Source organism: Diuraphis noxia, unplaced genomic scaffold, assembly GCF_037042655.1.
Source record: "Diuraphis noxia isolate RWA-SAM2 unplaced genomic scaffold, SU_Dnox_SAM2 contig0005, whole genome shotgun sequence".
Lineage (NCBI taxonomy): Eukaryota > Metazoa > Arthropoda > Insecta > Hemiptera > Aphididae > Diuraphis > Diuraphis noxia.
This window is the reverse complement of record NW_028301715.1, coordinates 49,224,832-49,287,915: the sequence shown is the minus strand read 5'-3', so window position 1 is coordinate 49,287,915 and position 63,084 is coordinate 49,224,832. Positions and strand designations below refer to the sequence as shown.

The 63,084-nt window shown below is 30.1% G+C and overlaps 9 protein-coding genes and 1 long non-coding RNA gene across 14 annotated transcripts; 5 read left to right on the top strand and 5 right to left on the bottom strand.

The window, feature by feature from the left end:
- Nucleotides 1-3,672: 3,672 nt before the first annotated feature.
- On the bottom strand, nt 3,673-13,192 carry G9a (histone-lysine N-methyltransferase G9a). Its single transcript, XM_089229026.1, has 16 exons — nt 12,371-13,192; nt 10,221-11,172; nt 10,067-10,153; nt 9,386-9,675; nt 8,990-9,282; nt 8,187-8,254; nt 7,863-8,092; nt 7,621-7,784; nt 7,398-7,556; nt 7,055-7,333; nt 6,837-6,978; nt 6,655-6,766; nt 6,373-6,547; nt 6,208-6,286; nt 5,943-6,121; nt 3,673-5,863 (listed from the first exon to the last, which is right to left on the bottom strand). The coding sequence occupies exons 2-16, from the start codon at nt 11,137-11,139 to the stop codon at nt 4,906-4,908; spliced, it is 4,134 nt and encodes a 1,377-aa protein (XP_089085152.1). The 5' UTR covers nt 11,140-11,172; nt 12,371-13,192; the 3' UTR covers nt 3,673-4,905.
- Nucleotides 13,193-20,162: 6,970 nt separating this feature from the next.
- Nucleotides 20,163-22,923, top strand: LOC107173378 (ribosome biogenesis protein BRX1 homolog). Its single transcript, XM_015523893.2, has 6 exons — nt 20,163-20,369; nt 21,722-21,877; nt 21,964-22,084; nt 22,151-22,411; nt 22,485-22,579; nt 22,652-22,923. Exons 1-6 carry the CDS (start codon nt 20,256-20,258, stop codon nt 22,835-22,837), a joined length of 933 nt encoding a protein of 310 aa, XP_015379379.1. The 5' UTR covers nt 20,163-20,255; the 3' UTR covers nt 22,838-22,923.
- On the bottom strand, nt 22,831-27,754 carry LOC107173371 (uncharacterized). The gene is made up of 10 exons (XM_015523884.2): nt 27,149-27,754; nt 25,916-26,388; nt 25,636-25,845; nt 25,266-25,418; nt 24,672-24,887; nt 24,375-24,608; nt 24,186-24,311; nt 23,897-24,126; nt 23,412-23,831; nt 22,831-23,266 (listed from the first exon to the last, which is right to left on the bottom strand). The coding sequence occupies exons 1-10, from the start codon at nt 27,159-27,161 to the stop codon at nt 23,083-23,085; spliced, it is 2,259 nt and encodes a 752-aa protein (XP_015379370.2). The 5' UTR covers nt 27,162-27,754; the 3' UTR covers nt 22,831-23,082.
- Nucleotides 27,755-28,007: 253 nt separating this feature from the next.
- Vps11 (vacuolar protein sorting 11) lies at nt 28,008-34,538 on the top strand. Its single transcript, XM_015523883.2, has 17 exons — nt 28,008-28,326; nt 28,478-28,546; nt 29,247-29,420; nt 29,483-29,842; nt 29,926-30,012; nt 30,086-30,243; nt 30,319-30,688; nt 30,756-30,902; nt 30,982-31,170; nt 31,247-31,354; nt 31,424-31,522; nt 31,602-31,828; nt 31,918-32,090; nt 33,027-33,228; nt 33,298-33,393; nt 33,527-33,614; nt 34,115-34,538. The coding sequence occupies exons 1-17, from the start codon at nt 28,312-28,314 to the stop codon at nt 34,469-34,471; spliced, it is 2,919 nt and encodes a 972-aa protein (XP_015379369.2). The 5' UTR covers nt 28,008-28,311; the 3' UTR covers nt 34,472-34,538.
- An 85-nt stretch (nt 34,539-34,623) lies between these two features.
- Arpc2 (Actin-related protein 2/3 complex, subunit 2) lies at nt 34,624-47,808 on the bottom strand. Of its 3 annotated transcripts, none has more exons than XM_015523906.2 (7): nt 47,668-47,808; nt 37,296-37,376; nt 37,133-37,226; nt 36,777-37,063; nt 36,495-36,715; nt 35,757-35,961; nt 34,624-34,838 (listed from the first exon to the last, which is right to left on the bottom strand). In XM_015523906.2, the coding sequence occupies exons 2-7, from the start codon at nt 37,367-37,369 to the stop codon at nt 34,811-34,813; spliced, it is 909 nt and encodes a 302-aa protein (XP_015379392.1). In that variant the 5' UTR covers nt 37,370-37,376; nt 47,668-47,808; the 3' UTR covers nt 34,624-34,810. The 3 variants fall into 3 exon arrangements, with proteins under 3 accessions (XP_015379392.1, XP_015379391.1, XP_015379390.1); XM_015523905.2 differs by lacking the exon at nt 47,668-47,808 and adding an exon at nt 37,463-37,545; XM_015523904.2 differs by lacking the exon at nt 47,668-47,808 and having other exon boundaries at nt 37,296-37,528.
- Nucleotides 38,030-41,918, top strand: LOC107173384 (DDB1- and CUL4-associated factor 13). Of its 2 annotated transcripts, XM_015523902.2 has the most exons (9): nt 38,030-38,321; nt 39,243-39,625; nt 39,691-39,862; nt 39,952-40,099; nt 40,178-40,331; nt 40,396-40,542; nt 40,748-40,911; nt 41,000-41,129; nt 41,220-41,918. In XM_015523902.2, the coding sequence occupies exons 1-8, from the start codon at nt 38,252-38,254 to the stop codon at nt 41,085-41,087; spliced, it is 1,326 nt and encodes a 441-aa protein (XP_015379388.2). In that variant the 5' UTR covers nt 38,030-38,251; the 3' UTR covers nt 41,088-41,129; nt 41,220-41,918. The 2 variants fall into 2 exon arrangements, with proteins under 2 accessions (XP_015379388.2, XP_015379387.2); XM_015523901.2 differs by having other exon boundaries at nt 41,000-41,918.
- Nucleotides 46,443-47,836, bottom strand: LOC149055467 (uncharacterized). The gene is made up of 2 exons (XM_089228720.1): nt 47,668-47,836; nt 46,443-46,909 (listed from the first exon to the last, which is right to left on the bottom strand). Exons 1-2 carry the CDS (start codon nt 47,791-47,793, stop codon nt 46,715-46,717), a joined length of 321 nt encoding a protein of 106 aa, XP_089084846.1. The 5' UTR covers nt 47,794-47,836; the 3' UTR covers nt 46,443-46,714.
- Nucleotides 47,837-48,344: 508 nt separating this feature from the next.
- Nucleotides 48,345-54,418, top strand: Gdh (glutamate dehydrogenase, mitochondrial). The gene is made up of 8 exons (XM_089228719.1): nt 48,345-49,121; nt 50,684-50,884; nt 51,310-51,396; nt 51,653-51,840; nt 51,908-52,024; nt 52,088-52,249; nt 52,324-52,528; nt 52,595-54,418. The coding sequence occupies exons 1-8, from the start codon at nt 48,740-48,742 to the stop codon at nt 52,864-52,866; spliced, it is 1,614 nt and encodes a 537-aa protein (XP_089084845.1). The 5' UTR covers nt 48,345-48,739; the 3' UTR covers nt 52,867-54,418.
- Nucleotides 51,309-51,732, bottom strand: LOC149055466 (uncharacterized). Its single transcript, XR_016191943.1, has 2 exons — nt 51,629-51,732; nt 51,309-51,550 (listed from the first exon to the last, which is right to left on the bottom strand). It is a non-coding gene; the product is annotated as an uncharacterized LOC149055466 (long non-coding RNA).
- A 2,540-nt stretch (nt 54,419-56,958) lies between the features above and the next one.
- On the top strand, nt 56,959-59,879 carry LOC107173373 (tRNA (cytosine(72)-C(5))-methyltransferase NSUN6). 2 transcript variants are annotated; one of them, XM_015523886.2, is made up of 8 exons: nt 56,959-57,312; nt 57,724-57,834; nt 58,042-58,249; nt 58,555-58,714; nt 58,778-58,979; nt 59,118-59,411; nt 59,488-59,649; nt 59,711-59,879. In XM_015523886.2, exons 1-8 carry the CDS (start codon nt 57,214-57,216, stop codon nt 59,828-59,830), a joined length of 1,356 nt encoding a protein of 451 aa, XP_015379372.1. In that variant the 5' UTR covers nt 56,959-57,213; the 3' UTR covers nt 59,831-59,879. The 2 variants fall into 2 exon arrangements, with proteins under 2 accessions (XP_015379372.1, XP_015379374.1); XM_015523888.2 differs by having other exon boundaries at nt 56,960-57,316.
- Nucleotides 59,880-63,084: the final 3,205 nt, after the last annotated feature.

The window sequence follows — 63,084 nt, the reverse complement described above, 5'->3', positions numbered from 1 at the left end:
ATCATTAAATATATAAAATACGTTTAAAACACCTATAAATTTGTACCATAGTTCGCTTCAAAAGACACTATAAACACTATATAAACCATATAATTCAAAAGACACTATAGACACTATTTAAACTATAAAATTCAAAAGACACTATAGACACTATATAAACTATATAATTCAAAAGACACTATATAAACTTATTTTATATATATCAACCGCGACATGACCAATTGAAGAGCGCAAATTGGAAACTGACGGTCGTTGAGGTAATAAGTATGCATATAATTAAATTGCTATCATACTATTAGTAATAGTAAGTTAATAATGTCTATTACCATGTAATATTGTTATTAATTTATTATAGGTACATAATATTATATTATTATATTGTTTTATAATTCGTATACCCGGGCTGCAGTACCTACTTAAGTCTTTAGCGCCAATGGGCAACATTTTGGTGCCCCCAACTTTGCTTATTATTAATTGTAGAACTACTTGGTGTATAAGTAATACTATAATTATATAGGGATTTGTAGTATTCAAATTAGTAAAATTTAGATAAATTAAATTTTTTTTAAAACACAAGCAAATGCAGTGATAGCGGTAAATAAAATTAATATACCTATATACTATATAGGTAGTATACAGGGTGATTCTTTTAACTGGGTACACTAATTATCTCGAAAAGTATTTACTTTTTTAAAAATATTTTTTTACATGGTTTCAAGTTGTTAAAAAACCAACGTTTTTATTAAAAAATTATATTTTTAAATATTTTTTACCCTTATAATTTTTTAAGTTTTTTACTTTTTTGAATGACATCATAGAGTTTTAATTTCATATTCCAAGGCAGAATATTTTTCTAAGTATTTTGATTCATAAAAATCGAATTTAGGGCTTGTAGTTTTTGAGTTATAAGTATTTAAAGTTTAGATTGGCAGAGTGGAGTGGTATGGAGTTACCCCGCAAAATGTTTGTCCACTACTCCGCTTGTCTAAACTTTAAATACTTATAACTCAAAAACTACAAGCCCTAAATTCGATTTTTATGAATCAAAATACTTAGAAAAATATTCTGCTTTGGAATATGAAATTAAAACTCTATGTTGTCATACAAAAAAGTAAAAACTTAAAAAATGATAGGATAAAAAATATTTAAAAAATATAATTTTTTAATAAAACGTTGGTTTTTTAACAACTTGAAACCATGTAAAAAAATATTTTGAAAAAAGTAAATACTTTTCGAGATAATTAGTGTACCCTCTTAAAAGAATCACCCTGTATATATTATAAATTATAATAGGTAACATCCTAGCTAATATATAAATACATAAAATATATAACATACTACGTATATTACATATTGTAATCTTTATTTCAGCGGTTTGAATAATAGTAATATAATATAATATTTGAATTATTAATATAACTTATAATTTTTCAAAAAACTTTTTTAAAGTCTCCATAAAAATATTGTCGTCACCTAACCTACTCCAAGGGAGGGGGGGGGCTAATGTCTCTCAGAATCACCTTTCCCCCCCCCCCCCTCAAATACGGACCTGCGATAAACCGCGTTCAAGTCGTATTAAGTGCTTACCTGCTCGAAAAAAAAATGTAACATAGGTATCCTCTGCGGACATGTCTTTTCGTTGGTTGTTGTTATTGAATAATATATAGGTACTTAAATATTTTCAGTTTTCACGGACAGAATAGTATGAAGATATTAATAGATTAGACAAGTCGACAAACCAGTGTTGAATTTTTTTTTCAGCAATTTAAAAGCCGATAGTGTGTAAAATTCGAAACTCCAATGAATAAAACTTTGCAGTTTTAGTTTTCGCGTTATGCCGTTTTTGTTCGGTTGGATACCTACGCGACTGTAGAAAATATATAATTTTCTGTCTTCTCGTTGACCGTGGTTGAATAATTGGATGATAATCATAATACGGAGATTTAACCATATAGTAAATCTTTTTTTTTTGTGGTTATTTATTTATAGTTAAGCCATGAATCTTTAGGAACAAACAGTATGCTCTCCTCGTGGGAAAAATAATCTATTCTGCAGGTTAGGTTAGTCAGTGAATGTTCATAGGTACTGCCGCCGCGAGAGAATAGACCATCGAGACGAAGACATAAAATATTTTTATTTCATAAAACACTAGAACAAGGTGAAACACAAATAATATACCTACTCATACTTATATTGTGCGAACAAAACGGCTATAAATGATATTGGATAAAAATTTTAACAGTATAACAACGCTGCAGTGATATAACACAAAAATTTGGACCCTGTGGAAAAAGAAAAAAGTCAGCCTCAAAGGTAAGTTTTTGTTTTGAGTTAAAAATTCGTAAAAATGTATCTATGTATATGGCTTATTTAAGATTTACAATATTTATTCCTTTTATGTTTTCCTATATTTAACTTAATAAACTAAAAAAAAAAAATGTATAGGTATATAATAATAATAAAAACTTTATTAATAGGTAGTGTCACTAATGGGTGGCTTCTTCCCTCAAAAGATTTATATAATTATATGTAAATTACTCTGTGCACTTATTGTTCTAGCTAAGAACAGATTGTAAATGTGTCTTAAAAAGACAAAATTAGGTACACCAAAATTTCAAATTAACTTTCTATGAGTGTTCAAACTTTAAAGTTAGTCATTGCCACATTGGAATATTAAAATGTTCACGATAGCTTCAATATTTTTATTTTTATTTACAGGTAGCAGGTCAATTGATTTTATATTTTTTTAAACCAAAAAAATATATTACCTTTATTAAATAAATTTACTGGTATCGATTACTTACTATGAAGTTAAATGTGTTAGTTGCTTGTACAATAACTTATTTTGTACAGGTTTATGTTACCTATACTATAACGAGTTACATTTAACCAAAAATCAGATGTGTAATTTTATTATTCTACTTATATTTCCAGTTTTAACATATTATAGATAGGTACTTAACTGTTTAAGTGAAATTGTGAAAAAATTAATATAACAGTACCCGAGACAGTACCTATATGCATTGTCTTCATATGAAATTATCACTATTATTTTATTTATTTTCATATAGTCTGTAACAGACTATGATGCAATATGTATAATTTTGTTTCACTCATTGTCGCCCTGAAGCACTACTTAGGTAGGTATTAACTATTCGCCCTACGATTTAAGATTTACTCAGGGACGGACTGGGTGTCAAGAGGCTTGGGGAGTTCATCGCTAATCAGCAATTAGGACCTAGGTATTTTATCTAACCTAATATATATATACAATATTTTATATGTCTTAGTCAATAATATCAAAATTCAACAGACGTTTTACCATTATATTTAAAATTATAAATAATTTTTCTTAATATGACACAATCTAGGGCCCGGGAGGTGATTGCTACCTAGCCAGTCCGCCACTAGATAATATACTACATCATGAATAAAAAAATTTTAAAAATAGATCTATTAAGTCATACTTTTATATAATATATCAGATATCCTAAACTGTGATTTGCCCAACAATGTCCACAATTAAATGTATTACTAATGCATTGCTCTGACATTACATATGTCATAATATGTTAATTGATAATAAATAATAATGCATAGTTATTGCCATTTTATAATTTAAAAATATATATTATAATTGTCAAATACACCACACATTTGTGTTGATTTAAATTAATACAAATAGTCTGTTTATTTTCAAAAATGAAGTATAAAAACATTAATATATGATATTGTAACTAGAAAAAGTTCACTCTTTGGCTAATGAATAGATATTTATATGAATACATTAAAAAAAAGAGATAACCAGTCATGGAATTTATTATTATTTTCTTTTTGTACATAATGAAATCAACAAAAAAGTAGCTATTAATTATAACTACAACAACAAACTTAAAAGTAATCAAAATCAACAATCAACTATTATCAGCTACCGCATACATAACAAACGCAATGAAAATTTTTTCGAATATCATTGGTTATTTGAGAAAATACGAAAACAATATACTTACATAAATTACCTAATGAACACGTCAAAAATTAAAATTAAAACATCATACAATATATCAAATATTTTAAAAACAAAACATACATTTCAAGAAAATGAAACAATTTTTTAAAGCTTAAAATTATATTTATGTACAAATGAGTAATAAAATAATTATAAAACTAGTATGGAACAATACTAAAAAAACTTAAAAAAACAAATATACATCAAATTTCAGAATCAATTATATTAAATTAATTAAATTAGGAAGACCAAATGACTAGAGTTGCATTCCATCCATAAATACAAATCAAACTTATGCAACTACGTAAATATATATATTTTTAATCATGTACATCATGAATTAATTTTACAATAAACTATACAATTTTGGTTCTTCATCTATACATATTTAAACATTTTAGTGGTACTATAATATCGATTTATAATAAATTCCAAGGCTTAAAAAAAAACTTAATTGATAATATAAATTATTAGTTATTCAATAATTACAATCAGTAATTTATAAAATCAAGTTAGATACTCAGTCATTTATTAAATGAATAAAATAATTTAATTTTAAACTTAAAAGATCTTATGGTTATATTGCTGCATCAATTACAATTATCACTGTCAATAGGTACTTTCCAATATCAATTAACTTTGAAGTTATAAATTGAATAGAAATTATCAGTCTAGAAGTCCCAAAAGGTTAATAAATTTTAAGTAATATTTAATTTATTTATGATTTATCATAGTAATATTCATTTCAACAATCTCATTAAGACTAACTACCTTTCTTGATCAGAATGGGGAAAGCTTTCATAATTAGTTTCTACTGTAACATTGTCAGATGCAGAAGTTTTTTGACACTTGGCATGCTTAAGTTGTCCATTAACCATGTTTGGTTTGGTTTTAGACTATTCACCAATTCGTTCAGTTTTAATAAATCGTATTAATTGATCGCTGTTCTTTGAATTTTTGGTCGTCTTAAGATTACTAATTGAAGTATCAGATAAGATACTAAACCTAGTATTGTTTATTAAACTATTACATTTGAAAACATTATTTGGGGATGTACCATCAGATGACAAAGTTTTAATGATTTTTTTATTAGGATTCAATGCTTTGCGTCTTAATACGTAATTTTTAATACCTTTAGTATTGGTTGATTTTATTGATCCTTGGGACACTTTACTACCATTGCAAAAATCTCGTTTTTCATTAATTCCTACTGATGGTTTTTTTCCAGCCAATGTTTTTTTACCAATTGATAGACTTGAGTTTCCATTTGACAATTTGTCACTCAAATTTCTTTTTAACACAGCTTGTTTTAATTTGTCTTGTATTAATTTTGAACCACCAATTTTTGATGACCGTTTATCAATGACCTTTAACAACTGGTCTGATTCACTTGTGGAAGGTTCTTTGTTTTTCAATATACTATTCAAACTAATAGTTTTAGTTTTTCCTAGTAATTCATTTTTAGGAATGGACATCATATTTGCTTCTCTAGAATCATTTTTTTGAAGACTGCATACAGTCACTGATGAACATTCACTACTGGATGGACTTGAACAATTAGTTTTTAGTTTTAAGGAATTTTTAGCTACAGATAATCTCGTTCTTTGTTGCGATGGGTTACGAACTGTCTTACTGGTCTCGTGCACTTCTTGAATTAATAATTTATCATCAGGAAATTTATTTTGTTCTGTTTTTCTATGTTCAGAATTTCCATCCAGCTCTGTATCTTCATTATCGGAATCATCAATACGAAGACTTTTAATGGTCTCATCAGAGAAACTACAGTTAGGTTTATCACATTTACATGTGAACAAGCCACCCTTCACTTTCCAAAAAGTTTTGCCATAGTCATAACTAAAATTGAAAAATTAAAAACATTTACATTAATGGTCTACACTAATATATCATAATATGCATTGTTTTAAGGCAGTACCTTAATTGTTCATTTTCTTTTATATCTTGGACAGCAAAAAATGCTATTCTAGGAAACCTTTTATCGTGGTGGTTGATAAATGATCGAACAGACATTAGATTTGGATCACACGAATGGTTAATAAAACGCGAGACGTTGCTATAGTTATAAGCATCAATACAATATAATTCAGTAGCTCCCTGAAATAAGTTTTTTTTTTTTTAAACCCAAAAACCAAGATAGATAAGTTTTTAACTGTTAGGTTAAGTTCATAATTTTAACTTACGGGGTTCTCCAAATTAAATAAATAAGAATCTTCTTTTAAATCATTTGCTTTTTGATCTGTAATTATTTCACCAACATACCTTAAAAACATGATGTGTGATATTATAAAAACTGAAATAATCTGGAAATTACTAATTTTGTGTAGTCAAATAATTAGTATACATACTCGCACACAAATGTCCCTCGAGATATTGGTTGCAGGGTTCTTACGCCCCAACCCATATGTTTATGCTTGAAAAGTTCTAATCTTATTTTTATACCTTTTTGTATAACTCTATTGGCACACCGTTGCTTATGGCATCTACAGCGCCAATTACACTCATATAATATAACACTTGGATCTAATAAAACAAATATTCTTAGTTAATATTATTTTGACCAAAAAAAAAAAATCAATCGGTTGACATTTATTCCTAGGTAGATTGAATAAATAATATTGAATACTTACTGAAATAATCAAAATCTGAGTTCAAGCATCCATTTTCATCGTACAAACAATCGCCGTTTGCTTGTACACATTTACAATCACTTGTGTTGCAAGCACCATCACAACTACAGCTCTAAAATAAAATTAATTTTAATTAAATGTAATTTCAAATATTTTTAATAATAACACAAACAGTAACTCACAGCTATATGAGACATGGCAGAATCAACATAATTTCCTACATCGTAACAGTTTTCTTTGATGTACGTAAATTCAACGGGTACTTCATCATCGATTTCATTCACACATCTGATTGGAATATCTTCACAGCCATGAGTTATATCTCTGTATAAGTACATAATATACAGTTAATAATAACGGGAGTATTAACAAATAATAAAATAAGTAATGATTTATTTACTCAGATATAAGAACTGGAGTGGTCTTAACAAAAACAGGTGTTTGAGGCTTTTGAAGTTCTGGTTCAGTAAATTCTAATTTAACAGTGGTTAAGGGTGGTATGACAGTAACTGGTTTACGTTGTTCTGGCGAAACATTTTTTAATATATTATAGCATTTGGAATTTGGAAGACAGAGATCTATAGGTCTTTTTTTCGCTTTATTTTTATGCCAGGCCATAGCTCCTTTATCTAGTAGAAACGTTACTATATCTATAGCATTTTTACGAGCAGCAATATGTCTAAAAATTATGGACAAAAACAATGTAGTAAATTCAGACGAGAAAAAAAAATTAATAGACTTACAATGCTGTTTCACCAGCTCCATTGAACATGTTTACTTCAGGATCATATTCCACCAAACTTTTAACAACTTCAAGACATCCCGAAATTGCTGCCCAATGTAATGCAACATTATTTTCATCATCTGATATCCTCGTATTTGGTTTAAATGTAATAAAAAACCTAATTATGGATTAAAATTAATATAAAATATAATAATTAAACCAAAATATTTTATTTGTCATACTTCACGACATCGCTATGACTATTTTCACAAGCCCACACGAGAGGAGTCCATCCACCATTGTCCTTCCAATTTACCATAGAAGGTTGTTTATTAAGTATAATTTTACAACATTCTAATTTTCCGTTTTTAGCAGCCAAATGAAGTGCGGTCATACCCTGTATATCCTAAAATAATATTTGATAACAACTTATGACTAACTGCATGACATAATATTAATATTTAATTATATATTTCTGTATTACTTTGATTTCAGGGCTACCATTAAAGTCTATAAGTAATTGAACAACATCACTATGACCACTTTTAGCAGCCATCCTCACGGGAGATTTCATTTTGTTATCAACCAGGTTAGGATCAACACCGGCTGTTAGTAATATATATACAATCATAAGGTTTCCTTTTCTACATGCACCATGCAGTGCTGTTCGGTTATGGTTACTAGGAAATGTGTACATAAGATTGCATTTCGATCCTATAATATTTAAAAAAAATTTAATGATAAAACTTTACAAATATAATAATTATTAATAATAATTGTTTGGGTTAATGTGTAACAAAAAGTTTACCTAAAATTGATAGACATTTTTTTATATTATTTGATTCACAAGCTTCATAAAGTCCTTGAACTGAATATCTGTTTCATTAAATTACAAAAATCGGTTAAAATATAAATTTAAAATAAAAATGAAAAACCAGTGAGCATAAAGTTAAATAAATTTTAAACTTGCATCATATATATAAATAAAATTACATTTAACTAGTTGAATATCTATGAGTATACTTAACTATTGTTATATTATAATAATTTGTATCCATGTATTAATATACAATCTTAGTCATAGATATATTTCTAAAATTATTAATGGGTACACTTATTTTCAAGCAGGTAATTGATTATGGTAAATAATTATTCCCTTACAGTCCTTATTATAACCATCAGATGTGAGTATTTAATATTTTAGAAAACAATCTTTTGTCGATAGTGATTGTCAAACAAAAATTAATAAAACCCAATGAAAAAATGGGAAAGAATACATTGATGAAACTTAACATTTTTTGAAATTTAAGTTCAAAAAAATTAGATAAAATCAATATACCTACAAACAACACTACAAGGTAGATAAAAGGCCATGGATTTTCTTAAAATAGTTTTTGATATAGTCAATTGATATCTACTAATTAAAAAATACCATCGAAAAATTGAAAATTACGGATAATTGTAGAATATTAAATTTAGTTTTCATTACTGAAAATTTTAATAATTCTAATCCTATAGTATATGCCATATAATATCCACTTCTCCCTAATACACCACTGCATCATCTAATTAATAACATCTATTGTAGTAAAAATATTTTTAATAGCTTACTTTGTACGTTTGGTATCAGAAACTTCGTCCTTAAGTTGTTGCAAATATTTAGAAAATTCATGTATATCAATTTCTGGTGGACAATTAAGTGTACTTAATTTTATATTGCCCACTTCCACAGTAACATGTTGTGTAAACTCTTCATGATGCTGGATTTGTTTCTTGGATTTAACTACAAGTCTTTTCAGTTCAAAATCGTAAACATTTGGGTCGCCACAGTGTAGACAGCCCCTATCATTTTGATGGCAACCAATGTGGAAAAAATGTTTATTTTTGCACATCATAAATATGCCCTAGTAATATAAGTAAAAACATGATTAATAAAAAATAAAACTTAATTTCTGTTATTATACATAAATAATGTTATTTTAGGAGATTATTAAAATTATATTTTACCTCTGAGCAAAACCGACCACAACGTGGACAACTGTGGTGTAAGAAAAATCGCCTCATATGATGTTGGCAGTATGTCACATAAGGTAGAACAACATTTGCTCTTAACATGGGCATGTTGCCATATTCATCTAAATGAGAAGCTAAATTTTGACATGCGTAAACTTTTCCATCTAAGCAGTCATGAGCTTTACAAGTAATTTTTCCTTCATCAACCATAACCACTTGAATATGTTCTTGACACAAACATAAATTAACTTCTTGTATATCAAGACTATTGTCATTTATTTTATCTGTAAAAATAAAGTAAAATATAGGATATAAAATATAAACCACATTAGTACCTAACATCTTACTAAAAATATAACATTTATAAATATTTTTATTTATTCCTATATGGTAGTCAAGAATAACAAGTCACAAGTAGAACTTATCTTAGACTAAATGATGATAGTTAATAATATAATAATATAATTTAATTAATTAAATAAATTAATAATAATAATTTTTAACTAACATAAATCTAGATTACCTACATAGAACTACATTCTATAAAATCAAAGCAAAATGGTATCAAATCAATTACCAGTTCAAAAACATGGTTAGGTAAGCAATATATTTGTATCTATAGTAAGTTATAGGTAGGTACTCTATTTATTATTTGTTCAAATTAATTTATTTTACCTTCTGTATCAATGGTTGAGATACTGGTATCCATATCATCCTGGTCATTTCTTTCACTAGACATCAATGTGCCTATATCGCTACAAACTGAAAATAATCATTTAAATATAGAGGGTACATCACATAAAATTTTAAATGAACTCAAATAGTATACCTGAGATGGAATGTCTTTCTGAATTAGTTTCCGACGAATCTATATCAAAATTTACTAGATCAGAGTTTAATTGATTACTAATAGCTTTCTTAATTTTTTGCCGTTCTTTTTGTACAGTTTTTTTTTTAAAAATATTATATCTTCCACCTCTAAAGAACTTCTTTTTCTTCTTTTTGTGGTCTGTAATAATTTCTTCATTTACTTCCTCTTTGATCGGTACATCTTTAATATCCTCATTTTCATTCTCAATAGGTGATTGAATACTAATGGGAATAACATTAGCTTTATTTACAACTTCTTCTTGTTTTATTTTTATTTTCTTGGGAGATTTTTTTTTTGAATTTACATCAATGCTAAATGTTCTCTCTTTTCGAGCAATAGCAGATTTCAACACTGATTGATTACTGTTGTTAGATCTTCTAGAAGACCTTTTGAGAGGTATAACTTCAGTGCTAACAACATTGATTTGTTTTTTTCTTTTCGGGCTATTAGAACTGTAATCAGTAAGATTGCTAGAACTCACATAAGAATCAGGTTTATTCTCATTAGGCCTCAATGTCAAGATGATTCTAGGTTTTTCCTGCTCGATTCCATCAGAATTATTTGTAGTTGACGTACTATCGACTTCTGACTGGTTTTCATACATTTTCTTTCTAGATCTGATACTAGCTACTAATTCTTCATCTACTTGTCCATTCAGCTTAAGCATAAGCTCTGCAATCTCATCGTCGGGGCTTTTTGCTACGGAAAATTCTTCTTTTATAGAAGTTTCAACCACACTTGTTGTCACCATATTTTCTCCATTTTCTAAGTCATCATCATCATCTGTATCTCCTTCATTGCTAAATCGATTTTTCATTCTAGATAATATCTCCTGAATATCAGGCCTACTAGGCTTTTTATCTTTTAAGTGGTTCATGTTTTCAGCTCAGTAATATAACTATAAGAATATCTGGAAAAAAAAAATACAAGAAGTTCTTAAGTAAACTATAATATGAAACTAAGTTCAATGACTAGCATAAATAAGTAAAAGATATGTTTAATATTATCTACTCTGAAAAACATTTTAAACATTTTACAATGAACAATTTATATAAAATAGATGAGATAACAGAAAGACATTTCGTAAAGACAATATTATGTTATCATTAGAATAGATTGGTAGGTACTGATTTGATTTGTTTGATTGGAAACATTTATACACAGCCAACATTTTTGTAAAAATGATATTATACTAACATGTACCTAACGGATTAATACTTAAAACATTTTCTACTTTACTTGGTATTTCTAGAAATTAACATCAAATTTATAAAATTATTCTCTAAACACATAATTTATACTACCTGGGTAGTATGAACAGCTATGAACTTAAACTTCACAATCATCTCATTAGACATAAAATATGATGGTAAAGATACATTAGTGTTTTGTTTTAATTTTTCTAAACGTAGGCCTACCTTAGAGTATCAATAAAGTAAGGACGTTATTTTTAACTTTATGGCTCAATTTATATAAAATAAAACCAACTATTCAAACATTTAAATTTTATTACAAATAAATTGATTACTTATATTATTCTGAAAATGATAAAAATTACTAGGTAATTCAGTAATTACTTTAAGTATCAGTGACCTATTACACTTATCTGTCCCGTACCTAACCTTGTACATTTTAATTGTTTCAATTGAAATCGAAATTGCGACTGAGCACCAAGACTAGGATAGGTATTAAGTTGAGACAAAAAGTGAAATCAGTTGACTATCAACAGTTCTTATTCTTGTTATAGCTTGTATTAATTTAAAAACAGATAAATAAAGATATAACTATTTCTTTTAAGAAACCAACGTAAAATAAATGTATGTTGGCACCGACCATGAACAAAAGGACGTTTAATCTGTGCGTTATGAGTAACGACAAGAAAGCATAAGAGTGCTAGACAAGTGGCGGTCATGTCAACAGTGTGTCGAAGACTGTTGCGTATGCATGTCCGAACAAATTTTAAACATTTGAGCAACTGCGATGTGGTCATCGGCTTAAAAAATCCCAAGTCCGTTGGACACCAGCTGCGTGTACTTCTTACACGACGGAGGGCGCACACAGAACAACAACAAGAAGAACAAGAAGTACAAAAAGAACTAAGCACTTACGGTTCTTCAGTCTTCTTAAGTGTCCATGGTTGCTGGACTTTCTGAGTGGATTGGCAGCAATGAGCCCGACGACTCAGCTCGGACGTGCCTCGGACATGGAAAACGGAAAAGGCAAATGGCAAAAGCGCCAAAAGCTCGACGGCGACAAGCAGAATCGGTCCGAAGATCGACGGTGTCGAGTGTGGGACGGCGGGGCGGAGGCAGCGCTTTCGGCGGCGCTAAGACGTAACGACGCGAACGGCGGCGGCGGCGACTACGACGACGGCGAAGATGTTCCTCGGTGAACGAAAACACGCATGATCACCGATCGGTACAATATGTAGTATCGGGCCGCACTGTTGCCAACCTCGGCGGGTCTCGGTACTGCGTTTTCCGTATAATGTGTATAATAATATACCACTACTGCGTCTATATACTTACCACCGTAAATTATTTTTGCGGAGCTTTCGCTCGGCGGAACTGAACGGCCCGCGTGGCGGTATAACAAGTGGGCGCGCACCCGCGGCCGTCGTCGGCGGATCACGGAGCACGGCCGCCGCGCGATGGCCCAAATCCCTCCCCACCCCTTCGGCGGAGGTCCTGCCGTAGCCAGCGATGTCTTCAGCGGATGCTGCAGCTGCTGAACACGGCCGTAATGGCACCGCCGTGCCGATATTTTATTTTTAAACGTTATTGTCTTCGTCTATAGGTCTGACGGCCATGCCCGACGACTGATGGGCGTACGAAGTGCCTAGTATCGTGATCTATTGGGTAGGTTCCGTACCGAACGGACTACTGTGCGGGCCGTCGAAGAACACCCGGAGACTCCGAACGCCGTCGGTACCTCGACTACCGTTTTGGAACCACTGCGATGTCGGTGTAAATTGTTATGTGATAGCGTCATCCGACACACGCCGCTCGCAACAACTATTAATATTATAATATTAATAAAATATTATTATATATTGTAATTATTAATTAACGTCATCGTGAGTCGCAACTCGGAGCGACAGTGCTATAATAATATAATAATAATATCGTAACGATTGACCAGCAGCAGCAGCTGTCACTCGGTCGTCGTGTGCGGACGGCGTACACTTCGGATTGGTTAAAACCTCATGCCTCATATTACGATTCCCTTCGCTCGCCGCCTTTCCGTAGCTCGCTCGAGTGCGCATATCGCGACGGCGGCGGCGTGCGCTGCTCACAGCCCGCCCGGTAAATGGCATAATCATTATGTAGACACTATATAGATATTATTTTATACCACGGCCGCGGCTGTCGTCGTCGACCATGGCATCATCATTGCACGTCCGCAAAAGTTGCGTTATTATTAAGTAAACAGCGCAATAGTAGAGAATGGTTGCAGCACAATATCGACGTGTCTATCGCATTTTCCGGAGACAGTCAAAACTATTTTTTAATTGCGACGTAAAAAAGCAATGCGGGAGACTTTACATTAATTCGTCGTCGGACATAGTTTTGGCCAGAAGTATAATATAGAGTACGCCGTATCCCGTATCTGATACACGGTTAGGTTCGGTTTACCAAAATGTTGTGGTCCGCATATTATTATTGTTATTATTATTATTATATATACGATATCGGCATATTATGGCCACGACATGCACTATAAAAAAAAAATAGAAATGTTAGATTTCGGCCGTATCGTGATTCGCGGCGTCGTTTTATCTCGTTAGGTACAATTAACAATAACGGATAACTGCAGGCATCCGTTCACGATTAATGATCTTTTGGACGGATATCGCGGTTTGTGATTATTATTAATCACGAATGTACGGTCGGTTTTACTATATTTTTTGTGGACACTTCCGACTATTATAGTAATAGTAGTCACCCGTAAACCACTTGTCGTAATTATAGTGACGTACATGCAGATTGCAGGTACTACAGCACATCACACATCATCATAATATTATATTATAATATAGTCAAGCTCTAGTAATTCTCTATATATAGCTCTATGAGAATCAAACGATTTTTATTTTTTGGTAACTGTATAATAACGACAATAACTAATAAGACATGCGTTGAGGGCACCAATCATCAGTTATTTATTTATCCTTGTGGGGTTGCATATAAATATGGTGTAGCTCAGGCAAGTCAAACTCGAAGTATCAAGTGGGCCAAACATATATTGAAAAGCTTACTATATGCAGTCTGCCCATAAAAAATATTTAAAAAAATGTTTATAGTTTATCAGAATATAAGACACTATAATATTGTAGGTATACAAATAAACCATACTCTAAGAATCTAAGATATAGTTGTAAAACGGCATCATTATTTTATTTTATGTTTTTGTTCATTAATATACGTATCCAAGGGCCACAAAAAATTGAGCTGAGGGCCGTATGTCCACAAACTGCATGTAGCTGGTAAACCCGCATATAGGTCATTATCAATTATTAAACTTTTAAAAATCTACAATACTGCAGTCTTATTTTTTTAATGCTCTATCATATACCTAGTTGATCAACACCAGCATCAAAAGAACAAAATATCTATAGGTCTACAAATTTTACTCTCAAAATGTTCAAAAACAAGTTGCAGGTATTGGTAACAATTATAAAACGTATATTTAAATTTTTTTTATATTATATATAAAGAAATGGGCAATTACTAATAAATTTGAATTTGTATCCTATGATTTCTTCTTAATGTAGGTATTTTGAGCCTCGAGATACTAAGTAGTGCAAAACTAGTATAATATTATGTCATATTATGCAACACTGGCACTGTGACAGGTGGGAGTTGTCTGGTGTTAATGTATACCCACGTGACTATGTTAAGTATGTGGTCATTAAAAAAAAAATCTTATTTGGTACTTGGCAGGGATGTGCCAATATGTGCAAGAAGTGGCTCTACCAAAAATTACATTATTACTAGGGTGCAATGGCTATTGGCTATTGAAGCGCATCTCCCTCAGGGTCATTTTATGAGGGATGGGGGGCAAAGGGGCATTTGCCTTTGTGCGCCTCGGGATTGAGAAACCGCCCCCCGGGCGGCTTAGTTTTATTAGTGCCCCTGGGCGCCAAAAAGCTTATCAACACGGCCCTGATCTCTTTTAATTCATTCTAGTAAAACTATATATAGTATAATATATAGAGAGGTGAAGTCAAAAACTGACATTTTTTTCGAACATTTAAACACATTTATACTATAGCTACACATATATTTTACATATTATAGACAGAGATTAAGAGATATGAATGGAAGTATAATGTACCAAAAGTTTTCACTACGGTCTACGACCGGCCGCGGTCTTTATAAGAAACAATTATTCATTTTTTAAAGTCATACTGCACATTATACGTACTTTCTTGTGCAGTGTACCTACGTGAATCCGTCGAAAAACTAAACAGCTTGTATTTCGCCGGACCGGACATACACCGCACTGCAGCGGAAAAGCATAGTTGCAGAATAGAATTCGTTCGCACGCGCTGTGGCTGCACTCGCTGGATTCACGCGTAGTACATAAATTATTGCTATTTGCTTCTTTAAAATGTGCTATTGCACACAAATTTCGATCGAGAACAAATTACGTGCCACCCGGCCTGTTTAGTAAATTATAAAATAAATGATAATACCAATATATTTAGGCCTTTTTTTTAAAGTCGAGGGATGTCCAGACATGAAAGACACTCCCCCCCAAAAAAAAAACCGACATTACGTGGTGCCTTTATATCGACCCATTAACGTACGCAATGCGATCAATATGATATTGTATGGTATTACGCGTAGGATATATAGACATATGCTATTATTGTAATGAGTACCTATATGCGTATAGTGGCGATTGGTGGCAATTCCGTATAACCGTATGCACTTATGCACCATGGAAAAGGCGTAGGTGATATTCCGTGATATTCTAAAATATGCCTTCAAATTTGGAGGGTGATTAGGTCAGAATATATAATTATTAATTTGATACAATCATATAATCAAATAAAAAGTTATTTGAAATTGTTAGTTTCTTTTACAACTTTTGCATTTGAAGTGCGCATAATGTAAATAATATGTTCACAATTTTATATTTATAAAACAATTCAACACTACATCAGCTACAGACGCTACAGTTAATGAGTGGATGATGTATTTTAAATTGTAAAGTTGATTAACTGTTCAATGTACACTTTTAGATATTCAATCCGCCACCGATCGTATTATAACGGGTGCTATAATATACAATCCACAACTGTCTATATTATAATATTAAAATATTAATAACTATACAGACGATGCACGTTGGGACGGTTGAAGAAAACCTATCGTGACGTCGTACTCCGGGAAATTTATCGATTTGTGTACGTGGCGATGGTATCCGTGAGTCGTGACCCGTGCGCCGGGAGCCGGGACCACCACCTGCAAGTGAGAATGCTATAAGAATATAAGATTCGACGTTTTTAAATATTAATATTTTAACTCGCTTAAAAATCGAAATATTGTAAATATAACTGTTATGCAAATATACATGGCTGATTTTATTCTTATGCAGTTGATGTCGAAAAGTTCAATTTATTGAAAAATGAAAATATACATTCACACACGTAGGTACTCTGGAAGTATTTATCAGCAAAGTTATCGTGTATTCGTGTTAATATATTTAGATTTTTAAAACAAATAAAGAATTCCTTTTTCTTGTCCTGGATTGCATATAGGCTACTACCGTTTCCCAGCTAGGTTTCCCTTATATATATATATATATAATGGAGTGATGGATGAATAAGTACTCATTACTTCAAACACTTATCTTATAGTGTACCATTATTAAATTCCTTTGACTATTGATACGTTTTACATTGACCAACAATTTTAGAAAGTATATCAGTGACAAATAATGTACTGTATACATGTAAAAAGTGGATCGTTCCTGTTGTATACTATTTGTGGGAACAAAGACAACTTTACCCATCTTATTATAATATTCGGGTTGTGTTGCTTGTATATGACTATAAATACTATAATGCCTATAAATAGTAAACTATAATACTCATAGACGCAATTTAAATTAAAAATCTAAGGGTGTTTAAATTATGTATTTTTATCATTTTAGTTTTTTTTTTGTAAGCAAAAAGTTTTTGATACATAAACACAAATATTATTTGACGGGGTTAATTTTAAAATTGGGGGTGCTAGTAACCATTAAGCCTTCCCCTTTTAGTGCCTATGATAATACTATGTGTGATAGTATAATAATATACTATACCAAATTACCAAGTGTACAAAATAATAGATTTTCTGACATTATAGGGGCACTACGTTAAAATATTTATGGCAGTATACGTTCAATTTGGTGTTCTAATTAAAATGCCAGTGTGGTGGTCAAATTATGTTATATTGATGCCTGGATGGTGGGACAGAGGAGTGAGACTAATTTTTTAACACGCGTTTTAATCATTAAACACATAATTTAAGGATAACATATTAACGTATATAATATTCTTATGCTCATTACATAGACGAAAAGCTCAATTAATGAATTAAAGTTTTTTTTTTTATATAAACAAGAACAAGTTGAATGAATGAAATGTGATTAGATTTGAGCATGATATATATATTTATTATATAATATATTTTGTAATGGTTTAGAGTTTACTCTGACCATTGCAAAAGAGTAAAGACAGATCACAGCGATGTGTCAGCGACCGCAACTCAGTTTCTGTACTCTATATGCGATTCCTCATTTAGACAGAATTATTATAAAAGTTTTTATTTACAGGTTAAAAATATACAACAAAATAGGTTGCCGCTCTACCGCTGTACATTAAAATCAAATATGTCGATTGTACCTCGTCATTAGGTAAGTCCACTTTAATGGAAGTGTTAAAGTTGAATGCAGTCTCAAATAATTTTGAGTAGAAACCGTCAAACATTTTAGTAACTAAACAATTATTTTAATGACGATAAAACTCAATTTTAATACATTTTCGTTTTATTTTTTGCGTTTCATAAACTTTAAAAATTTCTACTTTTCACCCACCAAAGTATTAACTATATACATCCAATTTCCTACTAGACATCTCAATATTGATAGTTGAATCATTTTTTTTAATAGACGGGCTTAATAATAATAATAATAATAATAAACAGAATGGGTACCTATTGAAAAATCAATATCTATTGATTATTATCCATTCATCGCTCTATTCATAATCTAAAATGTTTAACATAATACATTTGTCCGTATACATTTTGAACTGAAAATTCGGTTTTTACATATTAAAATTATTTGGCACACCCCGTAAAAAAATCCTGTGCACACCAATGTGTTTACATAACGTGTGATCTATCTGAGCACGAGCGTTAAAATCTGTTTAATGTATTGTGTATTATTATTATTATTATCAATCGAACGTCTACGATTAAATCAAACAATATAAATGCATGCACTTTTTCGTCCAAACATTATAATGTGTTTCGATTGTTTTTATAATTATAAAATAATTAATAATAAAAAAAAAAAAATGTTTATATAAGCATTATAACTAAAAAAAAAAAAAATTGTGATGAACAATTTTCATCAAAACATAATATTGTGTTTGAACATTTTATAGATAGTTCTTGGCCCGTAGTTACAGAAAAAGACAGAATTCCACAAATGTATGTCAATTTAATATAGTTCATGACACTTAAGTACACAGGTGCTGAAGTTCAGAATTTTTTTTAGACAAGTCCACTGTGCGTGATTCGGCGATTCGCTGTTCCAGACATCATCATCACGAGTTGAAGTGGACGTTCGATATCGAAACAGCTGAGGCATACGAGTGATGGTGACGGGCCTATTATGGATTGTTAGACGTCGAGGATTGACGGTATCGATTTATACCTAATTTAAATGATTTATGAATATCAACGAATACTTTGATTTAAAGTATCTGGTATCGAGCCGAGCGAGTGATTGACAGAGACTTTTGAAGAGTCGAGATGAGAGCTCGCTGACGTCAGAGACTCAAATATTTTTAAGTTTAAATGATAGGTAACGTATTTTCTCAGAGCCTGCGCGTTGCTTATTGCGTCCAAGGTTTATATTGTGTAGGTACCTATAGATTATAAAGACATAATATAGACTAAGGCTATAATCTATTAACCTTGAACAGACGAACAGCATTAGCTTCGACCACGTTTAAAGATCAATACGTTAGATATATCATTATATAATTAAAGATGTTTAAGGCACATCTTCAATCATGGCTTCGACGACGTACTTTTTTCAGGTGGAGTGACCAACAGCGAACAGACCGTCGGTCAGGAAAGAAAATATTATGGTGATGGGAACGGGTGAATATTACCACAGAAAAAAAACATACCAATAGTTTAGAGGTTTTAGTTGATTATGTTTCGAAAATTAAAACATCAACAGAAACACTGTAAGCACGGTGTAGAAACTATTATTGAAGAACGCAAGGAAGTGCGAACGCAAAATATTCGAAACATTTGGACGGACATTATTGTGATTTATAAATTCAAATTTGCACTCAGCTGGTCGGCTGTCGGTACTTTTGTAGTTTTGTTCTGTTGTCTCGTGTAGGACGTAGGTAAGCGATGTCGATGTGGAGTGGCGATGCCAAATATTTATATATAATAATCATAAATAAATTGTATGGTATTGAAATATTGAATAATGCTTCAGCAACAATAATACAATTTTATTGTTCGATCCATAATGACCATATTATTGTCACCATAATGTCTAAAGGCACGTGCAGGTTCGGTTACGTTGGTACCTACTCAGAGCAAGCGAACGATATGTTCGTGATCTCGTGCCATCCGAATGTTGTGGTCCGTTATCATTTATCAGTTATCAGAATTCGAAACTGAAATGTCAATACATTCTGTCGCGAATACACATCGCACGTGTTCGTGTTGTTAAATTTTCTTGAAAATGGCGAAGAAAGGTTTGAAGAGGAAGCAGAAAACAGAAGTGGTAAAGAAAGAAGATGATTCGAAGGTGATTTTGCCTCTCGTCCGACGTTCGGACGAACCGGTCACCAAAAAGGTATGCATTTTTGGTTTTAAAATTAAATTTTATTTCAATACATTCTCTGTTTACGTACACGCTAAGACCACTACGTACATTTGTGCTATATCCGTACAACAATAATGTTCACGGAAATATCGAATTTTCGATAAATAACTTCCATCGCTCATCTTGTCTGTTTTAGAAGACTCCCGTGTGTCATGTCTCTCTTACAATGTACGGCATAACAAATTTGTGTTCAGTAGTTTCAATTGTGTGTAGCAACCATTAATAACAGAGTGAATTTTACCAACCATCAAACTTGAAGTTAAAAATATTATTTGTGTGTTGCACATAAGTTTTTTACATTGTTTTAATTTTAAGCAAGTTATGACACCTGATCACAATAACAAAGGTAATTTTCTGAACTATCAAGTTTAATAGTAAACTTTTATTCACTTTCATTATTTAAGGTTACTACATACAATTGAAACGACTGTAAACAAATTTGCTATGTTGAACATTTCTAAGACCAAAACCAAAGAAGCAGTTGTGGTATCTTCTTAATGGTTTTTATGGTTATTATTAATTTAGACAATTTCAGTACAACATTTCCTTACATCCGTTACAGTATAACCCCACTGCATTTACAAATTCTTAACCTAACTGTTAAAATTATGGGAAATGGGAAGTAATGCACTATGGTGTAATTCTAATAGCTGGAGTTGTACTAACATAGTTCCCCTTTAGTTGTGATATGACATAAAAAAGATAATAACAAAATACAAGTGTCTTGCACTTATAACCATTAAAAACATTGAAACTCTACATTAATTTTTATTATAAAGAATGGTTACCTAGTTAGTTTGCAGTTTTTGTTCAAAAGTTCTCATAACTAATAAACAGGATTCAAAATTTATAGCACTTATAATTTTAAAAAATAGCACTGTACCTATATTTCATTGAAAGCAATCAAATAAACTCTTAAAAATATTAAAACAAGCACCTAAGAGAAAAACACGTACAACTGTACAACTCACACATTGAATATTTTGTATGAAAAATAATCAAAAACTACCTTTTTGAGTTTTGAAAACATTTTAACTTCTTTGTTATACTTTTTATAGAGCTTCTGAAAAATTGTAGAAATTTTCCAAATCTTGTCTAAAAAAAATAAGAGGTGTGTATTATGGGAAATTTCACTTTCTAAAAAATATCTAGTAACTAGGGGCTTTATTATTTGATTGTACTATCGCACAATATTTCTATTTTTTCAATTAATCAGACATTAAATATTTTACCATCAATAGTTGTGCTACAGCAAACGCAAACCAGTATCTAATACATACAATTACGGCTTATATATATATATTTTTTTTTTTTGATTTTAGGCTAAATGGATAAACAGAGAACGAATTTTGGTGTTCGGTACTCGTGGAATTAGTTTTCAACATCGCCATTTGATGAAAGATATAATTAAGTTGTTACCTCATGCAAAATCAGCTAACAAAATGGAACGTAAAGAAAATTTATTTGTGGTCAACGAGGTATATTGATTCAAAAAAATTTTTTTTTCTAGTTTTACCTTATGTTTAATGTTTTTATTTATTTATGACGTTTATTTTATTGATAGATGTGTAAGATGTCTCACTGTAACAAATGCATTTTATTTGATGGCAGACTTCATAGAGATTTGTACATGTGGTTTTCAAATTCACCAGATGGTCCTAGTATTAAGTTCAACGTGGAAAGTAGTAAGTACCTAAAATGAAATAACAAATTGGAACAACATTTATTAAACTAATTATTTGTAATTTTAGTATTTACAAGTGCTGAATTGAAATTAACTGGAAATTGCTTAAAAGGATCGAGGCCACTGTTGTCTTTTGACAATTCATTTGATGAGCATCCACAATATTCTTTGATGCGAGAAATGTTTGTACAGATATTCGGTGTGCCAGACCATCATCCTAAAAGTCAACCATTTGTTGATAATGTTATAAACTTCTCTGTATTGGATAACAGAATATGGTTTAGAAACTATCAAATTTTGGACGAAAATGGTGCAATAGCTGAAATAGGTATGTGAAATTATAGTATTTAAACCACTTTATTTAAAGTTTGTATTCTAAACTTAATTTATTTAACTTGTAGGACCAAGATTTGTTTTGCAACCGATTCGCATTTTTAAAGGAAGTTTTTGCGGTGAAACTCTTTGGGAAAATCCATTTTATGTTACTCCAGCAAAGGTATTATTAACAGAAATTATAAATTTATAAATATCTACAATTTGTGTAAAAATATTTTTTTATTTTTTTTAGACAAGACGTTTATTAAAGGATAATAAGAAAGACAAATATACCAATAATAAAATTCAGCGTAAAGCAAAGAAGACAAAGGAACTACTTGCACCGTTCCGCGTTAAACCAGAAAATGAAATATTCAGAGATGGCAACGTGAAGGAAAAGGCTAAACATTTAATAACCAAAAACAAAAAGGCTTTTTAATGTTAAATTTGTAATAAATATATTAAGAAATTTGTTTTACACGCAAGTCAATAAAATTTGAAAATAAAAACATTTGAATACCATAATGCACGTGACTTAAAAAAATATGTACGTATACATAAAAAATTATGTACAAAATTCTCCAACACACAACAAACAATATAATTAATGTAATAAGCGAGTAATTATACACAATTTAAAATTAAGGTAGATTATACATATATAATTTAAATAATTTTATTTGACTATGAAAAAGATTTTTCAGACGCCAAGTCCATAATTTTGACAAGACATTGACCAAACTCTTCGATTATTATCCGTTGACATTCCTCAGCACCAGCGTTTAATTTTTTAGCTTCCATGCCACGAGCTAATAGACACCGACATGTAGCTTGTACTACGTCATTAGTGAAAAATTTGAATGGTTGACTGAAAAATAAGAAAATGATTTCAAATTGATATGTCAAGCTTACAAAATAATTAAATGTAACAGTTCCAAATTAAAGCACAGATATATATATATATCACACAATTAAATATTAGCAGGTATCAATAGTCTTATAACATTGTTTACCTTGGTATAGCATTTGCAGCTTGCATGCTCCCAAATGATGTCACAAAACTAGCTGATTTTGTTCTAGATTTTAAATTTTCTACACTTAGAGATCCAGGGTGATCCCCAAATGAAGTATGCGAGTCGTCCTCCATATTACGACATCCAATGCATTTACAGTTTTGTGAACACGCTATCCGAGCTTCAAAGCATTCACAATAATTTTTCAAACATCCTGATCTCTTACAATTACATCCTTTAGTATGTTGTCGTTCGGCTTGACCTACAAAGCTTTTGATTTTTGGTCTAAATGCATTTGGATTTCTATCTAATACTGATCGAATTGCCTGTGCTCGATCCTCTTCATGTTCCATGTTATTATAACACGAATTACAGTTACACTGGTAACAGAATTCACCATTGGCAAAGCAATCACAGTAACTATAACAATAAATAATGATCTGTCAGTAATTTTTCTCTAAACATCTTTAAGAAATTAAACTTACAGTTTAAGGCATTGTGATCTAGTGCAGTTACAAGGTTTTTTTGTTTTATTCACATCACTCGTTGATTTGGGTTTTGTTTCAGATAACACAAGTGCAGTAGAGGTTGATGGTCTCCCAATCTTTTGTAAAGTAGGGGTAGTTAAATTTGTTTCTTTTTTATCTTCTTTTTTTACAGAAATGGTATCGTCAATAAATTCTTCTTTAATTGTGATTTTGGAAGGAGTAGAAACCTTATTTACAACATAATATTAGTGGAAAAGTCAGAATGGTAAAATTTGTTTTAACATACTTGTTTAGGACTTGTAGAGTTTATTGATGGAATACTAGAACTACTAGGTTTTTTTGCTTCTACTGATGTATTTGAACTAGGTTTACTCGCAGGTAATATTGGTCTTTGTTGACTAGATGTAACAGTCTATGAAAATTAAATATTTTTATAATTTAATGATAAAAAATAATTGGTGATGGAATATCATACATGTGGTGAAGCAGTAAAAACTTTTATCTGATTTGTAACTGGCTGTTGATTGCTGGATGAAGAAGTCTTAGCAACAGTTGTAGTTTTAACGTTTGATTTTGGTGTCGAAGTCGATAATGTGACTACTTGAGTTTGCTTTGGAAGTGCTGTAGTCGTTGTTGTAGTGACAACAGATACAGTAGTAGAACCTAAACTACTTGTGGCTGTTGTGGGTACTAATCTTATGTATTGAACCTAATACAATTAAAATAATAGTCTTATAATTGATAAAAATAAACTGCTGCTGATTAGCATTACTTGTTTATTAGGTAGAACTTGTTGTATTCCAGAGTTTACTACTGGCATTCTGACTTGTTGTAAACCAGCAACAGTTGAAGCATTGACTGTTGGCAGCCGTATATGTTGAATAGTTGATACTGCTGATGACGACTGGCTAACAATAGATGGTAATCTTATAACCTGATTTGCACCATTACTAGTTGACACTAGTGTACCTTGTTTGAAAACGCTACCCTGAAAGAATAAATAAATGTAAAACTATTAGAGCTGGACAAGCATTGCTTATTTAATTTTAATAGAGTAGAGTACGTCATGAGTACCTAACATGTTTTTGTACAGGGCCCAGTACTCGGAATTGCTGGAGTATTTTAAATTGCATGAGTAATTGGAATGTTAAAATTTGTTTTATTATTGAATTTTAATATTAAAAAATCAATAATAGGACAAAAAATGTTTTTATTTTGTACTATCAATAATTTAAAAATAAAAAAAATTTTATCATTAGAACCATGAAGTCAAGTACTCAAGTTTTTGCAAAATCTAGTACTCACTTAACTAAATAAAAAATATATAGACACATTAAAATAATTTCTATTTATTATTTGTAATTACTTGTCGTATAAAAATCTTTTGCTGTTGCATCATTGGACTTTTAGTTGTTATTAGGGTTGGTGCTGGCAAGATTTTTGTCGGTCCAGATGATTTCAAGGTACTTGTTGTTGTCCCTTTCTTCACGGCCCCCGAAATTTTATTTACTACCATATTCTATGTTTCATAACAAAAATAATATATATTTTAACTAAGACAAAAAAAACATATTATCATGTATGACTTCTTAGTATTTTTAAAAATGTTTGTAGTCTAAGAAAATATGACAAAAAACAACACATTAAAAAATATACCAGAAATTGAAAATAATGAAAGTATCAGCAGCATTATATCATTCAATATGAATTCAAACTAAAAATTAATTATAACATACTTTATTTTGTGTTGTGCTTGGATTTGAAGTTACAGGTTGAAGTCGACAACCAGGAGCAATTAAACCCATTTGGCGAGCTTGCGTTAATGTTATAGTCCTAGTTGAACCTAATTGTGGACGTTGTCCAATTGGAACATTTAATACAATCTGCTGAGTGCTTCTTCCAGTACTTGTACTGGGTAAGGTATTGACCATTACTTTTGTAAGCAACTAAAATAAAAAATAAATTAATGATCAATATGTTTTTATACATTTTTTTTTTTTTCATGATCTATCATACAGGTTTTTTTGATTGTTGATTTCCATGCATAGTTTGTGGAGCACTTCTTTTTATGGCGTTTGAACTACTAACAGATAACATCTCAGACTGAGAATGTGATTGGGATTGTTTTAAAGTAACAATTTCATCTTCTTCTAAATCTATAGTCTCTAACTTAATATGTGGTTCAGTTAATTGAGGTTGAATAGAAGATTCATCAATAAGCTGACTATCTAATACAAGTTCATCTTTAAATCCTGGAACATCACCTGGATAACTACAAACTTCTTCTTCGATCAAATCAAGATGATTTTCTACATCCATTTGTTCAACAATTTCTTCAGTCCTATTAGGATCATCAAATAAATCTAGTTCAGCCTGCAGTCGCTCAATAGCTTCATATTCACCCGACATTAGCTTGTCAGAAGAACTTAACATGGTTAAGTAATCACCATCCAACACACTTGGACCACTCAGGTCTTGATTATCAAAATCTAAAGTTAAAAAAAAACTTGTTTTATAATTTAGTTATGTTTACTGTGATTTGGTCAACAAAACATGTCTATAGTACATTTAATAAATAATATATCAAGTAACACTTTTGATGATCTAGGTACTCAATATATCCTAATTCTCATTGATTGTGTATATTCATAGGTACATGTTATTATTACTTATTGAGGTGAATGACCTCTGGATTCTAAAAAGGGAAATATGAATAATCTTCGAGGTCAAATCAATTCAAAATTGGCATGAAAGATTTAATTTTGAAAAATTATACAATACCAATTAGACATTTGGTAACTAATATACCTATTATCATTGTTTTTGTTGACTATGTACATTTACTTTGATAATTTTAAAAATATCAGTACCCACTACATAATATTGTATTATAGTCTAGATTGTATAAACTACCAAAGAATATTTTAACTTATTGCAAAAATTAGTTGATGATTAAATTATAATTATTATTTTTAGAGTTAGAATTAAGATTGCATAATGTACAAAATAAAGTGAATACAGTTGAAATACTCTGTATTCAAAAGGTGATAAAAAATCTTAGGCCCAGTTAGGTTAACAGTTTACAAGAACCAGCATTTAAATAAAAAATCCACAACGTTCAAGGGACTTGCAGTTGAAAGCTCGAAACGGGAAGAAAACAGCTTAAAATGCTTAAAAGAAAGAATGGCCCAGAGGAGAGTAAAACGCGTAAAATTTTTGCTATCCACCGTCCACACAGTTTGTACTCACCTGCGTTAGACATTGTCGGGCTGAACTCGGAGAAACTGAATGGATCACGAAAGCTCGGTCGATCGCTGGTGCCTTTAAGTCGTGTCCCGTGGGATCTCTTGGTCGTCGGCCGCGTCTCTCTGAAGATTCTGTAATTGTCTGTCGGGAGCGGATCGGGTCTTCGTAGTTGGTCACGCCCAGGTCCAACTAATGCTGTCCGATGGTCAGCAGTGAGTGGACGTTGTTTGCGGACACCCTAAAACCGATCACGAGCCACATAAAGTCCGTGTTCGACGGTCATCGATTGTGAAAAAGTGCGCGTTTTTGGAGCGTTGTAACACCATATTTGATTTTCAAAAAATTTTTACCACCGACCAATCGCGTTCGTCCGATACGTAGGCACATTCGATAACAACAACAATACGCGAAAATGGGCGCCCGATCCACAGTCCACGAAATCTCGTACCATCGACACTAAACTAGTAACTCGCGATGGAATCTAATTCACCGGTAAGATGTTCCGAAGCATTAGCCAGACGCATCTAAAGATCTCGCAGAGCTACGGGTTACGATAACCATCGGACAGCCCGTCGTAACTTGTAGGACAAACGCGTTCAAAGTGGGCTTTATTTCAAAAATTCAAAAGTCAACTTGGCTTGCGGTTACTGGTCACTGGTTAAGTGATTAAGTATTTACCAGTACTTGTATTTACCCAGGTTGTGGTTTTACGAGACCAGCAACCGTGCTGATTACGGCTGCAGTAAGTTGCAGCATTGCAGCCTGCAGCCTGCAGCAGCAGCAGCTGCTGCTGTCACCGCCCAACTACGACCATGATAAGACGTTATCATATTATAATTATTAATTGATAACCGAATTCGTATCGACGTACAGACGTCCGTAAGGCGTAAATTAGTTTTTACTTTTTAAGTTGTAGACTTGTAGTGCTCAAATTTATTATTTAATATTTACAGTATTTATGCTGTTATTATATACACCGCCCATGGCCCACCACCAGCCATAATATAAATTTATAACTCATAATAATTAAGATGGGCGATAAAAATGATATTTATTCCGTTTAATCATTTTATTCTTAATTTCTAACTTCTATTTTTTTTCTCCTTTCTGAATTGTAGTTGCTCAAGTTAGAAAACTTTTGTAATACTCAAGTAATAAAAGCTATCATGTCTTTTTTAGAAGTGAGTTTAAATTTTTGTTTTGAATTTGATATTTTTTTTTTCATCTATAATATGTAAACCAAAATACAATATCTAGTCAATAGTCATGACTGTAATAATGACATTTCAAAAAATATACTTATCCTTTTTATTATTAATTGTTATGTTTCAGTGGCGAAAATTTAATTTTTTCAACATTATTCACGATGCAGATTCGAAAAAAATATCTCAGACAATCGGTGTATGTAATTTTGTTAATTTCTGATTGTATTTTTCCACCAAATTTTATGGGAAAATAATGTCTTATAATTTTAAACTACAGTTTTTCTGTACATTTAAATAATAATAACTAATATATTACTATGATATTTAAGTTGTTTTTTTTTAAATTTATAAAACAGCTACTACAAGATTTTGTTCATCTCTTGAACAAAGTATAATATTTGCATTTATCTCATAGATTATAAAATTCTATTATATCTATTATTAATCTAAAATCAGAATTCAATTACCTTAATAATTCAATGAAATGATTGTCTATATAGCTCAGTTTCTCCAAATTTGAAAATTCAAAATATTAAGATTTGGTTCTTCACATTTTTTAGATCTAAATGATTTCACTATTATTTCAATAATTTTCATTCAAAAAGAATACAAATTATATATAAAAAAAAAATATTTTAACTCTTATCTTTTCAGTTAATGTCCAATTCAAATTGAGACAATGAAATAATTTTAATTGAAAAAGTATTTAATGATTAAATAAAATAAAATAAGCCACTTGATTTATGCAAAAACTCCCTTGTTCACCTCAATTAAATTTGGAACGTTGATGTGCATGCTTTTTAAAAGTATTTATCAGAATCCACAAAATATGAAGATCTTTCTTTTTTAAAATTCTAAAATATTTTAATATCTAATGCTTAGTTTTATTTATTTAGAGCTCTAAAATAACTTCAACAAGTAGTGGACATGGTCACTTGGTAACATGTGATGATGATGGCCTAGTCCATTTAATTACACGTGCGTTTCAAGTTACTACATTTCGAGCCTATCAGTCTACTGTTCTTCTTTCTACGCAACTACAGTTCAGTAGTTTTTTAGTTACAATTGGGGTGAGTTTATTTTGTTTGTATTCATTCTATTATTCATTATATACCTTAACTTTTTCATTTAGGAAGATGAATCAGATACTAATACCATTATCAAAGTTTGGGATTTAGAACGAAGAGATCGTCAAAGCACTCCAATATGTATACGTTCTACAAAATTACCAAAATCTGAAAAACCTACTACATTGTGTGCAACTGACAATCGTTTGTTAATGGCTGTTGGATTTGTAGACGGTTGTATAGCTTTATTCAAAGGAGATTTATCTAGAGATCGGAATTCTAAACCCAAAATGTTAAAAGAGTTGGGTCAAGGAATAACAGGAATGGCTTTCAAATGTGTTAGCAAGGATCAATGGTACCTTTTTGTATCTACTGCCTCATCTGTGCAACAATTTAATGTTACTTCCAAAGATTCTTGTCCTATGGTACCTATATTTATTAGTTGTTATTACTTTTATTATGTTTTAAGTGACATTGAGATATTACAACTTTAAAATGGGTTTTTTAGACTGTTTTGGATGCAGTGGGATGTGATTTCAAGTGTTCTGTGTTAGTGAATGGTCCTGATAGTCATTTTATGATTGCAAAAGAAGATGTAAAGTCTTTAAAGATAAACTTTATAACTTATGTGTATTCTAGGTTACATATTTATCTTTATTTTATTTTAGGCTATTTATTGTTATACAGTTGACAGTCGTGGACCTTGTTATGTAGTTGGAGGTCAAAAAATTATTCTTCAATGGTTTAGAAATTATTTAATTATTGTATCCAAAGAAAGAGGAAAACCTTTAAATGCTATAACTGTCTCTACTACTACAAAACATTCGTAAGATTTGTTTATTACGTTCTCTTATTTCTAGCTTTGTAAGTGACTAACAGTTGTTTTAAATTATCTTTTTAGTGATGAAATCGAGTCTATTTCAATCACTGTGTTAGATATCCAAAATAAGTTTATAATTTATACTACTACTATGCAAGATATTTTATCGGTTCTGCCAGAGTGGGGATCACTGTATATTTTAACAACCAAAGGATATTTATCACAGTTAATAGAAAAAGATTTACAATCAAAATTGACTGTATTATTTAAGAAAAACTTGTACGATGTTGCGGTACGTATGGCTAAGAGTCAGCAATACGATTCTCAAGCACTGATTGATATATATCGTCAATATGGTGACCATTTGTATACTAAAGGGGATCACAGTGGTGCTGTAGAACAATATATAAAAACAATTGGAAAACTTGAACCATCTTATGTCATCAAAAAAGTAAATATTTTAATCAAATAATCTTACAAAAAGTAAAATCGAATATTAATGCACTTTATGTTTTTAGTTTTTAGATTCTCAATATATAGACAGTTTAACCACATATTTGCATGCTTTACATAAATCAGGTAACGCAAATAAAGACCATACAACATTGTTATTCAACTGCTATTCAAAGTTAAACAGTCTAGACAAACTTCAAGAATTTATTGTAGTAATTATAACATTTTAGATTTTGAATTACATATAAATGAGATGTTGAATTTTTTAATTTTGATTTGTGTTCGTTACAGATAAAAGATGAAAATATTGATTTTGATGTGGATGTGGCTATAAAAGTTTGTAGACAGTCATCACCTGAAAATGCACTTGCATTAGCAAAAAAACATAATAGACATTCTCTGTACATAAAAATACTCCTGGAAGATCGTCATGAGTACATATCTGCTTTAGAATATATTGAAAACCTTTCCATCGAACAGGTTCTGTATCATTATTTTTATATGAAGTAAACAGTAATAGCAATCAATATAATTTTTGATATTTTATTAATTTCAGTCAGTACAAACTATTAAGCAATACAGTAACATATTCATGGAAAATGTTCCTAAAGACACAGTCAGTTTTTTGAAGAAATTATGTTCTACCTGTTATACTACATCCAATGTAAATGCCTTATTTATTCTAAAACAATGTAGTTTATATTAAATATAAATTGTATTATCATTTTTTAAGGTAGACCTGTCTGGAAATTTAGCTCAACCTGAAGAGTTCATTTATTTGTTGCTCGATGACTCTGAATGTTTAGTGGATTTTTTGGAACATTTTGATAATGTAAGTTACTTGAAAAGTAATAAGTAATAACTAATATTTAATAATAGTTAGAATAATGTATTTATTGTATTTATTTAAGTATTTAGATAAATGGTCTACATCATTACTGAATACATTTATTGAACATTGCTTGATTGTGTGGAAAAATGAAAACAATCAAGAAAAACGTAGCACAATTGAAAAGAAAATTATTAATATTCTACAATCTGCTGATATAAAAACATGTGACCATTATCAAGTTTTAATCTTGGCCACATCTTTTGAATTTAAACCAGCCATAGTCTACATTTTTGAACGCAACAAACAGTTTAGTAAAAATATCAAAACTATTTTATATTTAATTGTAATTTGTCTAAAATATATTAACATTAGAACCACTATAACTTTTTTTTCAGATACTCTAAGTTAATTCGCTATTATTTGTCTCTATATGATTATATTGGTGCAATAGAATGTTGTAGGAGATATGGACATGAAGAATCAAAGTTATGGGTGTTATTATTTAATACAGCAATGGTAGATGACATGTTTCCACCTTTTTTGTTGGAAGAAATATTGAACGAAATTGGTATGTACTATAAATACAATATTTATTATATAAACACTAAAATCATACTTAAAATAAACCTCTGTTATTGTTTTTAGAATAATTTATTAAATAATGATTAAATATTTTCTAACATTGTATCCAATTCAGTGGTTTATAGTAGCATCCTAAGTGTAGCAACGCTACAGTTGCATTCTACTTTATTTGTAGTAATAAACATAATAAATGTATGTTGTATCACAACAATATACCTAAATTAACAAAATACTTGAGCGAGCTAGATATTTTTGTATCTAAAATTACCATTATTTTATCGTTACATCTCACGTATTTGGTGATAGTTAATAATTAAAAATAGTATGATTGAATTATTATATTATAATAACGCTGAGTGTACAAGTGAATTTTTCAGTTCTAATACACTATTAACACGAATAGTTGAATCTCATCCAGTGGCCTAATGTTATATCAATACAGACTATAAATGACTGATTTTCAATCAAGACATTAAAAAAAAAAAAATTTAGCTTAAAGATAGTGTGCTACATTTAATCAATAGCATTACACTAAAAAAAGTTTGACGTGTATTATGTAAAAATGATTAAAATTCATCATAGTTTATAAAAAATAGTATTCCTCTATGTTTCAAATGTCTAAATAAAATTTTTCTGTAATTCTCATTCAGTCATAATATTTGTACATACTTTAGATGTATCTTTTACATTCTAAGTATTAATCACTATGCTATAGACTAAGCTCGTTTGTTTATATTCAGGTATCATTATTGTATATCAAATTATTAATAAAACTAAATGTTTAAAAAGTTAATAACATTTTATACTTGATTACTATTGTTGTTAATTACCTAATGTACGATATTAAATATAAAAATACATGTCAATCAATGTGTACTTTATAACAGTGAAAAATATAAATAATAATTAACTGTTTTAATAGAAAAAAAATCTCTCCTGTCGTCTCATTTTACTATTACATCATTGGCTAAATCTAAAACGATTAATATTGGTCATGTTCGTGCTTATCTAACAAGTTTGTTTGGCGCTGAAAGAAAAACTCTTGACAAGGATAAAGAAATGGTTGATAAATATCAAAAAGATACAGAAACCCTAAAACATACTATAGAAAAATTAAAAAATAGGTATATATAATATAGTTATACTTAATAATGACAATATATAATATTCAATTTAAAAATTTTTGTTTTCAGTGCTGTTGTCTTTCAAGGTTTGCGCTGTAGTGCTTGCAATAACCAATTAGAACTTCCCAGTGTACATTTTATGTGTCAACATTCATACCATCAACAGTTAGTGAACATTTAAATTTCTAAATTTGTTATAATTAATATTTTATTATCATAATATGATAGCAATCAACTTTAATCAATTAATATTAATTAATTTAATATGTTTTTCTTATTACATTTATTTTAATTTTAGCTGTTTCCAAGCGTTTTCAGAAACCGATGATGATTGTCCAGTCTGTACTCCTAACAATAAACAAATAATGGATATCATACGAACTCAGGTAAATTGTTATAAAGACCATTTGTTGACTTGTAACTTGGTGGACCAAACACTTATCCATTTTCCAATAACTAGAATAAAAGTAAATTATATGTTCATGATTGATAATAATATAATATGAAATAAATATTTATAGTACTTAGTATTTTCTATGCCAGGGGTCTCCAATTAATATTTTTGATGGGTCACATTAAGAATTTACAAAATTTTTTGGTGTTGTCTTTCTCCAAAAACTATGCTTTAAAAATAAATGTATAAAATGCTATAAAAACTTAGTGAATCATCCTCATTAAAATATATTTCTTATTTGAAAACTGTAATTTGGGAATCTGCTTCTTTTAGTTGCATTGACCTAAAAAGATATTTAAATATATATGGTAGTTTAATTGCACCAAGTCTTGAGAACCATTATTATGAGTTACCGCTTACTAATTTAATCAGCAGTATACCATACATTATGTATATATAAAAATTTTTGATGTAAAATTTCTTTTTATTTAGGGTCAGATAAAAGATTACAATGAAGCATTCCATAATCAGTTAGAACGAGCCACGGATAGTTTTTCACTAATATCTGAATACTTTGGCCGATGCTTATTTGATGATCTATCAACAGTTGAAAACCAACTAGCTAAATCAAAATTGGTATCATCTCCTGTAGCATTAACACCTATAATACCTGTAGCACCAGTGGTACAGACACCACCAAGACTGAGTCCAGTCTTATCTGTACAAAATTTACAACAAAACACAAATCCATTTGATGAAGATGGTGATGATATGGAATATGATGATAATAAAAATCCTTTCAAAGATGAGTATGACGAGAGTAAAAATCCTTTTGCAGATGACAGTTAAATTGTAATTTAAAGTGTGATAAATAACAGCTTTTAAATAAATAAATAATTTATTATTGTAATTTAAATTAATATAAATGCAATACTATTGTTCCAATTAAATAAATGATATATATATAATATATATAATAATAAAATTAAAAAAAAAAAAAATTAAAAGATGAATACACAACTTTATTTTTACTATTCATTAATTTAAAACAATGGTTAGTTATATTAGCTAACAATATTTATACATACTAGACTAAAAACCAATGTTGTTAACATTAATTTAAGATAAATTCAATGTTTTCATTATTTATTATTAATTATACAATATTTGAAAAGGTAAAATATTTCTTCAGTCCTTTCGAATGAATGATCTGCCACTGAAACAATAATATTACTAAATCATTATATTCATATATTTTAACAATAGATTAAATCTACTATAAACAAAAACTACTAATTTTAATAAAAAAGGATATAATGAAATCTAGAATAATATATTTATTTTTGTTGCTTGTAATTGATTACTAGTAATATGTGCATGTGCATACTGATAGGTGGCAATTGTTCCCATTACTTTTTTCACTATAGTACCTAATTTATCTTTCCAAATTTAGAATAATTGTAATCTGAATATCTAATACATCAATAGACTAAGCAATTTAATTGGTTAATATATAAATAAGTAGGTAATATAATAAATTATTATTTTCTTTTTAATAATTGATGTTAAAATTTTTCAATTATTCTCTCCTACAATATTTTTAAAACCATTCTGTTTGGTACATAAGTAATCACGGTATATAAGTTTCATTACTTTTGATTACATTTTTTATATTTGTTATTGTATGTTCAAATAAATTTTTTTTGTTTTATTAATGAAGGCTGTTTTATAATTATGATTTTTTAATGATTTATAATTAATTAACAAATTTGTCTTTAATACTTATTTGTTAATAACAAATTTGTCTTTAATACTTATTTGTTAATAACAAATTGTTATAACACATTGTTAAATATACATTTTTAATAAATCATATAATAAATATTAAATTTGTTTTTTAACCATATCTTCTTTGGTTTTATTATTTTTTAAAGATAAATATAACAAATTAATTAAGTATTTTAAGTCGATAAGGAAGTCTTAAAATAAATTATACAAAATTAGGTGGTTTGATGAAATAATCAAATATGGAATAATTTAATATTTGTTAGGAAAGAGACGAAGAAAAAATAAGTTTTAAACTGAACATATAGATAAAAAAAATCAGTAAACATATTTTTTAAATTTTACTTACCTAATAGTTTTCTTTTCGTTAGATTTCTTAGATTCTGGTCTAGCTCTATTGAGCACTTTAATGAAGTCAGTTGTTTTTGCACGCATACAGGAATGTATATATGCTTTTGTACATTTAATGTGGTAATGTAGATAGTCGCGGAACATATGAATCAAATCAATAGTATTTTCGCGAGCTGCACGATTAGTATGTCTTGGAAACAACACTAAAATTATTTAAGGTAAATAAGTTAAAATATAATTTTTAAGAGAAATTTCATAATTTTTTAATGGAACAATCATTTTATTTTACATATATATAGTTTTTATGACTTAAGAGAACACCACACTAGCATGCGCTGTCTCCGTCTTAGAAACGTGAAACATAGCAAAAACTGTTTAGTCAAGGACAACTTTTTTCTCTCAGTATTTACAATAGAATCATCAGAATTCCACAATGCATAGGTAAGGACATTATCTTTATCATAGCAAAAAATATTGACACTAAGAGTATACATTTATTTTTTCGTTCAATTAATTATTATTTGTTTGTGCAATGAAAAAAATAATGATGCTATGACACAGATAAAGTTCTTACCTTTGTTGAAGAATTCTGATAATTCTACTATAAAATACTGAGGGGAAAAAATTGTCTCGCGTAAATATAGTTTTTGTTATGTTCTACGGTTGTAAGACGGGAACAACACATGCAGGTATGATGTCCTCTTAAGAAAAATTAAAATGGTTATCATTTCCTTACCAAATGTTATATACCCTACTTCATCACCAACGCGAGCATTAGTATCTTGCAGTTCAAGTGGTGGTTCTTTGTGTGTGAACAATACTTGAGGTGAAGTTTGACTAGCTCGCCTGCCTTCTCTCAGTTCTTGCATAAAGACTTTACCTAAAACTATGTCATCACTATCCCTGAATACTGTACTGAATACAACAGTTACACGATCTGCCTTTGCTTCCACATACCTAGTATAAAATAATTTTTGTATAAATATTTCATACATAAAATCAATTATTTTTAACTCACATAGTCTCATCTTCTCGGTAATTAATAACAGCTCTTTTATGACCTTCTTCGCCTTTTTCTTGAAAGTCAAAATATTTTTCAAATACTGAAGCAAAACAATTACGTTTAAATTGACCAATTTTTTTCACTAATGATTCCCAATCATCAGGAATTTTTTCTAGGTCAACTAGCAAGGAAAAATTAAAACCAGATTCTGGTTCTGTGACGTATTCTCCATATACACGGTTTAAAAGTTCTGTTGCGCCATGTTGTTGTAATTCGGCATAAAATTTCAAAGCTATGCTCACCTGCCATAAAATACATATTTATTTTACAAATAAATGATTTCCAAAGACAACGCCAAACATCACACTTACCCTAAGCTGATTTTTTTGGCCTTCTAAATTTGAAATGTGGAACAATACTCCTGCATAATCCGATATAAATATATTTGTGTTTTCCGGCTTGTTTCTACAACACAAATTCAATAAATTAATTATCAATAATTTACATACCATATAGTTCAGAAGAGTGACATACCCTGCCAAAGCATTTTTAATTCTCACACTTATGGATTCTTCAACAACGCGATTATTTGTTTCCAACAATATCATGATTTTACTGGAAAATAAACGATAATACAAAGACTAAATAAACATTTAATATTTAATAATTTAATTGAGTGAAAAAACTATATTAAGGTATACATGGGCGAAATTTTTTTTATAATTTATGGATAAATTGTCAAATAATATGACGAATCTTCTCGGATGTTATATCAAATGTTTTCATTTTAGATAACGCGACCGGATCAGCAGTATGTCTGGTGCTAGAAAAATAAAATATTTCATATGAATAATTCCCACCAGCTAATGTGTGTTGGTTACCATGTACTCAAACTTGAATGATAACGTCCATAATCGCGGTTTTCACCACGAATTGGTCGATTTGGGAGTTAGCGCCGTTATAGGGCCTGCAGCTGAATATGTAAGGCACAGAACAATAATGTAAAGAGAATTGAACGTAAATGTAACTCAGAAACAGTGAATCGAATAATATGAAACTAATTGTGATTTATGAATAATATAAGAATGAAACAAAAATGAAAAAATTTAAATATCCACTAAAAAGGACAAAGGGTACAATTTATGCAATTTGAATAATTGATAAACGATAAGTGATAATTCATCAATAACCACATTGATGAACCACTTTGGTTACTGTAACCAAAGAAAAGGTTTCCCTTCACCACGTCGTATTATCATTTATCATTAATCACAATAAGTTGAATAAGTCAACTGTTACACTCGTGTTATTCGTAATTCGTCTTCAAATTTCAATTCTAGTTCTAGAATTCTAGATGCGGCTTGCCGCGCATAAGGCCGACTGTTGACCCTCGTGGCTACAATTGCTGACCAAAACAATCCTGCTGAACCAATTAACAGTTATTCTTTTTTATTCTTATACTCCCTTTTTGACTAATACATTTTTCGATCATGAAAGTGAAGGTATTGAGCCGGAATCCGGATGATTATTTGCGGGAGACGAAGCGGGATATCCAGAAAGGTGAATTAAACATAATATTTAGTTTCAGGGCCTATTTCTATATTTTTTTGTGAAATTTTCATAATTATGAATTTGTACATTAGAGTAAAAATTATTTCTATTTATTCTTATAATAATTTGACAGTATTTTTACAAATTGTAATGTCTTCAGACCTAATATTTATTAACCTACATTAATGATAAAATCCATACTAAAAAAAAATGTTACTATATTTTAATATATAATTTTGTATTTTACGATATTTTTATATTAAAATTTAAATAAATGTTTTATATAAATTTTATTATAAAAATACAGGTTGAACTACCATGTTTTGTCTATACTTGTCTTAGTTGTTTCAGTCCATTTTATATAAAGTTATTCAGAAATATATATATAACATCAACCATATTGAATAACTAACTTCACATTTCTCTAATGCTTTTTATGTACTTATCTTTTATGCTCACATTATCTAGGGAAGAGTGTAGCCAGTTTATTTACTCATCATGTGGGCACTTCACTCACAGAGTTGGTTTTTTGCGTGAGAATCAGAAGATATTATAATGTGTTTGGTAGCGAGAGTGGACAGCCAGAGATGGCATAATAATTGATAAATTATACATTCATACCTAAATCTATAGTTATTATTTTTATTTTGTTTAGGTAGATTAGATTTTAACTATAATTATTGTTTGATTGATTATTTTAGTTGATAAATTAGCTAATTGTATGAGGTAAAACAAAGATATTTTCAATAGTTTAGATTCATTTTACATTCACAAAATTTTGAATCTAATTTTCCAATTTTAATTACTTGAAAATTACTTTGTATTTACTCAACCTCCAACAAATGATTTATTAAAATAAATAATTAATCGTCCATCTTTATTCTCTATAATTAGTTGATTTTATAACTAACATTTTTAATTATTTTTTAGTTCCTCGGAATTATGACCCAAATCTTCACCCTTTTCAATCATCACGTGAATATGTCCGTGCTCTTAATGCGGTGAAATTGGAACGAGTTTTTGCTAAGCCGTTTATTGGTAACTTGGATGGGCATCGTGATGGTATCTTCTGCATGGCTAAGCATCCTAAATCTTTATCAACATTAGCGAGTGGTTCTTATGATGGTGAAGTACGACTTTGGAATTTAACAAAAAAAAAATGTATTAGTAGTGTCAATGGCCATGACCGGTTTGTTCGTGGATTATGTTTCAACCCTGATGGCACAAAATTGTTTAGTGTCGGTGATGATTCTACCATTAAAGTTTGGAATACAGATGAATTGGACACACCATCTCATACATTTATATCTCAAGTACGTACAATTAATGCAGAATAAATTTAATTTATGACAATATTTTTAAGTAATGTTTATTTTAGTCTGTTTTATATGGTATCAGCTGTCAATGGTTAAACAATAAAATATTTGCAACTTGCGGTGATGTAGTTCAATTATGGGACATTACTCGTAGTCAACCAACATCAACTCTAAAATGGGGTGTTGATAGTTTACATCATATAGCTTTTAATCAAATTGATACTAATGTTTTAGGTAATATATTTGCATTTTTTTTTTTTTTTTTTTTGTTACGTTAAAAATTTTAATAGTTAAACAAAATAATTTTATAATAAACATTGCAGCATCGTGTGCCAGTGACCGCAGCATAATTCTTTATGACACTAGAGAAGTGAAACCAATGCGAAAAATAATAATGAAACTAAAAACCAATCAGTTAGCCTGGAATCCAATGGAAGCATATATATTTACAGCTGCCAATGAAGATTATAAGTAATAATATCTAATTTTATATTAAGTACACATTTTTAATTACCTAATGGTTATTGATCAATTCTTTTATACATATAGTTGTTATTCTTATGATACACGGAAATTAGAATCTCCAATAAATGTGCATAAAGATCACGTGGCTGCTGTTACTTGTATAGATTATGCACCAACTGGTTTAGAATTTGTTACTGGAAGCTATGATAAAACAATAAGAATTTTCGAGAGCCATCAGGTATTTCTGTTTTTGATAGTCATCGTTCATTTAAAAATAACAATTTTATATTTATAAAATTCAGGGACATTCGAGAGAAATCTATCATACTAAACGTATGCAACATTTGACTAGTGTAATTTGGTCATTAGACAATAAATTTGTTTTAAGTGCATCTGACGAAATGAATATACGAATTTGGAAAGCAAATGCTTCAGAAAAATTAGGAACAGTAAGTCTATTTAATGATTATAATTTTGAATGGATATTGTATAAAAATAATTATTTATGATAAAACCAAAAATTATAAATATTCACCAAATTTGGCCTATATAGGCTTCAAGTGTTTCATGAAAATTTAATTTTTTTGATGTTGATCTTTTTAAAATAAATAAAATATGTATATTAAACAGTTATTTACTAAAACATTATTTTAGTTAAGACCACGTGAAAGAACAGCTTTAGAATATAACGCCACATTAAAAGAGAAGTTTGCTGCCCATCCACAAGTAAAAAGGATTGCTAGACATAGACAAGTACCTAAACATATTTATCATGAACGTAATCAACAATTGGAATCCAAGAAAAAACTTAAAAGAAAGTGAGTTGTCTTTATTTTAATAATAAATAGATATGTGTATTTTGGTAAATACAATTTTAATTATTTTTATGTGTCTAATCTTTTTCAGGGAAGAAAATATTCGCAAGCATTCAAAGAAAAATAGTATTCCATACATCTCCGAAAAAAAGAAAAATGTTGTTTCGGAAGTTGCTTAAGAACTATTATTATGCTTGTTTATTTTTAGGTTCTTATCAAATGTACATACTATTTTCAATACATTACATCTCCAATAACAAACCCGAAGCAATATTTTTATGAATTTATGATAAACTTTGAATTGTTTACAGATAGTAGGGTGGCATGACGACTACGGGATACATAAATTCTGCAGTTGAAACAAAAATGCTATTAAAATAATTATATCATGTAATATTCTTTAAATAATATTTAAAGATAATGTGGATAAGTACACATTGTACGATTATTTAAACGTTATCTTAGCATTTACTTAATTTTTCACAAATACATGTTATATTGTACATAAACACAATTTTTAGTACTGTTAGATGTAAATGGTTACCCAGAAGACCACAGATAATCGAGAGTTAACTGTAGAATAATATTTCTATGTGTTGAAGCCACTTCAATGTTTAATATTAGTGTCTATAATTTCTATAATATAGATATGACATAACAACTTAACCACTTGGGCATGTCAGAAATCTGCAGATGCCCACTAGAAATGCTGCCAAACACACGTGTGTTCCAAAAACCTAGTACCTACAGTCCCAACCAATCTACAGCCTCCTCAGTTGCCGAAGCTTAAAAAAACAACTTAATTGTAAATTTTAGGGTTACTCATAATTTTAAGGAACTAGTAGAATTTAGATGTATTAAGCTTTTGCTTTTTTATTCTATTGGTCCAATATGAAGTTAGATCAGCTATACATTTGTTTCATTCTATGTTGTAACATTGTAAGTTTGTAATAGACCAACTTTTTTTATTATCATTGTTAAATTAAATTAAATCGTATTTTAATTTCTAATGTTTTGTTTTATGAAATAGTCCAACCTTTGAATTTTGAATGTCTGAAAATTTACAATATTTTGTATAAACTATAATGTGAGAATAGATTAAATTAATTTTATTCGTATGTTACAGAATAAATAAGAAATGCTATAGAAATATAAAAATTATAAAATCCGAAATTAACATGTGTTCAAAAGGTAATGATTACAAAATCACAATGTCGTACAGCCTGGACAATTATTATTAGCTTTCATATTTGCTTACATTCACTATGTTATGGTGACCACTGACCATCAACCGGTAGCCTATATTATATTCAAAAACCGCAGTATATTATTGCCTTGTAAACTATTGTGTACTCTTTAATATAGCATTAGAAATGGTAGTTAGAAAAACTCAGAAAAAATATGGTGGGGTAAACTTGGAAAAGAACAGAAGACAATGTGGAGTATTAGCGTACGCAGATGATGTTATCATATTGGGATCAAACAGTCAAGAAGTCAAAGCAGGAACAAAAGAACTAATAATAAACAGCAAAGACATTGGATTACAAATAAACGAAGGAAAAACCAAATATAGGTAATATCTAGGCGAAAAAATCACGAGGAAAATTTAGAAGTTGAGAATTATAAATTTGAAAGAGTGCAAAATTTTAAATACCTGGGTGTTACAGTAAATAGCAAAAATAATAATCATGATGAAATTAAAATAAGACTAACTGTAGCAAATAAATGCTATTATGGAGTAACGAATATACTAAAATCAAAACAGATATCACTTAAATCAAAAATTACAATATACAAGGTAATTATCAGACCAGTCCTTTTATATGCGTGTGAAACATGGCCAACGACTAAAGGAGACGAACACAAATTAGCAATACTCGAAAGAAGAATATTAAGAAGAATATTTGGGCCAAAAATAAATAACATGACACAACAATACGAGAAAATAAATAATATAGAAATACAACAATTATATAAAGAGCCAGACATAGTAGCAGTATTAAAAAATAGGAGAATGGCATGGGCCGGTCATGTATGGAGGTCAAATGGTCTTCTGAAAGCGGTTTTAAAATGGAAACCCCAGGGAAAAAGACCACTTGGCAGGCCGAAACAAAGGTGGATTGACAAAGTGGAGAAGAATTTAGCAGATATTGGAATACGAGATGGAGAAACAATAGCGCAGGACAGAGATAGATGGAAGCAAGTTTGTGTTGCGGTAATGGGACTCAATGGCCTTTGAAAACCGAAGAAGAAGAAGAAACTATTGTGTTTTGATATTGCTCTGCTCATTAGAACCTTTAATTTAATATTATATTGTGTATTTTGCTAAATTAACTTTGTTAAACCTACCTACCTTTGTGTTAATAATTCATATAATAAACATTTTCAAATTTACTGAAATACATACAAAAAAAATTTGTAGATAGATATGGGTACTACCTAGTACCTACACATAATATCTTGCACACCTATCAATTATTATCACAGATAAGTTAATATCACCAACGTTTTTAAATATTAATATTTCATTGCAACAATTAAATAGGTATTTATAGTTGTAGGAATAAATTTCATCTGGATAATGTTAATTGGGGGGGGGGGGATTTTCAACCGGGTGTCATGGCTTACTTGGCTTAGTAAAATCAAGGGGCGACTCGAGCTTGAAAAACCGCTGTTGGTGACTCCTCAACTTAAATTAGTGCCCTTGGACGCCAAAAAGCTTAACACGGCCTAGAATTCTATTATGGGTATGTTTTCATATTTTATGCAATCGATAATAACAAATTGTGTCATTTACTAATTTAAGTTTCATTTTATAAAATTATTATACTTTAATCATTCTGCCTGAATATGACAACTACGTTTTCTACATATTATATAAATATATAATAACAAACATAATAATATATAATTCAACATCACTAGTAGTAGCGTATTAATGGGGGAGGCTTGTCCTGGGGATCAAAACTCCCTCCAATTGTTTTTCTTATTCTATTAATTATTAAAGTATCGCAAAATATTGTTGACAAATAACGAACGACAAAATATTTCAAAGCTGCATTGAAAATTGAATAATGTATTTTTCAAATTATACCAAATAATAGGAATAAGCTTTGATTTTATAATTACCAAAGTGTTATTTGAATTTCCAGTAAATGATGAACTACTACTTACTTGGTACGTAATTTTTACAATATTGTATTATCGAGTATCGTTTTGTGATGTTGGCCCGGCTGTATTATTAGCATTAGCTATCGTTTTATTTTTTCCTATGAATCCAAATTTTTATTGTAAATTTAAATTTTAAATGTTAAATTAGTTTTAATATAATATTCAGTTAAATCGTTTATACTTTATTTCTGTCATAATTTTATTATAATCAACAATTTAGGTAGCAGTCCTGGAATTTTTTTACAAAAAGATTATCACTTATATAAGGTATTAAGGTATATTGTTATTATAATTAAATATGAATTTATAATGAAGCTATGTTAATATTTGAGGACAAAATTATTACTAGGAATCAGGACTCGCCCCCCCCCCCCCAAAAAAAAAAGCCCGAAATACGCCACTGATCACTGGTATTTATTTACACTGTTATATCCTATTTAAACACTATCATTGCTAATAAGTATGTAATATAGGTATTGCAGTATTTATATTTTAAAATCATAATGGAACCATTCAGTGGCGGCGCCAGGGTGGGCCCGGGCTTACCTTAAGAAGTCTCAGGCCCCCCCTGTGGCCCACCCCAAGAATTAAATTTAATCGTATTAGAATACTAAAAAATATCTCATGAATAAATCAAAATATGAAAATATTAAGTCACAATACCTAGATGGCGTGAACAACATTTTGAATGGGTTGAAAACTATGCACTATATGCTTTCAAACCTCATAAATAACGTGTATTTTCCAGCGGCTAAATACGAACATAATAATTAATAAGTTATACTTACTAGTTATTATATTATAATTTGAAGTTGACCCTCCCTCTCCCCCCTCTGCGCAATCGCCTGTCAACACTATTGTTTATATATATATATATATTATATCAAGTCAAAAATTTGGGCCCCAGCCTCGCCCACCTGGTACTAAAATTCTAGCGCCGCCGCTGGAACCATCACAACGAATTTTTATATCCTATATAATATTCCTATTTTATTATAATTGAAATCGAAGCACTATCTTATGAACTAGTTATGTTTGATGTAGGTAGTAATAGTTGGTGGAATAAACCAAATAGGGTTAATAATATTAACCTTACGGAAAATTTATTTAGAGGTACTCTCAATCTCAAACCTAAAAGATTTAGTTCTCAGCTTCAATTGCGTCTATAATACGCGGCTTATTTCCCCCGCCCTCTCCGTCCAACAGGCCAAGGCGTTACATGTAACAATTGAAACTGTCGATCAAATAAATTACTAAAATAGTAAAATAGAATTTCCATCGAAATAACTGGTTATTGTTTTTAGATTTTGTGGCCTTCGATTTATATAACAATAAACAAAGAAAACGACATAACATATTTTCAATTTAAATAATAATAATATTTCCATAAATTGTTATTTTGTTCTTATTTACAAATAAGTGTTTTTTTTAAGGGGATTCGCGACTTATAGTGTACTTAAATAATATTATGGTGTATACCATTGAGTTAAATGATTATTGAAATTAAATCATTGGAACTCGAACGTTCAAATGTTGGGCAATACGTGCTCACACTTACAACATGTCAACATACAATTATCTACTGATATCCTCATTATAATTCAACTTATAATCTTACCTATTTTTATCATCGTAGATAAATAATAAGTATACCTACTTAGCGCATTTTCTATATTTGTGTTACGATGTTAAATTATATTGTTTCAGGTACTAGTATTGACTTTTGACTATTGAGTTCATTAAAAGCTGATTTTGGAAAAATCTTATCGCCTTAAGTTCTTACCTATACACGAGTTGATCACTACACAGTTGTATGCATGACTGCATGTTTAAGTGTTTTTAATGAGCGCCTGCCCTAACCTAACCGGTTTTTAACGCGAATATTGTTACTAAACAGTAAACACTTACAGCAAATAGTTTCATTGTTTGAGGCCTACAGCCAACTGAGCCAACAGGTACAGAACTTTTAATTATTTACGTAGTTTGAATGGTTTAGATGAGAATTTAATAATTTTTGGTAATTATGCAATAAATCTCCTCTGCACGTGTCGTTATTATTTTTAAAATAAACGTTTTGAGTTTGGCCCATTCCATGCTACAACTCTACACCTACTACTACTTACAAGTGGATGGATGATGTGAACAGATAAATCTTGTGTCTCTTATGAAAATACTGTAATAAATAATAAAATTGCGTGGAGTATATTATCTCATATAAAAAGAATTCAAATATAGGTACGGTCAATTTAGGCGGGATCAAGGTTAACTTCCTTAAATGTAAAACATTATAATAACATGGTTTATGTTAGATGTTGGGTGATAGCTATTATTGTATTCAAGGGCAATAAAATGCAAAAACAAAATATTATATTGTTGTTCATTTATTCAAAATATCTGAACAAATATTGAAACATTAAATTTTACTAATTTTTTGTTAAACTACAATATTTAAGTCTAATGAAAAGTATGTTAAGTACATATTTTAAAAATCATTAATTTATATACATTGCTAATAATAATATAGAAACTATAATAATAATAAGGAAATTACAAAAAAATAGATATATATATATTATAAAAATTATCTTTGCTTACACCTATTAATTTCTCAATAAAAAATTAATAGTTTATTAACTTATAGCTCAATCGTTCTTCCTTTAGTCATAATTGCTCGTAAAGTTTCGACTTTACTTTTTACTAGGTTCACTTGAAGTTGTAATGTATCAGTTAATGCATTTTGTTCATTTTTATGTTCCATCACCAATAATATTATTTCATCATATTTACGGCAAGTTTCTTCTAAATTGGCCATCATGGACATCATTTTACACTAAATTTTAAATAAATTAATAATATGACCTAATTTTTAATTGAAATGTTATTTTATTGATTACTTTAGTTTCAAGTGTTATTTTTTGAATTTATCAGTAGTAATAAACAGTATCACAAAAAGTTATTTATCAGCTCGAGCGTAAGAATACTCAATGCGGCACAATCAAAAAATAATTTTAAATATACAATTTTGATAGGTAATACAAAGTAAAAACACAGCTGAATACTTAGGTTAGGTTAGGTTATTATCTACAATATGTCAGTAGATTAAACCATAATTATATACTATAACTAAAATCAAATCAATCTGCATGGTATGGCCTAATGTTCCTAGTTCCTAATTGATGGTACTTGGTTTTTTAGTAATTAGTAATAAGCTACTTTTTGGGTAGATGCCATGCACATGTCAATTGTTAGTTTTATAAGTGTTTGATAAATAATAATATTAAATGTTCAACTTAAATTAATTTTTAAAAATTAAATTTGTGTTTTCTAACAATTTTATTTTATTGTTGGACAACTTATTATTTTTGATTAGTATACTACGTATTATTATTATTAAATCAAAATAATATTGTAGGTAATACAAATTTAACTGTAATTACAAGCGGTTTAATTAATTTCACAAACGTTTTAAAACATATTAACACAAACAAACCACCTCGATTTGAATTACAAAACAATATGAATGCTAAATCAAAACATATACGAGTATGTATTAGTTACCTACATAGTAATTGATAAAATTGTACTTACCGAGTGGGATGTTTCGTTTTCTGAAAACAGAACTCGTTCGAATTTCTTTATTTTCCAACTTAAAGTGTCTATTCTTTTTTCAATATTAGTCACCACATGTTCCAAGTGCTGTATGGCATCGTCCATAGTGTTCAATAATAAGGTACATCAAATAATAATTAAAAATAATTTTCTTCAGTCACTCGTCATCATTTTTGTTATTGTTAATTTTAGTTGTTGTGGTTCTCCGAACTCGGTAGTCTACAGTTCACAACCCTGCACTTCTGTAGTTCTGCTTTCAGGAGAAAGGTCAAAAAGTCTAGGTTATGTTTGACTACTGATCTAAGTGTACTAATAACTTACCATACATACTACAACAGTACAATAGTAAAAGTTCCGTTTCAGGCTTTCAGTAGTCCCGGGAGTTGGAGTTACGTTCGTATGGACAATTATAGAGTGACAGACACGGAAATATTTTGTAGTTTTCTCATTTTCATTTTTCCGAGATCAGAGATAAGACGATACCGTTCCCGCCAAAAGTAAACACGTCTGATAACATGCCATTATTATGAATTCCGTATCATCGCGGTATCAGGACTTGGACGACCGCGGTTACAACCTAATATTACGCTGAATTATAATTTATTATACAACATCACCGGTTGGCAGTCGTCACGCACGCGCGCGATTTTTCGTATCCAATTCCTCATAAAATAATCTCGGTCCCCTCCCGTGACGGCCGTATTAATTAATTTTTTTTTGCAATATTGCCAGGCCGAATACAGCCGACCTATCGCCGTATACAGCCTAACAATATTATAGCTGACCTGTCGTCTTCGTTGTCTAGGAGGCACCGTCCGATAAAACTATTACACAATAATATCCGCCGGTATATCGATTCGTCCGTCGTCTCGTTAGTTGTACATCAGCAGCTGCCAAGTATGCGTCAGCCGTCTCCTCCCGTTCCTCTCTGATCGTCCGTTGTGTTTTAGATTGTATTTTATTAATTTATTTTAGGTTTGCCGCCCGGTTTTCAGCTTTTTTTCCATTTTATTATTGTCCCCTATACCGTCTGTCAACCACTCTTGTCACCATGTACAATCTCAGCCGACTCGGACGTAACGTTTCGGAGAGCGTCCTGAGAACGGCGACCATGTCGTCTGCTCGTGGACTTCATGAGATGCCAGATCACCTCAAGGATGTGCCTACAGCCGAGAACCCACGGTTCTTTGACATGGTGGAATATTTCTTCCATCGAGCGTGTCAGGTGGCTGAGGATAAGCTCGTCGAGGACATCAAAGCCAAGATGTCCGTGGAAGATAAGAGGAAAAAAGTCAAGGGAATATTGTTGGGCATGCAGCCGTGCGATCACATACTGGAGACATCTTTCCCAGTTCGCAGGGATAGCGGTGACTACGAGATGATTACAGGTTACCGTGCACAACATAGTACACATAGAACACCATGTAAAGGAGGTTAGTAGTGGATATAAATATAAAATTATTTTAGTATAATATTTGAATTTTTTATGATAGGTATACCTGTCTAAAATTTTGAAAAATAAAAAATAGATATGTATTAAATACTGTATTTTTAGATGTAGCTGAAGTAATGCCTATCATTTAAACACAAAAATAGTATTTATATAATACAATAGTAGGTTCCTAGTGTTCCTACCTATAAATAATAACTATACAAATTAAAATTAAATATATGTTTTTCAAAACTCTTGAAATTCATTAGCAAGTCCTTAAAATAATTTTTAATAGATATTTTTTAAACTAATTATTATTAGGTACATAAAAAAAGTTAAAAATACATACCTAGGTAATAATTTAAACATTTCATATTATGCTTAAATAGTAACTACCTACTTATTGTTTAAACATTACCCATATTAAAAGATTATACAATAGACATTAAGGATTATTTTAAACATAAAACGTCTGAAACTAATAGGTAGTTGGTGTGATTATTGTGAGTGTATTATTTTTAAATACTAATACAGTATTTAAATTTTAAAACTAAAACCACTTAACAAATGCTAAAAATTAAATATGCAAGTTGCAAGGTCTTTAAGTGTCCATAATATAATGTGTTACTATTTTTTTTTCAGAGTATAATTATTAAGTTAAGGATGAGTCATCAAAAACATTAAAAGAGTAATTGTTAGATTTACCTTAGTCACTTATGTTAATAATTAATGAAACCTATCTAAATAAATGTTTTACTATAGTAAAATCTTGTTTTCTAACTTTTCCAATATATGTGAATATTTTACATGAATTGTTATAATTTTATAATTTTAATAATATCACATTTAAAATAAACATAAAAATATTAGATAGCTTAGATAGGTACTTCAATAAAATAATTTTACAAAAATTATATAATTTCACACTAGAAGATTATGATATTTAAATGATTTATTTTGCTTTAATCATGTTTATTTACCTATCATACAAAATTGAATATCTACACAAAAAATACGGTGTATTATCCTAATTAAAAACAGTACAAAATATACCTAAATTAATTAGTAATATTTTAGATTAGATAGGTACTCATAATAATAATTTGATGTTATATACTTATTTTGATAAATAAGATTCTTAAACATTGAGTCATTTTAATAACAAGTTGTCATTAATTTTTGTAATTATGATAAGATCTAGATAAGATTAAAATTAGAAATGCAATAACAAACATTTTAAAATTGTAATTGATATCCTCGTTAAAAATTAGTTATGTTTATTAAGATTACATAAATAACAATTATTAAATATATATTTTTTTTTTTATTACCTACTTTAAAGCCTCAACAACTAAGGTTATTAGCTTACATATTTAAATATTACTTATACATTAAGGTACAATTTACAATACATTTTACAATATTACAATTATTAAATATATAGAGCATTTAATGTTGGATAGTATTTAATTTATTGATTTCATGAATTTTTAATAAAAAAAATAAAAAAAAACCTCTCCAAAAAATTGCTTGTACTATATGTATTTATAAACTTTATTTCAGGCATTCGATTTTCATTGGATGTTTCCCGTGATGAAGTAAAAGCTTTAGCTGCTTTGATGACTTTCAAGTGTGCGTGTGTTGATGTACCATTTGGAGGTGCAAAAGCAGGCATTAAAATAAATCCAAAATTGTATTCAGAAAATGAATTAGAGCAAATTACTAGACGGTTCACGTTGGAATTGGCTAAAAAGGGATTTATTGGTTAGTATATAAACATATTTTAATTTTGATTAAGCCTTATTTTAAATGATCAAACAAAATTATTATTCAAATAAAAGTTTTACTCTCCATGACCTCAATTAGAAATTATGTCAAACCATAGCGTGAGAAATATGGTCGGAAACCCAATGGCATAAATAATAGGGTTAAGCTCAATTGATGATGATAATAGGGTCATTGAAAAATGTAGAGTTTTAATAGGAAATAAATTAGTTGTAAATTAAGTCTTCTAGCAGATCATTTATTTTATTTATTCATGCCTTATATAATATGGTATGTTAATACAAATTATTATAATATACATATTAATGACATATAATTCAATTCTATTTTACAAGAAATAAAAATGTATTATTTATAATATTAAACCTATTTTTATTAAAATCTCATAAATAATTTTTTTTCAGGACCTGGTGTTGATGTACCTGCACCAGATATGGGAACTGGTGAACGCGAAATGTCATGGATTGCTGATACATATGCCAAAACTATTGGTTATTATTTTTATAATAATTATATAACAATAAATGTTTTTGATTATTATGTTTTAATCATATATTTATGTACTATCAATTCACATTCACATTTAAAGTGTATAATGAGTTCAACTTTTTCTATTATATTTCTTGAATTGAAATGTCTGATAACCTTAACAAAAAAATCAAAAAAAAAAATTAAAACCTTCTATTAATTATTATAATAATGAAAATAATAAATATTATGTACTCATTTTATCTTTTTATTTAATAGGGCATTTGGACATTAATGCTCATGCTTGTGTAACTGGTAAACCAATTAATCAAGGTGGAATTCATGGTCGTGTATCAGCTACTGGTAGAGGTGTTTTCCACGGGTTAGAAAATTTCATTATGGAGGCCAATTATATGAGCTTGATTGGTACCACACCTGGTTGGGGTGGAAAAACATTTATTGTTCAAGTTAGCTTATATTATAATTATATTGTCTCTAATTTTATGATTTTTAATTAAAATTTTATCATTTAAGGGTTTCGGTAATGTTGGATTACATTCGATGCGTTACTTACATAGAGCAGGTGCTACATGCATTGGTGTAATTGAACATGATGGTTCTATTTACAACCCAGATGGAATTGATCCCAAAGTAATTACTTAAAAAATTTATAAAATTTAAATATATAAGCTTAACTATAGTTTATTATTTCAGGCATTAGAAGATTGGAGAATAGACAATGGTACTATTTTAGGATTCCCAGGTGCTCAGCCATACACTGGCGAAAACCTCATGTATGAACCTTGTGATATATTTGTACCAGCTGCCACTGAAAAAGTTATAACATCAGCTAATGCTCATAAGATTCAAGCAAAAGTAATTAAAACATTAAAAATAGTTGAATAAAATACGCATTTTAAATAAATTAATATTACAAAAACTATTTTTAGATTATTGGCGAAGCTGCTAATGGCCCAACAACCCCTGCTGCAGACAAAATTCTAATAGAACGAAATATTTTGATTGTGCCAGATTTATATATAAATGCTGGTGGTGTGACTGTATCATTCTTTGAATGGTTAAAGAATTTGAATCATGTTTCTTACGGTCGCTTGACGTTCAAATATGAGCGTGAATCAAATTACCATTTATTAGGTAAAACACCTTGTGCATATAGCTTAAATATCTAGTCATGGTATAACTTCAATTAACTTTTTGTAGAATCTGTGCAAGAGTCATTGGAACGTCGATTTGGTCGTGTGGGAGGAAGAATTCCTGTCACTCCTTCTGAATCTTTCCAAAAACGTATTTCCGGAGCATCTGAAAAAGATATAGTGCATTCTGGATTAGATTATACAATGGAACGTTCAGCTCGAGCTATTATGAAAACTGCTATGAAATATAACTTGGGTCTTGATCTTCGTACTGCTGCTTATATTAACTCAATCGAAAAAATTTTCACTACTTATAAAGAGGCTGGACAAACTTTCTAATTCTTTTGTTTCTACTGTTTAGGTGGAAGCTTAGGAATTTAGGTGTTGACAAAAGCCAAATTCATATTTTTAAAGACAATACAATTTTAATTATTAATACCAAAACGATGTACAACTTTTCATTTATAAAATTTATATGAACGTATAATTAAATTTTTCCTTGTTAACAAAATTCATCTTTAAAAAAAGACATACTGTTAAAAAGTTTCTTTATAGTACAAACTCAATATGGTTATTTTATAAAGTATACAAACATAAGTTTTCGTTTTTATGAATATAAAATCCCATATATTTCATAACATTGAATTTGTGCATAAAAAAAATTATTTTAGAGTATTGGTATTTTTTGATAATAATAATTAAACTTTGTATTATTACAAACACACCTATGATTGTAGTTGTGTTTAGTAGTCCTAAATGTAACAAAATTATCAATTTATGAATTTGGCTAGTCTGTTTTCTTTTTACAAAAACAACAACAATACCGTTTTATTATATTGACGTGCATCTTGAAGTTAATTAAAAATTCTTAACCATTTTTTCCTTTTTACTTTTAAGAAAAGAAGTATACGTGTGTTTATTCAGTATTTTATAATAAATTATCGAAAAATTTGATTTTTGTTCTTCAGATAAATGTAAAATCTAACTTATATAGAAATTAATTTTATTGAATTTACAAGTACAAATTGCAAATTCATGTTCATAATACATGATAACAATTTTAATACCTTAATGGTGTAATTGAGAACGTGAGTAAATTTATGTTATTCTCTATTCTATAAAGAATTTCAGCCATAACTTTTAATTTCCCAATTTTAACTATTGAAAATAGTGTAAATTAACATTCATCTCATACCCTATGAAATTGTAAAGAAATAATAAGTTTAAAATTGTTAATGTTATTTTGGAATTTTTTTATGTTCTTAGTTGACAGTTTTAAAACTAAGCGTATTAAAAAATTTTATTAGAAATTGTATAAAAATTATTATATTTGTAACCACCGCTTAATATGGAATCTATGATAATACATTCATGTTGTTAATATTGTATGGATTTTTATTTTAAAGTATAATTGTGATCAGTGGCGGCTCGAAGGGAGTATATTTGAATCACATGATTCACAAATATATTAATGGGTGGTTGGGTGGGTAGGTCTTATGGTTGGAAAAGGTAGATTGGACCATTTTTGCAGGTTGGTATTTAAATATTAAATTATAAATAATAAATATAATATGTGTACTCAGCAGATAATGTACAATAATAAGTAATAACTAATAACTATATTTTAGGGTGGGTGGTGTAAAAATATTAAACGTGATTCGAGGGAAAAAAGTTCAAGCCGCCACTAATTGTGATAGTACAATATTCTTAGCCTTAAAGCTTAATTTCTATTATTAATATTTGTTATTATTGTCAAGTATCAGTGGTATGTTAGCAATTAATTGTTTTAGTTGAGTTGTTAATTTGTTGAATCATTTAGTTTGTACTTATTCCATATTATGTGGGCAATTAAAAGACTAAACACGAAATACACGAAATTCCCTGTTAGAAATCTGTAGAGTTAATTATTACAGATAACAATCTAAAAGAAGAATAAAATGAGTAATTCAATTTTTGGTACTAGCGTTTGTTAGAGATCATTTATATAGTTATATGGTATGTTTGTATGGTTTGCTTTAGGTCTAAAAAATAATTCTATCCGGTACTGATTACTATTATTTACTACACATGTATGCTAAATATATTTTTTATTAAATTATTAATAATTAATAGTTTACAAACTAATTGTTATTATAAGAACAATTTTTATGGTAAAATCATTTATGATTAATCTGAATAATGTAGTTTATTTTTAGTTTTTTTTTTAAAAATTCGTTATATTTTTAAGTTATTTAATTTAAAAATTAATAACCTTTTTTCAAAATATTGTTTTTAGGAATTTCCTCACATGAGTATATTTCTATAATTATTTACCAAACATAATTTTCACGTTTTTTATCATGCGTTCAAGAAGCACTTTTTTGCTAGGTTAGGTGGGTTTAAACTGTGTTACGAAACTTTGTATGTTCGTAGTGTGTGGTTTAAAACGTACGCACATTGTATATATATCTATTTAAATTTTAAGTATTTAATAGATTGTGGTTTGCAATCCTGTTCATGGTTACCATATTGTTACCTGAACAGCAACACTGTCATTTCCACGGACTAAGATATATATCTTAGGGGCAGATATATATAATAAACTAGATTGCTAACTGGCCTATACAGCCTGTGTATTTAATTGAAGCCAACAATCCACCATTTTAATCGAGGCCGGAACACCATATCACTTATTATTTATATTGATAACAAATGTTTTTGTTTTCGATATTAGAAAAATAATTCTGTAAATCACAATTAAAATATTTCAAGAGGCCCAACATCTTAATATCGGCAAAAATGGCATACCATGAAAGGGAATATGATCAATATAAAGCGGCCCTATCCTAAATTTTCAAAATATGTCGGGCCAAGGCCCGACCTTAACATAGGGTTCGGCGCCACTGGTTATAATTAATAATTATATAAATCAATTCAATTAAATATACTTTTAAATATTTTTAGTTTTATATATAAATAAAGTTAAGTCAATTGCTGTATCCATTTCATTTAAAGGTGTTAAATCATCTAATTTAGTAAATATATTAACTTGGGATCTTCTTGTAAAAATTGACAATTATGGTTTCGAGTTAATCTACCAAGTTAGTTTTATACAAAATTATGTTTTAAACTTTTCTAATTTTTTTCATTACATAAGGGATATTTTACTTTAAATGTTTAATCTCATTTAAAAAAGTGAGTTGGCTCTTTCAACAAATTATACAAATGTTTAATATATTGTTGTTTAAAGAATTACTAAAATACAAATGTAATGTATATTTAATTATTATGATTATTAAACATTTTACAAATAATCTATTTCAAGTAGTATAATGGTGATAAATTGATAAGTATAATAATGTACCATATTTACACCTTGACCCGTGCGAGGGCCTAAATGTGTTGCTCTCCATTTGTCTTGCCAGTTTTGTACAGTTCTATAAGTAGGATTTAGTCTAGCATTTCTAACTAACTTTGTTTTTGGTATCATGTTAATAAAATTATATTTAATGTAATAGTAAAAGTAAATATTTTTAATGAAAACATAATATATGAACATATAATAAATAAAAGTAATAATATTAAAATATTAGTATATTTAATATTTATTTTCTTCTTCTACAATAGTAAAAGTTTATTGAATTTATTAGTTAATCTACTTTAATTATTCTGTGATTACTCGTGTTTGAATATAAAAATTAAAAACATTCTATTAAGAACATATTATTATATTCACTAACTTGCATTGGATGTATTTTCCCTTTGGAGCTGACGAACAAACATTCCACTAAGTGGCTATAAGAATTCTAATATATTACACACAGGTGAGTGTAATATATTAGATTTGAATTTAATATGCATTTATTATAGTTACTTATTATTCTATTCATTTAAAGGTAATCAAAAGATATATAATGTACAATATGTTAAATTCCAAAACATCAATCAATCTATAACAATTATTAAATAAAAACCTTATTAATATAATAATTTATTCATTACAATAATAATATAACAGTTATCCAAAATATAATAATAATATGACATAATTTAAATTTGGCGCTAAATATGTGAGACCAATGAGAAGGCCGTATTTCCCTATGGGTTTTCTTTGATGTGCGGAATGTTAATATGCGTTCCGGATATCATAAAGTGATAATGATTGATAATGCTTCTGGCCTCAGACACGATTTAAGTATATCTTAAATCGTGGCCTCAGATAAAATGGCGGAACTTTGATTCACGTCTTATCAATAGTTAGCAATCTAGTAGATTATATATATCTGTGATCTTAGGTCATTTCTTTCATTACACAGTTATCAGTTCATCACTTATCACTCAGGTGACCAGGTTAGGAACAATTTCAAACTAAGGTAATAATAGGTAACAAAAATATACCATATTATCAGCTATGTTCACTTGTTCACAGTATTTGAATATTTGATATTAAAATGTGTGTAAAATAAATATAATATTTTTATGATTTAAACCTGACAAAAATCACATTTCAGTCTATCAAAAAAATTAAAAATTGTTAGTTTGTGAGTACTTTATCATTAAGCTTAAAATTTATTTAAACAACTATATAGGTATCAATGTTTATGGTGACATTCATTGAACAAGGGATATTATTCTACATTCTACACACTTATAACATAAATATATAATACTAAAATATTGTTTTACGTGTCTACTTATACGAAGAAAATGATGAGACCCGTGCAAGTTGTTCGTCCTCATAATTTGGATGAATATTTATTGAATCTATTAAAAAGTATCTACAAAACTAGGAACCTTTCTGTGGAAGTAGGTAAACATTTTGCATTTTAATATAATGATTATTTTGTTTTTAGTTTTGTTTTAATGATGCATTGGTGAAAAGTAAATTAATTTTGATATGCAATATACCTTATTCATTATTTTGTATATTTTGGTTTCAAATAATAATAATACTAAAAAAAAACAGCCTTAAAACAGAAAAAATTATAAATAAGCTAACTGAATGACATAAAATATTTAAAATACTGTTAAATAAAATTATACAAATTTAGATTAATTAAGATTTATTGTCCATCATATTTGATGATCTAACTTTGTTTTTTATTGACCAATTAACTTATTGTATGACATTTAAATGAAAAATGAAATAATTAACATTCATATGAACATTTAAATATTATATGGAAATGATTTCAATGAAACACTAATTGTTTTTAGGAAGTGTCACAGTGGTTGACTTCGGCACCTTTAAATTCATATTTCCGAGTCAACACCTTGAAGATCACGCCTTTAGAAGTTATGGCATCTTTAAACGAACAAATTTCAAATGTAATGTATTTTTTTTTATTTCATTCCAATCATTTCTTCTCTTAATTCACATAAAAATAAATTACATCGATTTCTTATAAGTATTATTGATTTTTTATAAGACATAATTTATGCAATATGAATATTTAGTGACTAAATATTATTAATAAATAGTTTATACAATTTGTTGTTTCTTTTGGTAAAAATTTGTTTTGTATATTGTTATAGCTGATAAGACTTAAAAATAATGAAAAAAACCATCATTCAGTTAGAGTACATAACAATTTGAGCGATTGTATAGTAATTTCGCCAATGGATAAGTCATTATTAGACTTGAGTCCTAAAAAAGAAGAAGTTATTGTTGATATTGCTACCGGGCAATCTGCATTACGAGGCGCTCATATATTTGCACCTGGAATTATGGCAATGGCACCTGGTAAAATAAACCATAATATTTGTATGTTATTATGAATAGCATTGCATAAAACTATTAATTAATAAAAATAATTAATTGATTACAATTTTGATAATGGGCATTTAGAGGTAATGCAATCCTATCTATCTCTATAAACATATATCAATATGTTAACACAATTCTGTAATTGTGTACCTATTAATTATTCATACTCTCTTGAAGTACAAAGAAGAATTTAAAAACAATTATATTACACAATTTTGATTATTATTGATACTATTTCCATAACACTAATTACATGCATTTCTTAATATTTCATTTCTTAGAAGTACAAATTGGTTCATCCATATCAGTTTATGCAGACTTAGCTAAAGGGTGTAAACGAGGCTACCAAAAATATTACGATAACCCATTGAAAATGTTTGTTGGCAATGGTATTGCTAAAATGAATCGTCGACAGTTATTTAATGGTGATATGAATCCTAAGTATGATGAAATGGATAATGTGTTTTTTATGCATTTTATAAAATACTTGATTTTACATTTTAGAGGTATTGCGGTTGAAATGACTGACCCTACTACAGGTATCCCTTCATTCACATTGCCCAGTGAATATGGAATGTTACAGAATTTGCCTTCTGTTGTAACTGGACACGCACTTGATGTCAATGAAAACAATCTTAAAGTATTAGATATGTGTGCAGCACCTGGTAATAAGACCACACACATAGCAATTTTAATGAATAATAAAGTGAGTTGATGATATGGACAGTCTTTTGACATAACATTTTGAATTTTTAAAGTTCAGTAATATTAAAGACTGGAAAAAAACTTGTGCCGTTATCAGTAACACATTAAATATTTATTATTTTTTTTTTTACTTTTTTAGGGATCAATAGATGCAATAGATAAATCGAAAGTTAAATTAAACAAAGTTGAACTTCGATGCAAAAGTTTTGGAATACAAAATGTGAAGATTCATCATTTTGATTCATTGATTTGTGCAGACACGAACAATATAAATAACAGTGATGATAAACCACCGTTTAAAAGTGAATCATTTGATCGTGTGCTTTTGGATGCACCTTGCAGTAATCTTGGACAACGGCCATTACTTAATATTGAAGTAGATAAAAATGTATTAAAACGTTTTCCTGCCTTACAAAGAAAATTATTAATAAATGTAATTGGTTAACTTAATCACTATATTTAAAATATGAATTTATTCAATTTATTTTTTCAATTTTTAATGTATTAAGGCTGTAAATCTTGTTAAGCCTGGTGGTATTTTAGTCTACAGTACGTGTACAATAACGCTTGAAGAGAATGAACACAATATAGCTTGGGTTCTTGAAAAGTTCCCACAGATGGAACTAATTGCAATAAATTCTGAAATTGGCAGTCCAGGAATTACATCTCAAGTAGATTAAATAAAGACATTGTTTATTTTCCCTTTCTTAATTTGTAAATATTTTGTTGTAGGCAGGATTAAATGAAGATTTATGTGCACTTGTAAGGCGTTTTGGTCCTGAAAATGCTGAAGAAGATTCGATTGGATTTTTCATTTCTAAGTTTCAAAAAAAAAGTTCAATAAATTCATAGTTGTGTACAATAACAATAGTAATGATAATAATATGAAATTATTTCTAAATTGTTTTCAAGTTGTCTTCCTTTGTCATGATAGCATGTTTAACACTTCAGTCATAGTTCGATCAGCTATAGCATGTGTTTGAAATAAACAAGATTTTCAATACATACATATCGACTGAGAATAGCTACGTACCAACTCGTATCGAAGTCTAAGCCCGATACAGGTCGGTACGTATCCCTTGTATATTGAGCGTATAACTTCTTGAACACATGAGATTAAATCGATACGCATCGATCACTCCAATTTCTTCCTTGAAAATCTTGAAAGTGTATTCTATTTATAAATGTGTTTCTCATCTCTTCCTAGTTTCAAATATATGATGTATAAATTATAAGCAATCATTATAGATTTGTCGAGAGAAGAAAAAGTTTATCAGATTTATAGGAATATTATGAAAACAGTCGAGTTGGGTCTGCCACTTGAAATAGACGTACGTTGCGATCGGTAGCTCCTGTCACAGCAAGTCTCGTTAGCCTTAGAGTACAGCTGCATGGCTAAATAGACAGGCATGTCAGCAAGATAATCATAACACTAATAATACGCAATTTACTCCAGATGACGCCACGTTCCCACCTTTTTCAAATAAGTCATTATTACGATTACGTTATATTATATTTTATGCCATGAATTCATTTTTGATACCATGATTTACGTCACAGTATATGCGCCTTGTTATCATAGAACATTTAGCCATGGTGTACAGGTACGCATCTAGCCACACCCATCGACCAACCTCGGGCGATTACGTGCGTAAACCACACCCAGCGACCAACCAAAGGCGATCACGTGTGTCAACTACGCCCAGCGGTCAACCACGATAAACACCTTGCGCGCAGACGCATCTTACCACGCTCCGTGAGCTGAGCTGCCACAATCAGACCAACTTGGCAATCAGTTTCAGGACAGCAGTTCAACTGAAACAACGTGCCCAGATCAGGACAGTCTGTATTGGAACTTCAGGTCAAAGCAGATCAACAGTCACTCAGTGCTCGTGCCTTTGATACCCCATTCCAACATCAGCTTAAATTTAAACATGGATCAGACCTGCTAGAACCTGGCCTCACACATCGGACAGTTCATCTCGAGTCGGGTGGACGCCCTTTACTTCAAAGTTCAAGTCTTTAGAACCTTCCTCCTATGACAACTCGGAACCACCCCTGCTGGTCAACGCTAGTAATTGGAGTGCCAACCTCGGATTTCAGCTAAACAAGGCCAAGTCTACGCTGAAAGTGGCAGCCTTTAACACCAGGAAACTTATGGATAACAACATCTCTTGAGAATTTGGTCTACTTGGCCAAATCAATATCGTCTTCGAGTGGTCTATCTCAGCTTACCAAGAAGGGCAACAGCGACCGACGTCTCCACGGACATGATATTAATCCCGGGCCATTGAGATAGGGACGTGGTTATCGAATCAAGGGTGGCATCTACTCGCAGAAGAACTTGCACAATCAAGGTGCCAGGCAGCCAGCCCTCGCAGGAGACTGAAGCGGTCACCGCTATGGAAACAGACGACCCAGATCGGGGAAAAAACCAACGACGCGCCAGCCCCCTGCCATCGTAGCCGTCGGGTTTTTCCTATAAACGGCCAGCGAGCCTTATCAGAATACAGATACACAATAGTAACTGTGGCCTGACCAGGGAGGAAATCGGAACCAACGTCATCATGACGTCATCACCAACTGAGTTACCCAAAGGGGGGGGGGGAACTCTTGCAGCAGCGAAGCACATCGTTCCAAGCCAAGTGTCTCAAATTCGGCGACTCTGTTGGTGTAAGATGCTGCAACTCGGCGTTCTCGCGGAGGTCGATGTAGCCGCTACAACCAAGGAAGTCCTGGGAGCGGTTTGAGACCGTGACACGAAGATCCAGCAGCCAAGATCATCAGGGATGTCAACAGCAACTTTGGCATGAGAGGCACCTAATCCGAATATAACCACGGCGAAAATGCTCAAGAACCTAGCCGTGTCCATATCACAAGGGCTTAGATGTGGTGGATCACTTCGGACAAACTGTGCATCACAACTGTGGCTTCGGAAGCCAAAATGCCATTCGTCCAGTCCCCCTGTTGCGTCAAAGTCCTGGATTGTCTCCTGTAAATTGTCTTTTCAGACTATAGTACGGGAGGCGAAAAGTGAGCCGCGATCGACGCGCCATTTTACATGGTGTCAGTTAATGAAAAACGGCTACTTGGCGCGGATCGATCGCGGCTCACACTTCGCCTCGCGTACCATAGTGAAATGTACATATCGAGTAGGAGATTGGAGTTCAGCTCCACCATAATTCTAACGGCTTCGTATGTTGTGCAGTCTGGGCCTGAATTTCCCATGGCTAGCGATTTACTTCAGCTTTGGACAGTTAATTCTGCTGAAGACGGCTGTTTGGCATTGTTACAGGGCATTTGGACCTCTAAATGTCCGGGTTTCATTTCGAGTTCTGAGAGAAAAGGCCTTGAATTATTTTCTGGAAGCGCCTGGCTAGTCGAGTTATGGTGTCCCATGACCAGTTTGTATGGCTGACCCCAGTGGTCCTAGTCCACCCCGTGACAGAGCTTCTTCCTTCGCCTTCCTGAAAGCATAGACCAATTTCATTTTATCAGTCTTAGCGTGGTTACCCTCTACCGTGCCATGACGTTTTCTTTTCAGTTGATGTACCTTACAGAGTTGGTTAGCAGTTTTCCGGAGTGTGCTATGCTTAGGGGTCTACCAGTATACGGACTTCCCGAGATTCCCTTGATTTGCGGAGGGTGCGAGGCAGCCGCATTGTTCGAGGATAGTAGTGATGAGAGTTGACACGGGATTCTGCGTACATGCATTCCGTCGTGTGCTTGAACTTGTTCGTTACCAGAGCGGCCATAACAAGTATTATAAGGTCCACTTTTGGAGGTCTCGTTGCGGTTTTGCAGGTAATTGCATATTGCATGTAGAAGTGGTCAATCAGGCTTGAGTCGTCCAGAACTTGCCATCTCGTGGTTCTTTGAGCCAGTTTCGGAGAGGCCAGAGTTACGTCAATGATCGATCCCTTATGGAATTTGCTTTTGCTGCCGCTGTTGCATACGATAAGGCCAGTTGAATTCACAAGGTCTACTAGTACGTCGCCTCTTTTATTCAGTCTGAGTGTTTTGCTTTGATGTCCCTGCGACAAGGACTTCCCTTTTGTCACTTCTTATGCTGAATTCCAGCCTGTTTAGAAAATCCATGTACTCCT

Coding starts and splice junctions, on each gene's coding strand:
- G9a (XM_089229026.1), bottom strand. CDS start 11,139: ATGAACCACTTAAAAGATAAAAAGCCTAGTAGGCCTGATATTCAGGAG. Junction 7,557..7,620: donor AGTCATAGCGATGTCGTGAA/GTATGACAAATA, acceptor ATCCATAATTAG/GTTTTTTATTACATTTAAAC. Junction 6,767..6,836: donor CTGCCATGTCTCATATAGCT/GTGAGTTACTGT, acceptor ATTTTATTTTAG/AGCTGTAGTTGTGATGGTGC.
- LOC107173378 (XM_015523893.2), top strand. CDS start 20,256: ATGGCGAAGAAAGGTTTGAAGAGGAAGCAGAAAACAGAAGTGGTAAAG. Junction 22,085..22,150: donor TAAGTTCAACGTGGAAAGTA/GTAAGTACCTAA, acceptor TTGTAATTTTAG/TATTTACAAGTGCTGAATTG. Junction 22,412..22,484: donor TGGTGCAATAGCTGAAATAG/GTATGTGAAATT, acceptor TTTAACTTGTAG/GACCAAGATTTGTTTTGCAA.
- LOC107173371 (XM_015523884.2), bottom strand. Junction 24,312..24,374: donor TTTTTACTGCTTCACCACAT/GTATGATATTCC, acceptor TAATTTTCATAG/ACTGTTACATCTAGTCAACA. Junction 24,127..24,185: donor ACTCTACAAGTCCTAAACAA/GTATGTTAAAAC, acceptor GTTGTAAATAAG/GTTTCTACTCCTTCCAAAAT.
- Vps11 (XM_015523883.2), top strand. Junction 28,547..29,246: donor AAATATCTCAGACAATCGGT/GTATGTAATTTT, acceptor TTATTTATTTAG/AGCTCTAAAATAACTTCAAC. Junction 31,355..31,423: donor CCTGTTATACTACATCCAAT/GTAAATGCCTTA, acceptor TCATTTTTTAAG/GTAGACCTGTCTGGAAATTT.
- Arpc2 (XM_015523906.2), bottom strand. CDS start 37,369: ATGATATTGTTGGAAACAAATAATCGCGTTGTTGAAGAATCCATAAGT. Junction 37,227..37,295: donor ATTAAAAATGCTTTGGCAGG/GTATGTCACTCT, acceptor TTTGTGTTGTAG/AAACAAGCCGGAAAACACAA. Junction 35,962..36,494: donor AGTAGGGTATATAACATTTG/GTAAGGAAATGA, acceptor AAATAATTTTAG/TGTTGTTTCCAAGACATACT.
- LOC107173384 (XM_015523902.2), top strand. CDS start 38,252: ATGAAAGTGAAGGTATTGAGCCGGAATCCGGATGATTATTTGCGGGAG. Junction 40,100..40,177: donor GCTGCCAATGAAGATTATAA/GTAATAATATCT, acceptor TTATACATATAG/TTGTTATTCTTATGATACAC. Junction 40,332..40,395: donor GAATTTTCGAGAGCCATCAG/GTATTTCTGTTT, acceptor TATAAAATTCAG/GGACATTCGAGAGAAATCTA.
- LOC149055467 (XM_089228720.1), bottom strand. CDS start 47,793: ATGGACGATGCCATACAGCACTTGGAACATGTGGTGACTAATATTGAA. Junction 46,910..47,667: donor AAAACGAAACATCCCACTCG/GTAAGTACAATT, acceptor TTTAAAATTTAG/TGTAAAATGATGTCCATGAT.
- Gdh (XM_089228719.1), top strand. CDS start 48,740: ATGTACAATCTCAGCCGACTCGGACGTAACGTTTCGGAGAGCGTCCTG. Junction 50,885..51,309: donor GGCTAAAAAGGGATTTATTG/GTTAGTATATAA, acceptor ATTTTTTTTCAG/GACCTGGTGTTGATGTACCT. Junction 51,397..51,652: donor TACATATGCCAAAACTATTG/GTTATTATTTTT, acceptor TTTATTTAATAG/GGCATTTGGACATTAATGCT.
- LOC107173373 (XM_015523886.2), top strand. CDS start 57,214: ATGATGAGACCCGTGCAAGTTGTTCGTCCTCATAATTTGGATGAATAT. Junction 57,835..58,041: donor TAAACGAACAAATTTCAAAT/GTAATGTATTTT, acceptor ATATTGTTATAG/CTGATAAGACTTAAAAATAA. Junction 58,715..58,777: donor AATGGTGATATGAATCCTAA/GTATGATGAAAT, acceptor TTTACATTTTAG/AGGTATTGCGGTTGAAATGA.